At 50.2% G+C, this 60,948-nt stretch overlaps 2 protein-coding genes across 3 annotated transcripts; one reads left to right on the forward strand and one right to left on the reverse strand.

Moving 5' to 3' along the window:
* The first annotated feature begins 12,721 nt into the window (after window positions 1-12,721).
* Igfbp4 (insulin like growth factor binding protein 4) lies at window positions 12,722-24,104 on the forward strand. Its single transcript, XM_005075966.3, has 4 exons — window positions 12,722-13,335; window positions 19,502-19,647; window positions 20,673-20,807; window positions 22,929-24,104. Exons 1-4 carry the CDS (start codon window positions 12,987-12,989, stop codon window positions 23,061-23,063), a joined length of 765 nt encoding a protein of 254 aa, XP_005076023.1. The 5' UTR covers window positions 12,722-12,986; the 3' UTR covers window positions 23,064-24,104.
* Window positions 24,105-36,721: 12,617 nt separating this feature from the next.
* Tns4 (tensin 4) lies at window positions 36,722-58,920 on the reverse strand. Of its 2 annotated transcripts, none has more exons than XM_021230595.2 (13): window positions 58,810-58,920; window positions 54,464-54,974; window positions 48,615-48,987; window positions 46,704-47,128; window positions 44,836-44,922; window positions 44,405-44,530; window positions 43,058-43,150; window positions 42,584-42,661; window positions 41,186-41,257; window positions 40,096-40,264; window positions 39,439-39,507; window positions 39,188-39,214; window positions 36,722-37,661 (listed from the first exon to the last, which is right to left on the reverse strand). In XM_021230595.2, exons 2-13 carry the CDS (start codon window positions 54,888-54,890, stop codon window positions 37,520-37,522), a joined length of 2,088 nt encoding a protein of 695 aa, XP_021086254.1. In that variant the 5' UTR covers window positions 54,891-54,974; window positions 58,810-58,920; the 3' UTR covers window positions 36,722-37,519. The 2 variants fall into 2 exon arrangements, with proteins under 2 accessions (XP_021086254.1, XP_005076024.1); XM_005075967.4 differs by lacking the exon at window positions 58,810-58,920 and adding an exon at window positions 58,252-58,367.
* Window positions 58,921-60,948: the final 2,028 nt, after the last annotated feature.

A 60,948-nucleotide genomic window follows, 5' to 3' on the forward strand; every position in this document is an offset into this window, starting at 1 on the left:
GTTTTGGAGGCTGTCGGTCCAGACCGGCCTCGAACTCACAGAGATCTGCCTGCCTCTGCCTCCCGAGTGCTGGGATTAGAGGCGTGTGCCACTACTGCCCGGCAAGAATGTTGTTTTTATGTCAATCACTCAGGCGTCATTTGTGACTCAATGGCTATACTATGAAAAAGAATTAAAGTCAGAGAATGGGGGATCCAGAAACAGTCTGGACAGGATTAGGGTCTTTTTTCAATCAGTCCCCTTGGCTAACCATCCTACTCAGCGATAGCTGAACCACTTCTAATCCTTACTCTCTTACTGACCTTGGGACCCTGCCTGATTAGCAGCCTGAGAGCCTTTGTGCAGGAAAGAGTCAACACAGTCCAACTCGTGGTCCTCTGATCTCAATATCTTCCCCTAGAGCCCCCAGACACACAGGACCCATGATTGTGTCCTCTCTAGTTACTTGTAGAGGGAGAAATGAAGAGTCCTAAATAAGCATTAGTACAGCCATGACAGGCTACAGACTAACAAATTCTGGGACTAGGCGTCACCCTTACAATAACCAGGAAAAACTACAAACTCTACCCATGGGGGGACCAATCAGAATTGAGACAAACAAATACTAGATGCTCCAGAACATTAAGGATAGCTTACCTAACTTGTACATAGGTTGCCAATTTCCTTGTAGCAACGCCAGTACCAATCCCTGTTTGACAAGACTTCTGTTGCCCCACTCCTGCCCAATCAGGAGTTTAACCCCCATCTGAATCTGGACCCCCTCCCATCCTTTACTCATTAAAAATACTGCCATAGCTGATCTCAGTGCTGTCCCTGATGCAACCACTGTATCAGGACAGAGGGAGAGCCCAAGCTCGAGCTTGCAATAAAGGCTCTTTGCTTTTGCATATGAACCAGGACTCTTGGTGGTCTCTAGGGGATTTATGACGTGGGCATAGCAACACATCTCACACAGTGTAAGGTATATACCACAACAGCTTTCAGGGATTTGGGGGTATCAGTCTCTCAGTAACTTCTTCAAGGCTGACAAAAGGGCAACAAGGGAAGCAGCAATTAAGAGTGCCTCAGAAGACAGTACATCCAAGGGGCCAAGATAAAGCCTAACACTTAGCTAAAATCCAGAATGTAAGTCAGGAGGTAATAACTGTACGACTTTGTAGAGAACAACACAAGACAAAGTTACAAGAGGAAAACTTTTACATCAAGATTAACATCAGTTGAGCCGGGTGTTGGTGGCGCACGCCTTTAATCCCAGCACTCGGGAGGCAGAGGCAGGCGGATCTCTGTAAATTCGAGACCAGCCTGGACTACCAAGCGAGTTCCAGGACAGCCTCCAAAGCCACAGAGAAACCCTGTCTCGAAAAACCAAAAAAAAAAAAAAAAAAAAAAAAAAGATTAACATCAGTCAATATAACATAAGGTTAGATATAAACTTAAGATAAGGCTAAAAGCAATTGTACAACTGGTTGGACCATAAACAGTTCTGCAGAAGGATACTGTAACTGTAAATAGCTGTTGATGTCAGGCTCCTGCATAAGGAACACACTCCTGGAATCTTAGTAAAAGAAGTCAGTTGCTGGGCAGTGGTGGCCCACGCCTTAAAATCCCAGCACTTGGGACACAGAGGCAGGTGAATCTCTGTGAGTTTGAGGCCAACCTGGTCTACAGAGTGAGTTCCAGAACAGCCAGGTCTACACAGAGAAACCCTGTCTCGAAAAAAAAGTCATTTAAGCCGGGCGTTGGTGGCGCATGCCTTTAATTCCAGCACTCGGGAGGCAGAGGCAGGCGGATCTCTGTGAATTCGAGACTGGGCTGGACCGACAGCCTCCAAAACAATACAGAGAAACCCTGTCTCGTAAAAACCAAAAAAAAAAAAAAAAAAAAGTCATTTAAAGTCATTATCCGTGGACTGATCTGAGCGAAATATGTGTCTAAGTGATATTACTTGCTTCCAAGTGCAATGAATCTTGTATATTTGTTTCAAATATCAACAATAGCAGCAATTATTTATTGAAAAAAAGATGGAGTATTTTAAATAAAACACATTTTTTGTTAGAAACAATTTGATAAGGTGAAATTTTAAAAATTGAGACTATTACCTTAATGACCACATCTAGTATTTGAAAACATGGACAATACATTTTTTTTTACCATCAAATTGCTATGCCTATATTCCAAGCTTATATAGTAGCTATATTTTATATTGTCAAGCTGTGTGAAGAGACATTTTAATTTGAAATTGTTTCTCTAAAATTAAAACTACTCCCAAAGACTTGCTTTCTCCTCAATAGGCACTTCTATTGAATTCTCTCCGGAACATCCTGAGTTACTATCTAAGGCAGTGACTCAGGTCAAGAGTAATGATTCATTTTGCAGAGTGTATATTGAACAACTAGAATGTTTATCTAAAATTCACCCTATTAACAGAACCTTTTAAAAATCCCCACATTTTCAGTTGGGCGGTGGTGGCGCATACCTTTAGTTCCAGTACTTGGGAGGAAGAGGCAGGCAGATTTCTGTGAATTCAAGACCAGCCTGGTCTACAAGAGCTAGTTCCAGGGTAGGCTACAAAGCTACACAGAGAAACCCTGTCTCGTAAAAAAAATCTCTGCATTTTCATTCCATATACTCAACCAACAGATAAAAGATGAAAGCAATCAGCCATGTCAAATCTGTAATGAATATTTCTAGTTGTGAGCCTAGCCTTTAATGGCTGAGATATCTCTCCAAACTTCTAACAAATATTTACATGTAACATAGATTGAATTAATAAAGAAGGTTAAAGTAAACTCTACTCCAAAAGTCGATGGACAAATCTCTAGGTCACCACATACTGACCACAGTAGGCATAGTCCTTAATATTTGATTTAAAGATAGATTGGTTGTTTAGAGGCATAACTTGTAAAACAATATAACCAAATTAAATGAGCCTCTGCCTCCCCAATGCTGAGATTAAAGTCGTGCATTAGCAATGCAGCCGCTTTTATTATTGTTTAACAGGGTATCATGGGGGCTCAGGTCTGGCTTTGAACTCATTAAGTAGTTGAGGATGGCCTTGAATTTCTGGTTCTCCTAATTTTACCTCTGGAATACTGAGTTTACAAGGTAGCCACCACCACAGCCTTTTCCCTCTTGATCATGAAAGAAAGGACGCCATAGGAGCTGAAAGGTCCGGATGTTCCAGATACAGAGAAGGGTTAGCTGGAGTAGACAGTCCTCCCCTTTCATTAGAGGAGAAGACTACAGGTGCTTTTAAAGCAGTGTGTCCTGAAGCCCAGACATTACAGCCCCTTCTCGCTCATGTCACGCCTACTTCTAGGTTTGCCTGGCTAAGATCCAGATGTGGAGGGGTGAAGTGCGTGGAAGGAGAGTTCCCACTGGCCAGTGGGTATCAGGGAGGAGTAACTTGGCTTCTGTGAGAAAAACTGTGACCAAGGGCTTGGAGGGGAGAGAGTTTATTTCACTTTACAATTCTCAGGTCACACTCTATCAACTCAAGGAATGAACTCAAGGCAGGAACCTGGAGGCAGGGGCTGTAGAAGAGCACTGCTGGCTTGCTCCTCCTGGGGGTGTAGAAGAACACTGCTGGCTTGCCCCTCCTCACTGGTCATTTACTTTCTTAGATACCTAGGACCACTGGCCCAGCGATGGCACTGCCCACAGCGGGCTGGTCCCTTCCACATCAATCATCAATCAAGAACGTGCCCCCACAGCCTTGCCTTTAGACCAATCTTATGCAAGTATTTTCTCCATCGAAGTTTCTCTTCTCAGATGATCCTAGCTTGTGTCAAACTGACAAAACCAAAACCAAAACACCAACCATGTCAAATCTGTAATGAATATTTTTAGTTGTGAGCCCAGCCTTTAGTGGCTGAGACATCTCTCCAAACACAGCAAATCAGAATAGCAGGTGGTTGGTCTTGTAACTCTGACTTTGAACTCCAAATGCGAGGTCTTATTTGAGTAAGAATGTCTGGAGCCATAGAGTCCCATCCTGCGGTTCGTTGCCCTCAGACGGTTCTTGGTACGGCTGGGAGGAGCCCTAGGTATGGTTTTGAGAGCTGGCTTGGCTTTACAGTTACTACCTCATTCCATCCTCTGATGAATGAATGGATGAATGAATGAATGAATGAATGAAGGAGTCTTGATGATATCCTGTCTTCCATCTCTTCAAGTTTTTCCTTTTATGATATCTCTCAGTCTTTCTATGCCTTCCTATCTCTCTGTGATATTCTGTAATGTTTTTTGTGTGTGTTGTATTTGTGGTATATTCACGTGAGTTTTGCCAATGATACACATGTACTTGTGTGTGCATACATGGCATAAGGTATCTTCATCGTTGCTCTCTGACTTAATACAGGGAGTCTCTCACTGAATGAGAAGCTTATAATTTTGGTTATGGTGGCTTACCAGTGAGCTCTCTCTGCCCTTCAGTAGTGGAATTATAGGCATAAGCAGCTATGTCCAGCTTTTTACTGGGTGTTGAGGATTTGAACTCAGGTCCTCACTCTTCAGAGCAATAACACCTACCTACTGAACCATCTCTCCAGCCCCTGTTTAAACCTCTGCCCCTCAGCCTTTCCCTTGCTAATATTCTCTTCCCTTCTGTCCTTCTACTCTATACCATCATCAAATCTTTGAGTAAATCTCTTAGTTGGTGCGTACAAATTTGGGAACAGAGATCTTCTCCACTGTTGGCCTACTGGATTCCTTCTAGCCTAGGGCCAATTTATTTTATTTTATTTATTTATTATGTATACAGTGTTCTGTCTGCATGTACCACTGCAACTGCAGGTCAGAAGAGGGCACTAGATTTCATTATGGATGGTTGTGAGCCACTATGTGGTTGCTGGGAATTGAATTCAAGGCCTCTGGAAGAGCAACCAGTACTCTTAACCTCTGAGCCATCTCTCTAGCCCTGTTTTGTTTTGATGTTCTTACATTACCATGACTAGGTAGGATAAGAATCTGGCTGCAAAGATCTGGAGGTTTGCTGTCCCCAAATATCAAGTCTCTGGAAACATGGTGGTCTGAGGGCGTGAGGAAGATGGGGGCTATATGATTAGGGGGTTCGGGTACTATAGCCTTGTCTGGTACATAGTCCTGCCCCTCTGCCCTTGACTCTCCAGTCCCCACCAGGAAGTCATCTTTCAGAGTATTCCTCCTTCTGTTAGGTCAAGGACAAAACCATAACAGAAGAGATTCCTGGAGAGAGAAGTGGGGAAGGTCCTGGGACCTCCCCCGAGAGTCTGCCTTCCCACATCTGGGGTTCAATCTTAGTTCCAGGGCTGTAGCTCCAGCACCATAACTGAGAAAGCCAGAACTGGCTCTGCATCTGGCTCTTGGGAAAGACACGTCAGTATTGGACACAAGAACCTTGGCCACTGCAGTTAGAGGGACAGGGGCTTAGCACTAGCGGTATTGCCCAGTGATGGGAAGAGACGCCACTAGGTTTGAGGAAAACCCAAGGCTGTGGTACCTCTGTGTACGTGTGTGTGTGTGTGTGTGTGTGTGTGTGTGTGTGTGTGTGTGTGTGTTGGATGACAGAGGACAGCTTTCAGGAGTCTGTTCTCTTCCTTTTTTCCAGGTGGGGTTTAGGTATTGAACTCAGGTCCTCACATGGCAGCAAAGCCCCTTACCAGTTGAGCTGCCTCATTAGCCTCCCCCATCCTTTTTAAAAATTAAGTTTAGGGTTTGGGGAGATGGCTCAGTGAGTAAAGTATCTGAAACACAGGCTTGAGGATGCAAGTTAGGATACTCCAGCATCCGTGTAAAAGCTGGGTGTTGTCACCTGCATCTCTAACCTTAGGTGGGGTAGATGTTGGGGCAGGCATCAGTGAGCACCAGGTTCAGTGAAAGACCCTGTCTCAAAAGGTAGGGTGAAGAGTGATGATGGAAGACACCTGATGCCAGCCACTGCTTTCACATGCAGCACCCACCTTCCTAGCTGAGTGCTGAGCGCACAAGTGTGTGTGTGTGTGTGTGTCACGCAACACTCACAATTGTAATCACAAACAGACATATACTAAAAACAAAACAAAAAACCAAACACACATATATTACACCCTATACACACCAAAGCAATAAATATAGCCATGTTGATTTATGCAGATTTATGTCTGTGATACCTGGGATTTGAGGACCTTAAAGAGTGGGCAGACAACAGTCTAATTCTGCAGACTTTTACTTTAGTTTCAGTGTGTATTTGCACATGATTGTAACAAAGAAAGCAGTGATCCAAAGAAGTTTGAGTTCAGAAAACCATGATGAGAAAAACATGTAAATAAACGCCAGTAAACACATACTAAATGTGAACAGAGCAGTCCTTTCCCAGAACTTTCTCAGGACAGACCAGCTTAGACATAATTGCCTGGCATGTACTATAGATTGTATCTGGAAAAGCATAAGAGCAAGGCTGAAGACACGTCCAGATTTAGGGCACACTAAAGACAACACTCAACACATTCTTTCACCAGATTGGGTTCTATGGCTATGTTCTGACATCCAACAAGAGCACACATGTTTCATAAATTGAATGTAAATGTTTGTGCCAGGAGGCACGGAATCACATCCAAGAACAATCCAGGGAACAAAATGCACTTGAGGTAAAAGGCCCTCTGCCTTTTTTACTGGAGCCTCTCTCGTAGTCCCCCCAGGGCATTGTTCACCATGCGTCATTCTTTTGACCATAATTCAACATAGCACATATACAGAGAAGTGCAGAAATGAAAAAGATTTAGCTCAGCAAATACTCACATAATAGGTGTGTGTATCAGGTAAATAAGTAATAATTGTTGCTCATATTCCATAAGTTTGTCTTCATTTTTCTTCCTGAAGGTAATCTTATCAACATTAAAACTTTAAGATTTTTTTATGGCAGAGAGGCGGATCTCTGTGAGTTCCAGACTAGCCCTGGCCTACAAAGCTATGCAGAAACCCCGTCTCAAAAAATGAAGAGAAAACAAACAAGTTAATTTATGTATATGGGTGTTTTACCTGCACATATGTTTGTGGTGTCAGAGGACAAATTTTGGGAGTTCATTCTCTCCTTTTACTGTGGGTTCTAGGGTTCAAGTTCAGGTTGCCAGGATTGCATGGTACACACCCCTACCTGCTGAGGTGTCTCATAAACTCACCAGTGACTTTTTTTTTTTTTGATTTTTCGAGACAGGGTTTCTCTGTATTGTTTTGGAGGCTGTCCTGGCACTCGCTCTGTAGACCAGGCTGGTCTCGAACTCACAGAGATCCGCCTGCCTCTGCCTCCCGAGTGCTGGGATTAAAGGCGTGCACCACCAACGCCCGGCCTTCACCAGTGACTTTTAAAGCTTTAAGCATATGCTGTCTTGCCTACATGTATGACTGTGCACCACTCGTGTGCCTGGTTCCCTGGAAGCCAGAAGAGGATGTCAGATCCCCTAGAGCTGGAGTTACTAACCGTTCTCAGCTACCATATGGGGACTAGAGACTGAAACCAGGGCCTTGGCAAGAGCAACCAGTGTTCTTAACCCCTGAGCCACCCCTCCTGTACCAATAGTGACCATGTTAAACAGTGCCTCATGAACACACTTGAACACTTTTTAAGAACACACACATTTGCATTGGGAATGGACATCTATGGGTGGAATTTGTGTTGCTTCTAGGTAGTTGTATACATTTGTCTTTTTACTCGAAATATGAGAGTCTCTTTACTCTACAACCTGGTATTGCCAGAATTTCAAGTTTTTACCACTTTGGTGGATATGCAGCTCTTGACACAGACTGATGGCTCCATTGAGGAGGTCTGGACGTGAGCAGAAGACTATGCACAAACTCCTAGTGCTGGTGGGGAGAGAGAAGTCATGCAGCTGGGGGAAAAGATTATGGGTGAGGACAGGCAGGTGCTGGGCTCTCTGCATCTCAGCCTTACTCTCTGGGGTTTGCTGAGTTCAAAGACCCTCTAAGGAGTGTCTCTAAGCTTAGAGCCCCTTTGGGGTTCTCTCTTGGCTCAGAGGTCCCTAAGGTAGGATTTCTTTGGTGGATAGGTAGTGCTTTGTTCCCTAGAGTTGGGAGGTTAGGAGGCAGGGTCTGGAAGCCCTCTAGTATATGGAGGAGAAAGGGCAGAATTTCCAATTTGATTCTGGGCTTCTGATCTTTCTGGCAAGTGGATGTCTTTCTCTTGCCACAACAGGTATCAGGGAAGACAAGGCAAGTGCTTTCTCTACACTACCACCAGCTCTTCTGCCTAGAGTCTCTGTGTAGAACCTTCTAGGTTGCAGTTTCTTCTCTTCCTCCCACCTTACCTTGAGACTTGAACTTGCGGTGACAGGCCTGGCACAGAGGCAGGAGTGTGCATAGGAAGTTGATATATTATGCACAGACTTTGCTGGGTCATCTGCTAGATGTGTGCCCAAGGGTGATTCTTGTCAGTTCTCTGGGTGGTGACAGAGTTCTCACAGAGTCCAACACTGTTCTGTATAGGTTTCAGCCAATGAGAAAGAGGTTTCATTGGTGCCTATTGTCCTGGAGACAATGCAGACTCTGGGGGGTTGAGAGCCATGTCAGAAGGGTGCTTTGGACTTTGCAAAAGAATTACAGAATTCTGCAAGGCGGTGGTGATGATACATACCTTTAATCTCACACCAAGGGAGGCAGAGGCAGGTGGATCTCATAATTGAAGGTGAATTCTCATAATTATATATCTTGTCCACTCCATCAGACAAGATGCACCCTAGGGCAAGCTTATCAGATTGGGTGCTCCCAGAGAACAGAATTTTTTTTTGAGACAGGGCCTCACTATGTTGCCCTGGAATTGACTCAAACTCACCAAGAATCTCCTGGCGTGCTGGGATTAAAGGAGTGTGCCACCATAGCCAGTCAGAACTCTGTCTTTGTTAGAGTTGAGATCCACCCCCAACTCCATCTGTTCTTTAAGGAGTTTATTCTGGGTTGGCAGAAGTCTGGGGTTGTCCCAGGAAGGCAGCTAATGAGAACAGGTGGGAGGGGCTGAAAAGTGATGGAGGAATTTCTTCATCCGTGTGCCGGGGGAGTGTCTCCCAAGCTCTCAGGAAGCAGGGACTGACAAGGATGTGCAAGCTCTGGCCCAGAAGAGACAGCAGGAAGAGGACTGAGTTATAAGTAGGATTGAGTTTTGCTTCCCAGAGGCTGGGGGCCATCACAGGAGCATCCAGTCCACCAGGAGGCAGCAGTCAGGTGGGCGAACCAGCAACAAGGGCCTGTGCTCTTAACTCTGCCTGCATTTCAGGCTCCTCCTTTTCTTCTTGAGGGTGGTGATGGTCGGATGGTCTTTCTGTATAGCCCAGGCTGGCCTATCCTAGGTGCTGGAAGTAACCAGCATGGGCAATCGTGCCTGGTTAAAATGACTTTTGGGGGTGTAGGGATTTGAACCCTGGACCTTATGCATACTGCAGCTCTCTCTACCACTAGGCTACAGGTCCAGTTCTCAGAGCCCTTTTTATCTACCACCTCATGTTTTCTTCTAACCATTCTCTGTGGCTGAGCCCAAGTATTTTGCCCCCCTCCCTGTCTCTCTCCGTGTCTGTCTCTCTTCCTTTCTAACTTTCTTTCTTCAGTGATGAAAATTGCCCATTTAAATGTTAAGTGGGGACCTGGAAAGAATGACTCAGCTTCCAGGGAACTAAAGTTCAGGTCCCAGAACCAATTCTCAGGTGGCTTACACCCACAACTCCAGTTCTAAAGATATATGTCGCCTCCGGACTCTGCCTTTGTGGGTACCTGCACACACACACACACACACACACACACACACACACACACACACACACCTCACACACACACTCATACACATAATTAAAAATAAAAAATAGTTGGGCTTGAGGGCACATGCCTTCAATGTTAGCACTCAGGTGGATTTCTATGAGTTTGAAGCTAGCCTGGTCTATGTAGTAACTTCCAGGCCAGCAAAGGCTACATAATGAGACCCCATCTCAAAATAAATAGGTAAATACCAATAAATCTTTTTCTATTTTGGGTTTTTTAGAGACAGGGTTTCTTTGTGTAGCCCAGGCTGTTCTGGAACTTATTCTGTAGACCAGGCTGGCCTGGAACTCACAGAGATCCACCTGCCTCTGCCTCCTGAGGGCTGGGATTAAAGGCATATACCACCACCTTCCTTCCTTCCTTCCTTCCTCCCTTCCTTCCTTCCTGGCCAATAAATCTTTTCTAAAAAGATATTAAGTGGCAGATCCAAGATCACATGACATTAAAGGACTTGGCTACATCCTACACTCTGGTGCCCTGGCTCTGACTCGTCTGCTCCTCCTGTATTCCCTGACCAAATACCACTGCCTGAGGGGACATACTAAACCCTGAGAGTCTTCAATTCAGGGGGGGAGACACAAGTCCTGCCATCAGGAGAGATCCTGGAATGAGTTCCTAGCAGGAGAGGTCTAGGAAGGACAAAATTAAAAATCCGTGGTATCTATTTCATTCCAGGCACTTTGCACAGCGGTTTGTCTCTTACTGCAGAGTCCTCCTTGCTAGACAAGCCCTGAGAGCTCAGAGCTTCGGGTCCCCAGTGAGGACCAAGTGACAATGCTGAACTGATAGTCTAGTCTGACCACGCTGATACCAGTTTTATTCTTAAACACAGAAGACTTGGTCTCAGGCCACCTGCTCAGGGAACATTCCTCATGCCCCAGAGGTAGGACTGATTGTTTATGCCTCTGGGTCGCCATGTGTCCCATATAAATATCTCCCAGGGCATCTGTACATGTCTTAGAAAATGTATTTTCATTACCCACTTATCTCTTCTCTCCTTGAGGCAAAGTGGTTTTGGCCATCTCTTTATTCTCAAGAAGTCCTGGAACAATAGGTGCTTAGTAGACATATCGTGTGTGGACAGAGTGCTTGGTCTCTGAGTCTAGTCAGTGATGGGGAGGACACCAGAGGCTGGGCTGGGGGCAGAGGAAGTGCTCGGTTGAGGAGTGGGAACATCTGTCTCATCTAGAAACCTTCGCCAGCACTCATACTGCATCCCAGGCTGGCTTCATCCCGGGGTTTCTATCCATCTGGGGTTTGCTGTCTGGTGGACAAGTTGGGCACCGGGCTTCAAAACTGTCTTTAATTAGTTCATTTATAACCACAGGAGCTCCAAGAGGTGGAGTAGGAGGCTGATAATCAGCCTTCTTTTTAGCTAGAGATAAACTTCAAGTTCATCCATTAAGTAGGAAGTCGACAGAATTTAAGGAAGAGAATGGGGGCAGGGACTGGCGTTTGAATCAGAAAAACGCTGGCTTCCTCCCAGGAACTTGAAGAACCTGTTCTGTTTACCTTTCTCCAAGGCAGATGGGACGGGAGGGATCCAACTTTATCCTTGAGATGTGACAAAGAGTCCTCGTCTCTGGTCCTAACTCGTCAGCCCTCCTGCAGCCTTAAGGGTTGCCAGTAGGTGCCGTCAGTTTGCAACTTTTTGGTCTGTCCTCTAGGTCCGGCTCTTGGCGCCCTTCTTCCTCCAACCGCGTTTTTGCTGGAAGTGGGAGGTGGCCTAATCCCCCGGCTGAAATACCCCCTGCCCAGGGACAAAGAGCAGGAAGAGATCTAGGAGCTGCGCTTTAGTTTGATTTCTCCTTAGATGTTTAGGCCAGACCCTCCCGACTCCATCTACCCCCAAAATCCACCGGGCCTCCGACTATGCCCCGACAGACAGAAATCCTTGGTTGGGGACTTGAAGAGGCGTAGGGAGAAATGAAAAGGAAGGTAGGAGGTGGGACTCTAGATCTATTCCCACTTCCAACAGGATTGCTGCGAGGGGTAGGGGATAGAGACGCTTATCAATACGATGTCACCCAGGGAGAAGTGGCGTCGGGAAAATTGAGAAGAGGCTTCTCTTTCTGGAAATCTTTGACTGCCACCTACTGGAAAACGGTCACAATAACTATACAAATACACAATGGAGTACAAAGAGTGGTGCCCCCTGGAGTTGTTCAACGCACATCTTGTACATGGCCAATGTCAGTCTCCCAGGCCAGTCTCCTTCCAGAATCTAGGCAAGGCAGTAGAAGGGGAAACATCTAAGAAGGAGGAAGAGGCCTGGCACTTTGTCGTGGAATTCTGGACGCTGAGTGCCCCAAGGCTCAAATGGAACCTGGGGCGAGGGATCCAGGGGGCGAGTGCGAAGACTGCATACCAGCGCCTCAAGCCTCGGGCCCCTCCTGCACCCCTTGCAGAGTGCTTGACCACCTTGCCCCGCTCTATTTAGTGCGGTCTCCAGAGCTCGAGACTGGACGTACTGGGAGTGGGGTGGGGTGGATGCCCCCGGCCAAGAAAGGGGACTGAACGCGAGGACCTTGAGTCCTCTAAGAGGTCAGGTTCTCAGTGGCAGAACGAGGGTCGCCTAGGTGTCCGGGAGGGAATTCTTCGAGGTCGAGGGAGGGGTCCAAGCAGCATCCCCTACCCTCTCCTCGCCTTGCTCTCCACCCCCGGCCCCCGCCCGGAGGGCTCTGGTTCAGAAGCTCAGAGGCACTCTGCACCCGGCCACTGCTTCCAAACGGCGCCTTTTTATTTTCTTTTTTCTTTTTGTCCTTCTTTTTCCTGCGGAGCAAAGGACTTTGAGATATTGTATCGGTGGCTGCGACTCAGGCCAGCGCCCCCTCCCCCTAACGGCCTCCTCTCTCATTCCAATTCCCCCTCGCCCGCCCCTGCTCTCCCACCTCGGGGACGGCGCTGGGGGTGTGGCCAGGGGGCCGGTATAAAGTCCCGGGAGTCGGTCCCGGGCAGCCGCTCAGCCCCCTGCCCCCGCCGCCTGCTGGGCCGGGCCGAGGATGCAGCGCAGCGCCTCGGTGGCCAGGCTCGCTCCGCTCCAGCGTGCTTGCTAACTTCCCCAGCTCCGTCTCTGCCTGCCGGGACCGGCCCGTGTCCCTGCGCCCTCCGGGTCCGGTCATCTAAGCGCACTGGGCACTGTCTCCGGGTCCCTTGCAGTCCTCTCGCGAGCCCGCGCTCCCCTTCTGTGCCCCATCTTCGTCCTCACCATGCTGCCCTTCGGCCTCGTGGCCGTCCTGCTGCTGGCCGCAGGGCCTCGGCCGAGCCTGGGCGACGAAGCCATCCACTGTCCCCCCTGCTCCGAGGAGAAGCTGGCGCGCTGCCGCCCCCCTGTGGGTTGCGAGGAGCTGGTGCGGGAGCCTGGCTGCGGTTGTTGCGCCACTTGTGCCCTGGGCTTGGGGATGCCCTGCGGGGTGTACACCCCACGCTGTGGTTCAGGCATGCGCTGCTACCCTCCCCGGGGAGTGGAGAAGCCCCTGCGCACACTGATGCACGGGCAGGGCGTGTGCACGGAGCTGTCGGAGATCGAGGCCATCCAGGAAAGCCTGCAGTCCTCTGGTAAGACATACCTGCCTTTCCTTTGCCACCTTTCCCAACAGCCCTCCTCCTTGCAACTTGGCTCCCATTCGGGTTGTCCTGGAAGGGCCATGAAAGCCTCAGGGAGTTGAGGAGAGTGGAGGTACGTGGCAGAGCCTGAAACAGCCAAGAAAACTGGCACCGAATCCCAGTGCCCGTTGCCACTGGTCCATCCCTTCATCTCAAACCTCCCAGGTACTTCTTTGTGAAGAGGGGCTTCGGCTTCAGTGGTAAGCCTGGCTCCTGAGGCGACAGTGGTAAGTTAAATGACCTGATTCAGCTATAAAAGAAAGCTAGAAAACTGCGATAAGGATGGTGTGTGTGTGTGTGTGTGTGTGTGTGTGTGTGTGTGTGTGTGTGTGTGTGTGTGTTGGGACGGTTCCTTTCTAGGGCTCGATCCACACCCGGTTTCAGGTGAAGCCCAAAGGTGTGAGGAACCAGGGCCTGAACTTTTCAGTCATCACCCGATGGTGAAGTGGGACATACAAATCAGGGGGACTTCGATAGTAATGAATGAGATTTGTGCTTCCCCGAAAGCCGTGCAAACAGGGAGCGCTCTTTCTGCCAGGCTGGCACACCCAGGGTTCTTGCGCCTTCCTCCTGGCAGGTGCCATTTGAGGGGCCTGGAGGGAAGTGCCGGCTGTCAGCCCAGGGTTTCGGAAACCTTGGTGTGTGGGACTGAGAGGGGAGGAGGGTCAGATGGACAAGCAGACAGATTTTCAGAACGTCCCTTGCTCTGATCTTGTATTTTCCTTTTCAGTTTCTCAGTTTCTTCTTAGACTCTTTCTCTTGTCCTTTGGTTATTTCCTGCTGTGTCTCTCAACTTGTAGCTTGACCCAACAGTCCGAGTTCTCCTTTTTCTCGCCCTCCTGAGCTTTATCAGTTCCCTTCTCTCGCTCTGCCTTAATTTGTTTTTCTGCTGCCTTCTCACTTTTATCTCAGACTCTTCTTTTGCTCTTCTGGTGATTCTTTCTGCGTACGGGCTGCTTTTGGGGCGTTCTGCCTCTCTGTCTCCCCGGCTCTGGTTATTGTCCCTTGGATAGCTTTGCTCTTTCTGAGCCACACTCTGTGCTTCTCTCTGCTCCTGGTGCTTGACTCTTCCATTGTTGCAGTCCGGATGCTGGGACTTCAGGCCCTGAGCTTCCGGAATGCTCTGGGTCCCAGACCGATCCACTTCCTCAATCCTCAGCAGTTTATTAGTCTGAGGAAAGCAGGATGCAGGGAAAACAGGAAGGAGGTGGATCCCAGGGGTGCCTCTTTGCCCTTCCTGCCCCAGCCTGGGCAAGGAGAGATGGCTCAGCAGAAATAGTCTGGGAGAAATGCCAGACTGGCACCCAGCATTGTGGAGGGGGGAGGAGGGTCCTGGGAGAGCAATTCCTTGATCTTGGGGCAGTGAGACCAGGAGAGAGAAGGCTGCATTTTTAGGATACCCACTTTGAGGCGTTGCTCTCTGCCAGCTAGTGGATATCTAGCAGCAGGTGAGGATGGCTGGTAGTCTCTCTCTCCAACTTGAGCATGAGCCTGAAGAGATCTGTAAGAGCCTTCTCTTGTGGCTGGATAGAAGCATCCCTACACTGTGGAGGAAAAACCGATCCCCTGGTGGGTTAGGAGGACCTGGCACAGTTCCTGATTGTTCTGTGGGTGTGAGGCAAGTCAACTTCTAGAGGATTCCGGGAATGGGGCGCCTTTAGAATTCAGAGCTCAAGTCGCTAGTTCTCCTGCTTCCTGACCCTGTCTTCTACCCACACCATGGGTACAGCCATCTGAAGAGAAAATCAGAAACCAGAAGGACCCTGGAGATAGACTTTTTATTTTATTATTTTCAAGACAAGATTTCCCCCTGTAGCCCTGTCCTCAGACTCTGTCTCTCTCTGTCGACCAGGCTGGCCTCAAACTCCCAGAGATCCACCTGCCTCTGCCTCCTCAGTGCCGGGATTAAAGGCGTGCGCATCTGGCTGACCTTAGACTCTCGATTGGCCAGCTGTGGCCAGTGCTTTCTGGTCATCACAGTGCTTCCTTGTCGTGGCCTGGCACCTTTGCATCATGGGAGGAGCCCCCACAGAATTGTACAACAGTCTCGCAGGGTCTCTGGTGAAACACTGATCAAGGCTCAGCGCCTGTCTCACACCTTACATTGTCAATAGGCCATTGTCCCTTTTTGGTCTCCAGGTTTGGGACCCACATCCTGGAAGTACTTTGGTAAAGGTCGTTAGTCTGTTCTTTCTGCTCTTGGCTCATGGGGCTAAGCTTCAGTTGATCATGTAAGTAAGTGGTCCTTTGGCACAAACACTCCTTATTTTTTTCTAGGGGCAGGTTGTCCCTTCCATTTCTAGCCTGTCCTGCTCTCCTTTCTGACAGTACGGGGAATAGGCACTACCAAGGCCACCAGAGGTGGGGACAGCTGCATGCATCATAAGTCTACAATTTCACATCGTGGTACTGACCCTCGACTCTTGGAATCTGAGAGAATGTTCAATAGGAGAGGTCAAACTTGAGACAGGGAGTTCCTAAACCAGGCTCTAGGTCCCTCCGGGACAGGGCTAGGGACAGGCAGACTGGGTTAATTTTTAATCAACATAGCAAATATTGTCCCTACTTCGGTACTGGGAATCTAGTCATGTCATGGAAACTGGGCCTTGCCGGTTTCTGTGCTTTAGGGGAGAGGAGAGGAAGAACATGGCTGCCCAGTGTTTTCTTGAATAACGACGAAGCCTAAATTATTGATGCTTAAAGTGGCCAAATCATCGTTCCTCATGCTGCCTCAGTTTCCTCCTTGATCAAATGCCTCATTGTTTTGAAGTGTTTGGTACAGAGTGTAAGGTCACTAGGTTGGAGAGATATGTGGGTGGGGATGAAGAAGCTGAGGAAATTGGCAGAGCATAGGGTGAGGGAGAGTCACATGGGCAGAGAGGGGTTGGTTGGTTAAGGGGCTCCTCTTGACCAAAATCTCAAAGAAACAACCTGGTGTCTGTCATGGGTGGTCTTGGATTCTTCAGCCAAGGTCTAGGGGATGAAGGAAGAGAAAGGCGTTTTTGGTGGTCAGGTGGATGACTCTCCAGAACATGGCTGAAATGTCTGAGTCTGGGTGGATGTCTTGCAGGAGCCAGGGGGTGGTTCTGAGGAGAAATCATGGGGATGAAACCAGGCAGCGGGAACTTTTGCCTCTACTGGGGCCAGAGTTGTACACAGCTACTCCCTGGGGGCTTGCTCCTTGCCCTGCTCTGCTGTGGTGAGAAGAGCAAGATTTCTGCCCAATGGCAGTCTGCCCAGATCCACAGGCGCTTAGACCTGCTCCACTTTCTAGACAAACTTCTTGGAGTCCTAACGAGAGGAGGGGTCTGCCTCTGGCTCCTGCTCAGGAGCAACAGGACCTCAGTAGAGGGCATTAGAAGCTGATAGCACTAGGAAGTTAATGTTTTTGAGAGGCTCAACGCTGCACCCTGCCCCCCAGCTCAGTGAGGTGGACTCTCCAAGTAAACCTGGATGGACAAGGAGAAGTTACAGATTAAATGGAGAGTCAACAAACCACGACCAGAGATACTGGGATGTTTGTATGTTTTTGACCAGGGTAAGGTCAGAGTACTTGAGTGGGTGTAGATGTGTACACCTGGAGGAGCATGTATCTGGACATGTAAACATCTGTGGTTCTGTGTCAGTGAGTGGACTTAATCTGTGTTATGCCTTAAGACTGATGAGAAGCTACTCTCCTAAAATGGTGGGTTTTACTCTAAGTGTAGATTCGAACCAGGGGTCACTGGACTAGGTCACATAGACACTCATGCTCAGTGGCCTGCAGGCTGCCGCCTCAGCTATGCCTAGTTAAGGCCTTCTGTGACATGGGGTCATATGACATCAGCATAGGCAATGCTTCTAGGCTCACTCTATGTCCCATGTGACTCTAGGTTTCACCAAGCTATTCAATTGTTCTCACTAATGGTGAGCATCTCAAATACCCATGGATAAGCCCCCAAGGACGCCTCATTGCTGGTTTCTACTCACAGAAATGCCACATTGGGAAGCGGAATTGTGGTCAGGTCTCTTGGCCATCTTTTTCTGAACTCTTTAGGGCTCATCATATCAAAGCTCTGGGACTGTAAAGTGGGCATGCTCTTCATCTCCTGAAGCAACTCCTTTCTTTAAAAGCTCCTAAAACAAAAGTGAAAAGTAATATGAGGGCTAGGAGCCAGTTATAGTGGCGCCTGCCTATAATCCAATACTTGGGCCGTGAAGCTAGGAGGAGGGGGAATTCAAGGCCAACCTCAATTACACAGCAAGTTTGAGGCCTGTCTGGGCTACATGAGACCCTGCCTCCAAACAAAAGAAAAAGAAGAGAAAAAAGATGGTAGGCTGGGAATGGCAATAAAACATTCACAGCATACAGAAAGGAATCTCATAGCATTGCAGTGTAGGGGTAAACTACGTGCCTATCCCTCTCTCTCTCTACACACACACACATGCTCACACACTCACACTCACACACACACACACACACACACACACACACACACACACACACACACACACACATGCTCACACACACCCCAGCCTCAAATTCTTCTTTACTCTCTGAACTCTGAACCTGAAAACATTTTGTGTTTACCAAAAAGAAGCAAAGCTACTCTGACTATGAGGAGAGAATAAACAGACTGAAATTGTATCATATGAATCCCGGGGACATCCTCCATCCTCCTCAACGGACTCCCAAGCTTCATGTAGGTCTGGGGTCCCTATCCTTTCGTCACATATGCAGAAGGATGTTTGTATCTATCTGCTTCCTCTATTTCTGTATTTAACTTTACACAAGCACTTCACTCAAACAAAATCTCCTATCCCTGGTATGTCAGTTTTATCTTGGTGTGGAATCTTAACTGTTAGGTTTTATTTTTTGGATGGTATAGATTCCCTCCTTGCCTGGTGTCCCTTCATCTACATGGTTGCCTTCCCTTGCCCCCCAAACCAAAAGAATAAAAAAAAAAAAAACCAAAACCCAACTCCCCAGCTTTGGCTAGGCAGAAAAATACCATTTGACCCAGAGACAGCTCTGGGCCTGTTGCCATGTATGGAGGAACCTGCTAACTCCTCAGAAAAAAAAGTCCTGACGCAAACCAGATGTAACCTCCTGTCGGCCTGCCAACATCTGGAATGCTGGCAGGGGCTCTGCACTTGGGCCTGCATGGAGCGGCCAAGTCTGAGCATTTCAGAGGTGGCTCTGATGTGCTGAGAAGTCTTTCCAGCCTCCTTCCCTGCTCAGCCTTGCATTCCGGCTCTGGCTGCCAGGAGGAAGCAGCGTGGTCACAATGCAGGGCCTTCTGGACTGGGCAGCTCACATAGAGCCTTCAGGAGAGGCCATGGAGACAGGGTCCAGCTTCATGATTCTCATCTCCAGGCAGCCCTTTGCCTGTTTCTGGGTGACTCACATGGACATTGAATGGGGCCTCAAGTTTAAAGATGTGAGACCTAGTGGTAGAGGCTGGAGAAAGGTGTGTGGCTGTTTTCTTTGTCCTGGGGATCACACAGCACACAGTTTCTCTCTCTCTCTCTCTCTCTCTCTCTCTCTCTCTCTCTCTCTCTCTCTCTCTCTCTCTCTCTCTCTCTCTCTCTCTCACACACACACACACACACACAGACAGACAGACCCAGACAGTGAGAGAACCTTTGGGGCCAGACTCCTCGCTCATGGAAAATATGATTTTGGCCCTGGAGATCCCTGGCAGGCTCAGCCAGATGCTGAAAGAGCAGGAAAGAGACAGGAAGAGTGAGCAGATGGAGAGGGGGATGGTGGGAGGAGCTGAACAGAGTGGGTAGAAGATCCAGTAGTCCCCCCTCCTGCTGCCTGCCTCAGACCTCCCTGCAGGGCCCAAGGGATGTCCTCTGCCATCTGGGCGGCTGCAGCTGGTGACTTATCTGAATCCTGAACTGGGTGGGGTGGGGAACAAATCAAGGACTTCAAGAGGAATATTCTTCCAAAGACATCCAGAGGAGTGGGGTGGAGATGGGGGCTGCTCATATTTCCTTCCAACGGAGACTCTGGCAGACTCTCTGGCGCTATGGAGCCTCCTGGGGGGGGAGGAAGCAGGTGGGAGGTTGGAGGAGTGTAAACCTCTGTTCTTTCTGATGCTGACCTCTGCCTTTCTCCCATGGCTTACAGACAAGGATGAGAGCGACCATCCCAACAACAGCTTCAACCCCTGCAGTGCCCATGATCATAGGTGCCTGCAGAAGCATATGGCCAAGATGCGAGATCGGAGCAAGATGAAGGTCGTGGGGACACCACGGGAGGAACCCCGTCCTGTGGTGAGCACCTCTGATCCATGGATGTGTATGCTTGTAGAAATTCCATTACTAGATCTGGGCTATGTCCACCCAGCAAACACTGAAGTCTCCTGTGTGTGCAAGATGTCTCTGATGAGAGTCCAAGGAGAATCATTTCTTTCTTTGTGATTCTTTTTCCGCTGGGCATGTAAATATGGCATAGCTGAGGTGATTGGTAAAAGCAGGTCTGGTCCAGACTCCCTAGTATTTCTTGGTCTTTTTTTCCTTCCTTCCTTCCTTCCTTCCTTCCTTCCTTCCTTCCTTCCTTCCTTCCTTCTCCTTCTCCTTCTTTCTTCTTTCTTCTTTTTTTCCTGGTGTTTGAGACAAAGTTTCTCTGTGTAGCCCTGGCTGTCCTGGCACTCACCATGTAGACCAGGCTGGCCTTGAACCTGGAGATCCGCCTGCCTCTGCCTCCAAGTGCTGAGATTAAAGGCATGCACCAGCACCGCCTAGCTCTTGGTCCTTTTTCTTAGATTCTTTGTCCAAGTCTTAGAAACAAAAGGATTTAAAATAAGCTGGCTGTAGCAAGAGGATTTGGGATCCTGCTCTAGGGTCTGGCTAATTGTTCCAGTGGGTGTCACTTTGTTTATTCCTTTTGCTTAGGCCTGGAAGCTCCCAAGGCCCCTTTCCTTACCACTCCCTCCCTTAAAAATCTCTTTTTTCTTTTCCTGATTATTTCTTGTGATACAGGATCTCACTTGTAGCTCAGGCTGGCCTAGAACTTCTATGTATACTAGGCTAACCTTGAACTTGCAATAATCCTCCTGCCTCTGCTTCCAGAGTACTGGGATTGCATATATGCGCCACCACCGCCTGCTCTGTTAGGCATGCCTTAGTGTCCACCGTTGGTAGCTGAGTCTGAGTTTCTGCTTTCGCTTCTTGTGCCCCGCCTGGTACTCAGGCCTTGACTCTTTGTTGAGGGCCTTTAGCCCCCTTTAAGCTCAGAGCCCCAGTTTGGTCTTCCTGCCTTTCTTCTCTGCTAAGCAGTTTTGTTCTTCGCTCCCCAGCCCCAGGGTTCCTGCCAGAGTGAGCTGCACCGGGCCCTGGAGCGGCTGGCTGCCTCTCAGAGCCGTACCCACGAGGACCTCTTCATCATCCCCATTCCTAACTGTGACCGCAACGGCAACTTCCACCCCAAACAGGTGGGTCTCCCCTCCTGCTGGGAGGTCCTCGCCTCATCCTGAGGAGCTCCTGGCTCTCTCTGCAGGAGGCTCACAAAGGGATATCTTAGGAAGGGAAGCTCCCCAAACCCAAACCAATCCTTTGGGTCTCCCTAAGCCCTACTGTAGCCTAAGACGCTCAGCACGTTCTGTCCACCTTGTTCATTTGAAGATGAAAGACAGACTCAAAAAGGACTAGACAGATCCTGGCCATCCCACACCGTGGAGTGAGTTCGTAACAGAACTTGCTTGCCTTCCTTCCAGGGATGTTTGCAGCTCCTCAGGATTCTCCATCTCTCAACGCCCCCGCCCCCTCCTTTCCTCAAAGTAGTGCTCCTTGTCTCTGATGTCTGAAGCTTCATCCGGTCGTAGGAATAGGTCCCAAGTTTATGAGAAGTCGTGGAGGAAAGAGCTCATGCTTCCGCAGCTGGGCTCAGAATCCCGGGGTGCAGTAAAGATAGAGGTAGAGTTGGGTCTGCTGGCCCGAGACAGTCACATGGGAGGGAAGCAGAAGAAAGAGGTCGGGAGGGAAAGCATCAGGTAGTGGCGTCACATTCACTCCCTCCTTCAGAATGCCCGGCATGCTGGCATGTACAGCAGGAGCAGCCCGCGCCATCTCATCTCTGGCCACGAGGAGGGTGGCGTGTCTGAGGAGAGAACTGGAGAGCCTCGTGCTGAGTGTGGTCTAAGGAGCCTTGGCCTGGTTCTCCTCTAGGTTGTGCAAATACGGGTACATATGTGGCCCTCCCACTATGGAAACACCCCACTATGGGCTGCTACTCAGCCAGCAGAGGCCTCACGAGGAGGGTGACACTCCTGTAGTGGGTCTGTACCCACTGTGGAAAGAGGAGGGTGTGGCGGCGCTGCGTGTAACGAGTGACGAGCCAGAGAAGGGTCCAGAGCCAGTGCCTGGCCTCTCTTCAGCCTTCATCTCGACGCAAATTCCTGCCTCGGTTCTTAACAACACCCCCCAATTAAACAAACAAAAACATTAGACTTTCTAAAAACAGTCTTGGGGTTTGTGGAAAAGCAAGGAGAACGTGCAGAATTATCTTTTCCTTCTTTTCTTTTTGAGACAGGTTTTCTCTGTGTAACAACCCTGGCCATCCTGCAACTCGACTCGTAGACCAGGCTGGTCTTGAACTCATAGAGATCCGCCTGCCTCTGCCTCCCGAGTGTTGGGATTACAGGTGTGCGCCACCAACGCCCGGCTGCAGAATTAGTTTATACTGTGCCTTCATCACACTGTTATTCATACCGAACAGTAGTGGGGTGTTTAATGGAACTGATAAAGTATTAACTGAAATCCAACATACTGGGATTACACTGGGATTTGTTTTTCATGTTATATAATGCCACGTGTACTTTCACATCTAATTTTTATTGCAACAAGAAGCTGTGACACCTGACCCTTTATCCCCACACCAATTCTGAGTCTTGAGCCAATCTTCATTCCAACTTTGAGTCTGGCTTTGAAATATGCTTCTATGCCCCCACCCCCACTCTGGTCTAATTCTGACCTGAATTTTAGCCCCACCTAAGTTCTTCTGGCCTTGGCTTATTCTAATTTAAGTTTCTTGCAACAATCCCCCTGCCTCTGCTTCTTAAGTATTGGGGTCACAGGCATTGTGCTACCACATCTAGACCAATTGCTTCGGACCTGGGCTTCCCACTTTACCTGGCTTGTGTTTTAGCGTTTTAACCATAGTCCCTGACACAACTTCAGCTGTGGTCCTGATGCTACTACCTTCACCCCGACTTGGATCCAGATTCTGCTCCCAGCTATCATCCCATGCTTCAAATCCCAGCCTAGTCACGACACACCTGAAATATCTTCAATGAACCCTGCCTTACAATCCATCAATACCTTTAAGTCTAGGGGCCTTCTTAGGTCCCTGGCAAGAAGCTGTCTAGAACTCTCCTTGTACAGGTCTCCCTACTGCAGTGAGCTCTGGGGACTGGTGCTCAAAAGGGGCCCTTGCCTTCAGATATCATTTTGGAAGGGCAATTGTCTGATCTGGGGGCCAGGCTGGACGTGGTGTGGACGACCCGGGCTCTTTTGGCCTTCCTGGGAGCTGACCTCTCATGCCCTTGTCTTGGCAGTGTCACCCCGCCCTGGATGGACAACGTGGCAAGTGCTGGTGTGTGGATCGGAAGACAGGGGTGAAGCTTCCAGGGGGCTTGGAACCCAAGGGAGAGCTGGACTGCCACCAACTGGCTGACAGCTTCCAAGAGTGAGGCCTGCCAGCAGGTGGGGTCCTCAGCGCTCCCTACTAGGCCCCTGTCCTCCAGGGGGCTGTAGAGTTGACCTGACATGGAGCTGGATCTGAGTCCTGGCTCTCTGCCTCTGGCCCTGCCCAAAGTTTCCCTTGATGTGTGTGTGTGTGTGTGTGTGTGTGTGTGTGTGTGTGTGTGTGTGTGTGTGTGTTTATGGGCACAAGTGTGGCCCGCCCATGGGGTAAGCCTGAACCTAGAGTACCCACTATGGGCTTAGATAGCCCAAGAGGTTTGAGTGTAGCAACAGGAAGCCCCAGTATGTTTTCAAATCAATCTTGAATTCATTCATTCATTCATTCAGCCATCTGAAAATGTGTATGGACAACATACTACATGCCAGCTTTAGTTTTCAGCCCTGGGAGGCCTCATTCTAATTTCCTCTGATTGTGGCATGCGAGGTATTCCTATAAGGTCACCAGAGGCCTGTAGAAGAGAAACCTCATTCTTGGAGTCAGAGAGAAAGAAAGTTGTGACCATTGACTGCTCTCTGTCTCCTCATCTTAGTCAGTGTGGGATGGTGTGGAGTTGGGGACCCCTGTTCTCATTCCTCAGACCTTCCAGGGGCAGAGATTGGGGAACAGGGCCCAGCTTTGGGTCTGGGTCACCTTGCAGAGGGAGCTTTGTGTGGAAGAGGAATGGGGTCAGAGGAAGGCCTGAAGGACAGGGGGCAGGGAGTCAGGTGAGAAGAAAGGATGCAGGATTGAGTTGTGTGTGTCTGATGGAGAGGAGGACTCGAGTTCTGTCCTGGGTTCTAATTGTGGTTGCTGGTCATGACCGCTCCAGGATGACCCTATTTTTCCATCTGCCCACTGCCTGTGGCCCTGCCTCCCTCCCCCTATTCCCCCTCCCTCACTATCTCCTGTCCTACCCACTACCCTCCTGGGCATTTTCTGGCTTGCCTGGATAGATTTAGAGACCTGCTTGTTGGCTGTGATGTCTTTTCATTCATTTTTTTTCTTTTTTAAAAAAAACAAAACAGAACAAAACCAAAAAGTGTCCAGATAACTGTGTTTGGCTGATTTTTTTTAAACGGTTAGAGACAAGGATGAATCGAGGATGGAGGGAGGTGGGCCCTGTGTGATCCCCAGACCTTTGGTGCTTGGTAGGGGACTGCTGCAAACCAAAAACCCTCTCCTCAACGGTCTCCCAAGGCATCCACACTGGAGGTGGGACCCTGTGACTTTGGAGGAATGGCTAAGGTTGGCCGTAGTTGGCTTCTAAATCAGGTACTCAGTGGAGCTGGGACATTTCCTCTGGTTTGCACTGGGTGAGTTTATTAGTTTAGATGGGGATGGAGAGGACGAGCCACACTCGAGGGACAGCATGGTGATAAATCACAGAACATTCCATAGCTCTGGTGTCCTTGTTCAGGACTGGGGAATGGATATGCTACAACATGCAATTCTGAAAGACTGAAAGAGTGGAAACCCTTGACTCTCGACACCATCCTATGCTTCAGAGTGTGATCCCACTCAGATTCATAGCCATCTTCGTGTGTGTGTGTGTGTGTGTGTGTGTGTGTGTGTGTGTGTGTGTAAGGGCTGGCTTCTGATACGTGTTTCTTCCCTGGAGGTCAGAAGAACCCTGGAGACTGTTGAGTCTCTTGCTTCCTGGAGGATGGGGTTCTGTCTGTGTCCTTGTCCTCCAGTCCCGTCCTGATCTCAGAGACTCCTGGGCTTGCTTCTAACTTCATTGGCTCCCAACTTTTTTGGTTTTGTTTTGTTTTTTGAGACAGAGTTTCTCTGTGTAGCACTAACTGTCCTGGAACTGGCTTTGTAAGTCAGACTGGCCTCAAACTCATAGAGGTCTGCCTGCCTCTGGATTTTCTTTATTACCTCCAGCTCCTCCTCAGCAGATTAGCCTGCAGCTGTCTGATTGCTTTGAGGCACCAACATTATCCTGTTGAGAATTGTTCCCTTAGTCCCTGGCCTCCATCTTTTGTGACCCAGGCCAAGGCATGTTGAGGTAGTCAGGTGGTGCAGCCTGAAGATTAAGTTTTGGGTCCAGTCAGCCAAATACAGGGAAGTGTTTCCCCAAGGCATATCTTCTCATCCCTCTTCCTTAGCTCTTCTTGCTGGGCTCTAGCCTTGCACCCTTGAAGATGGGTGACTTTCTTCTCAGGAACCTCCAAAAAAGGCAGAGCCTCGCTTAATGACACATACAGTGGTGTGTGTGTGTACGTGTGCATGCGTGTGCAAGTGTGGGTGTACACGGGTGCGAGCATGTGCGTGTGTGAATGTGGCTTGGTGATTCCTTAACTGGAGGAGTATGGGATTTTACAGGTACACATGTACACAAGATACATACCTATCAGGCTCTATGAGTCTGTCAAATTGGAGGCTCTCTTGAGTGACAGGAAAGATGATGTAACATCCACAGATTATGTTTCCTTTGTAGGGCTTGAGGGGGTGTTTGCAACAGATAGCAGAGGTTGTATGCTTTGGAGGGGTCCCACATTTCACACAAATACCCCTCCTTTCCTGGATAGGTTGTTCCATGGTCTTAGGCCAGGTCCCAAGTATCAAAGCAAATAAAAGCAACACTGGTTTACACACCATTTCCAGATTCTGAGATACCCTCCTGACTTGTCCCTGAATGGTGCCGCTAGTAGCAAGAGAGGAGGCAGGGACCAGACTTTTATGGTCTTGTGGGGGCACTGTACCTTGAACTGAGGTCCTGTCCGCTCTGCTCTACCTCCACAAGAAACTTCTATCTGGACTAGCAAGGTAGCTCAGTGGGTAATGATACTTGCCACCAAAGCCTGAAGACTTGAGTTCAGTTCCCGGGGACTCACATGGTGGAAGGAGAGGATCTACTCCTGCAGGTTTTCTTCTGACCTCCACAGGTGTGCAACAACATGTGCATACCTATACATTCACACACTGCATCCTCATTCTGTCTCTGTCACACACGCGCGCACACACACACACACGTATTTCCTTCTGGTTTGACATGGGGATCCCTTGGCTCACCCATGCCCTGGCATTTGGTTTCCGTTTCCCATCTCTTAGATCAAACCCTGATCTGCTGAGGGTGGCCAGCCCTCTGTCCTATCACCTAGAAGGGACCTGAGTTTCAGGCTCTGCCATTTCCTAGCTCCTTCCAGGAAAAGCCTATCATCCCAGCCCTTTAACCCTCGGCCACCAAGCTGCTCCAGGGATGTCATGAGGTATGCAAGGACTTGCGCACCTCCAGAGCCCTCCTTCCTGGAAGGCACATGGCTGTTTGGCAAATAACCCCAAAACATTCCTAGTTAAGGAAATCCCTACTGGCTTGGGGGTGGTGGTGCACGCCTTTAATCCCAGGCAGAGGCAGGCGGATCTCTGTGAGCTCGAGACCAGCCTGGTCTACAAGAGTTAGTTCCAGGACAGCCTCCAAAGCCACAGAGAAAGCCTGTCTCGAACCATCTCCCGCCCCCCCTCCCCCCACCCCCCTCCACCACACCCCACCCCCACCCCGAAAAAAAGAAATCCCCAGTGTGTTTCAGGCCTTTATGGTAGCAATAGCGCCACCTCTGCTCTAGGAGAGGGCACAGATGGAGTAGGCTGAAGGAGTTGGGAGGCTTAGTAGCAGCTGAGAGGCTGGGTCCTCACAGGGAGGTGGGAGGGAATGGACAGGGCAGTTGTAAGTCTGGGAGGACTACAGGAGGGGAGACAAAGGGACCAGCCTCTGGACACATGGTACTGTGGGACAGATAGCACCTTAGTCAACCAAGGGTCTGATTAGATCCTGCCCACTCTGTGTCTGAGGCCCCAGGGGTTGGGGAGGGTTGAGGTCAAAGGGTAGAAGTAGGGGTTATGCAGATAATTAGAAACATACTCCTCTGAGTGGCAGGCGCCATGAAGACCACCACTCCCCCTCAGGTCATCTCCCAATCCCAGCCAGGCTGACAGGAGCCTGTGAGCCGAAACTCCCCAGGACAAGGCTTCCCGGGCCCTTACACAGTCTCTAAAGTGCAAACAACATATTTTCACCATGCGATGGTATTTAATTACACATAAAAACAGAGCCATTAAACTGAAATTAAACCCTTGTTGGAATCACTTAATTCAGGGCATGACAAATTGCTTTCAGCGGAGGCGGCTGTGTAGTCCCCTGGGGTGGAGTTAGGGGGAAAGAATGGAGATTAGTGGCTTCTATGGCTGGCTCCATCCCCTCATTCTCTTGGACCCTTTGCCAACTCTAATTTCTGAAACTGGGGCCAGAACTGTCTTCCTAAAGACCACCCAGGCCAAGGGAGGAAGGCTTTAGATGCACTAGGGATGACAGGGACAGGAGGTTGGGAAATCACTGTACCAGAATTCAGCCCAGTTATAGATAGTCTGGGCTATATGGATGGGGAAGTTGAGGCCTGGATGGGACAGGAATCCAGAGCCAGGATTGGGACCTTGGCACCCAACCATGACCACGGATGATGTTTTCTTTCTTTTTTTTTTTTTCCTCTAAGCTGATATCATTGGATCCTGGGCCTGGAGAGAAGCTGGAGTATGTAGTGTGAGTTAGAGACCAGAACTGACCTTGGGTGACTTTCTGGGGGACAGCTTGGGAGTCAGACTCTGGAATCAGGCAGACTAGGTTGCTCTGTCGGCGAGAGGTGGGTGGGATGAGGCCTTTTGTTACATTATAGGCCTAGCAGAAATGAAGAGATCCTAAAGAGACACTTGTGGCCCTCAACTGGACTATTGATCGGTACAATGGACTCCGAAGAGATGGAAGATTCTCCAGGAATAGTATGCTGGGAGAGGGGAACGGTGCCATTCAGAGGGGAACGAGTCTTTTAGAAAGAGATTTCACACATCTCTAACTACTTATCAGGCCAAATCCCAGACAAGGATGGCTCCCTGGTGGGCAGCACTACCCCTTGGCCATGACTGCTTACAAGTGTCTCTCTTTGATCCTCTACTTAAACTGTAATCTCATTTAAGTCCCCTGGAACACAGACTTGGGGGCGTTCCGTATCTCTTTGTCCTCTCCCTAGCTCTTGTAACTGGCTTACTGAAGACAGGTAGCCAGAGCACAAGTTGGGTTGGAGACACATGTTTGGGGTACCTCTACCACTCATTTTGAAGTGGGCTAACCCTGGGTGGAGAAGAAGGAAGCCCCCATCTGGGATCATTTTGCTCCAGGACATTTTCTCCTCTTCCCAGATCAGCGGCACCAGCTGCTTTTTGACCTGTTTCCTCTGACAAAACAAGCATTTTACCGTTCCTTTTGCTAAGGCGTAGATAAGACACTCGTCCACAGTCTACTTACAGTAACTCACAGTGTTCCCTACATTTGGGAGGGATTCCCGAGTTTGACTGTTGGTGATTGTACTAGCCAGTTTTATGTCAACCTGACATAAGCTAGAGACATCAGAGTAGAGGGAACCTGCCTCAATTAAGAAAGTGCCCCCATAAGAGCCGGCTTCAGGAAAGTCTGTAGGACATTAGACCCTATGCCCCCACCCCAAAAAGAAGTAGCTTCCATATACTTTTTCTGTGTTATGAAGCTCATTGTTGCGGGTGCTGAATCTATGCATAGATGGCTCTTAAACTATGTGAGCTTTCTAAATTGAAAGATATTAGATATTTGTAAATCTGCATAGCTGCTTAATTTTCAAAATAGTTTTGTTCCCGCTTTTAAAAAAACTTACCTATTTTATGTGTATGGGTGTCTTGCCTGCATGTATGTTTGAGCACCACTTGGATATTTGGTACCTATAGAGACCTGGAACTGGGGTTGCAGGTTGTCGTGAGCCCTCTTATGGATGCTGGAAATTGAACCTAGGCCATCTTGTGGGTGCTGGGAATTGAACCTGGGTCCTCTGGAAGAATAGGCAGTGCTCTGTACCACTGAGGCATCTCCAGCCCCCTTGTTGGTTGTGTTTTTTAAAAGACTTGTAGCTAACTACTGTCATCAGTTGGAATTTGTGTTGTAAAATCGTATAATCAAACTGTCTGAAACATCCTACAGAAGTACAGCTTCTGGCAAGGAAATGTGAACATTTTTGAGATGTTAGAACAGTACCCGGAAGGCAAGTGAAATGTCTGACCTATGAGTCATTTCTAGACCTCAGTTGCTTAAACTGATCCTAAAGGGTTTATTAGCACTAACTCCTTGACATTTGTCACCTACCCATCCCCCAACCTGGGATCAAATCAGACCAGCCAGGATGAATCTTTTCCTGACAGCATACAACAAAGATAGAGCAAGCCAGCTGGTTAATCAGCAATGCCTTCAGAAAATGTTGTTCAGTGACAAGGGAGGAAGCTGTTAGAACTGAAATAAAGTCACACTGGGCATGGAAGCCCTGGCCTGCAATCCCGGGAAAGCTGAAGCAGGAGGATCAGAAATTTGAAGCCAGCGTAGTGCTAGTTTGATGATGTGCCTCATGAGTCTCAAACCAACGAGGGGCAGAATAATTAGTCCTTAAATGAGATTCTGTGCCTGCCCTTCCCAGAATGCCTGCCTGTGCCGTAACTCTAGGCTGCAGCTGTGTGCTCTCTCTAGTCTGTGGGAGGGAAGGGGGCAGGTGTTGGTTTTTTGAGACAGGGTTTCTCCATGTAGCTTTGGAGCCTGTCCTGGACCTCACTATGTAGACCAGGTTGGCCTCAAACTCACATAGATCCTCCTGCCTCTGCCCCCCAAGTGCTGGAGTTCAAGGCATGTGCCACCACCGCCCAGCATCTGTCTGCTCTTTGAGTAACTTCTCCTTCTCTTCATTCTATCTCCCTTCTAAGCTTGCTTTCCTTAACACTTTGGGTTTCTACTATAAGTTTGGACTTCTTTACTTTCTCTGAAGTCTCCTTTCCCACCACCTGACAGCTTGTCTGCCTTGGGACTGCCCTCCGTGCCAGCTTAAATGGCATGGCCTTCTTCCTTCTCTCCTCCATTCTTTGGACAGCTGTTGAGGTTACAGCTTGCCTGCCCAGGGCAATTTTCTTTGAAACTAATAAAATTGTCCTTGAACTTCTATTGAGTCCATTCTTAACTTTTTTTTTAATCAATGAGACTAAGACCCCCCAAGAAGGGAATCTCAGTTTCCTCATAAGCATCCCAGCCTCAACCTTCCTCCCCGTGATCCTCTGTGACCTGGGAGCCTGTTCTACATATTGTAATCAGATGTCACTTGTCGCTGTGATTGGAGACCTGTCTGAAAAGTCAGCACTCCCAATCCAGGAAAAGCAGGGGACACCTAAGGAAAGCAGGGCATGGAGATAAAAGGGGTTGCTAGTTCCCTTTCCCTGGTAACCTGGAACGGACAGGGTTGGCTGGGGGACAGTGGTAATGGGAGATGGGGTGCAGCTGTGGACACCTACTCTGGTGACTTGGGTGAGCAGCACTCCCTGTACCACCTCTGAGGCAGAGCTCAACTGCAGGATGCTCACTAAGCAGGGACTGACCACTCCTGTCCCCTAGTTCCCTGGTGTGGCTTCCAGGTCTCACCCTTGGCCTCCTTGGCTCTAGCAGAGAGGTTCTTTTTTTTTTTTTTTCGAGACAGGGTTTCTCTGTATTGTTTTGGAGCCTGTCCTGGAACTCGCTCTGTAGACCAGGCTGGCCTCGAACTCACAGAGATCCGCCTGCCTCTGCCTCCCGAGTGCTGGGATTAAAGGCGTGCGCCACCAACACCCGGCTTCTTGTAGTTTTTCTTGGGGATTGTTCTTGGGCCTCTAAGAAGGAAAAAGACCCCACAGGCTGAGGCACGGTCACTTCCAATCCCACTCTGTACAGATTGTGGGGGACACAGGCAACTTTGGGGAGAGCAGGGAAGTGTCACATCAGAGAAGAGACAGCTGATGTAGGCAGGTGGAGCAGGACCAGCTCTGTCGAGCTTGGTCGCCAAGAAGACCAGGGCTGGAAGTAGCAGCAGCCTACATGAGCAGTCTTTTTTTTTTTTTTTTTTTTTTGTAGCTGAGCCAGTGTGAAGATGGGTGGGGGTGGGTGGGGTGGGGGTGGGGCATGGACAGGCCTAGACACCTGCTTGTGTGAGACACAGATAGGTTGGTGGCAGAAGCAGGTGAGGACAGACCGCAGTATTCTTAGCCCAACAATTCACCATGAGGCTGGAGCGGGGATCTTTGGGTACCTGGATGCATAGGGACACTCAGGCATCTGGAAGGCAGGGCTGTCAGGAGGAGTCACCAGGGGAGATGGAAGGAGAGAGGCCTGTGTGAAAGGCTTGGATATGTGAGCACCCAGGGGGTGCCTGGGGTCACAAACCCAGACGTTAATCGTGGCTCCCATACGCTGGGCTCAGGAACAGAGGAGGGCAGTGGGAAGGATTACCTCTGACCCTGTTTACATCCTCAGGAGCCTCCTGCTGATTGCCCAGGGTTTCTCTCACTGATCTCCAGCCTCTTCACTGTCCTCCACACCAGCCTCGGGACCTTTGCACGTCGCTCCCTCCGCCTGAATCACTTTTATTTCATTTTTTAAGTAACACAGGGCACATTTGCTGCCGAAGCGCCCCGGGGCAGAGAGCGGCGAATCACTTTTTCCCAATGTCAGCTCTTCAGCCTTCTGCTCAATTGCTGTCTCCTTGGGTAACCCCTCTGCCGCGCGTACGCGTAGCGCCTCTCCCCACTTTCCTTTTATGCCGTTTCTCTTTATTTTGTTCCCTCCTTCTTTCCCTTCCTTTCTTCCTTTGAAAAGGTCTCACTCTGTAGCTCAGGCTGGTCTGGAACTTTCTAGGTAGCCCAGGCTGGTCCTGAACTAGCGGTGATGGTCTTCCTTTGGACTCCTGATGTAGACAGCAGCCGCCATGCCCGCACAGACCTTCCACCTTCCTTTTTAAAGTTTGTGTGTTTCGTTCAGTGCGCTTTTCCAAAACATTTTACTTTTCTGTTTATCCAAAACACTCGTGTCCTTACTTGTTTCCCGTTTGCCCTCCTGAGTCTGGCACACAGTAGATACTCAGTGAATGTTTGCTGAATGAATAAATGAACAAAAAAGGAGACAGTTGGGCAAGCGCCTCCTAGTGGCTGCTAAGACAGCACAACCAGGCAATTGCCCACTCTCCTCCTGCCCTGGCCCTGCTGGGTCTCGGGTGGGACAGTGTGCTTCCCTGGGGAATCGCAGTGAAAGGAACGCTGATGTTTGGAGGGTCCCTGGAGTGGGAGGCCGAGGGGGAGATGTGCCACTTTCCAGGTAGAAGTAGAAGGGGTGGGTTTTTCAAGTGTCCTGAGCGGCTTGGGGCTGGAGACAGAGAGGGTGTGTCCCAGGCTCTGCGTATCTTCTTTACTCCTTATACTGCAGCTCAGCACACAGTATTTTTTATCCTTCGGTTGGTGTCAGGGGTCTCACTACGTAGCCCCGTAGACTAAGCTGTTGGTCCTCCTGCTTCTGCCTCCCGAGTGAGTGTTTTACCCACTGAGTCATCTTTCTGTCTCTGTGGGCACTGCCCAGCAGGACTGATGCTTTCTAAGAAGTGTGAATTCTCCCCGCTCCCTGAATCACTGGGGTAAACCTGCGGGAGCACATGGTGAGGCGGTGACCGTGAGGCGTGGAGGGCATCTGGCAGAGCTTGGCTGTGTGGGGCAGTGGTGGCGCGCGCCTTTGGTCCCACCATTTAGGAGGCAGAGGCAGGCGGATCTCTGTGAGTTTGAGGCCAGCCTGGTCTACAGAGAGAGTGTCAGGACAGCCTCCAAAGCTACACAGAGAAGCCTTTCCCAAGTGCTGGCACTAAAGGCGTGCACCACCACCACCCAGCCTGGTTATATGTTGTGGTAACCTGCTCAGAAGGTAACAGGATCTCCAGTCTGGCTTTTTCCACATGCTTCTCCTAAATTCATGGTAACCAGGGACCTAGGCCCAGACGAAGCAGGGTTAGAGCCCATCCCCTCTTCTAGGCGTTTCTTGTCCTGCTCTGAACTCCGGGTTCTCACAGATACTTTACCCTCTCACGCTCCTCCCAGCCTGGCCTCAGATCCCATCTCTTGCCCCACAATCGTGCTTCTAAAGCACAGAACACGGTAAATCTTTAAAAAAAATAAACGAGGTTAGCCTCAGGACCACTGTGTACTGTTGATCAGGTTGTGCAACACACAAGCATCACTGCAATGCTCTTGGACTTCACCCTAGAGGTAACAGGGAGACATCAAAAGCCTTTCCCACCAGGAGTAATTGCTGCATGTGTGCCTGGTGCCTATGGGGCCAGCAGAGGGTGTCTGATGCTCTGGTCGGGTTATTCATGGTTGTAAACTGCCAACTTGGGCCTTCTGTAAGAATCGCCAGTGCTCTTAACTGTTAAGCCATTCTTTAAAAGGGGGAAACCATTCCCTCAGGTTTTTTGACCAGGCACTGGAGGTCCTAGTGACCCTGGGCCTCTTTCATCTGCTCCTTGGGGAGCTGTATATGTAGCCACATTGAATGTAACACAGTTTTTCAGGCCCCCGGGGTTCATACCCACATTTGTTTACCTGCCTGAGAATGCTGGAGACGTAAGACTGGAAAGGACCAGAAATTCAGTTTCCCTGCCATTTGTTGGGCAAGTGATTTCCAAGTCTCAGTTTCCTAATCTGAAGAATGGGATTAAACATAAAACTCAGTCCTCAGCTAGGTGGTGATGGCACATGCCTTTAATCCCAGCACTTGGGAGGCAGAGGCAGGAGGATCTCTGTGAGTTCAAGGTCAGCATGGTCTACAGAGTGAGTTCCAGGCCAAAGCCACAGAGAAACCCTGTCTCAAAAACAAAACAAAACAAAACAAAAAAACCCAACCAAAAACAGCAACAACAAGAACAACAAAAAGCCCCAATGGGGCTGGAGAGATGGCTCAGTGGTTAAGAGCACTGACTGCTCTTTCAGAGGTCCTGAGTTCAATTCCCAGCACCCACATGGCAGCTCACACCTGCCTGTAACTCCAGTGCTAGAGGATCTGACACCCATGGCAAAGCACCAATGCATACAAAATAAAAATTAATAAATTAAAAAAATATAAAAAAAACCCAAAACACAAACTCAGTCCTCACTGCAATGAACACACAGCCCTTCCAGTAAAAGGTGGTGGCGGCACGCAGCACTCCAGTGGCAGAGGCAGGTGGATCTCTATGAGTTCAAGGTCAGACTGGTCAACAGAGTTCCAGGACAGGCGGAGCTCCACAGAGAAAACCTATCCTGAAAAAAAAAAAACCCAACCCAAAACCCAAAAACAAACCTATCTTGAACAAAACAAAACAAAACAAAACAACAAAAACCAACCAATCAACCTAAAAAAAAAAAAAAAGACCTAAACAAAAAACGTGGTTTCTCAGAGCTGGGTGTGGTGACTCATGCCTTTAAGCATCCCAGCATGAAGGTTGAGGCAGGAAGAGTTCCATGAGTTTCAGACCATCCTGGGCAATAGAGTGAGGCCTTACCTCCAAACGAAATGAAAATTAAACAACAGAGCTGGGGAGATGGCTTAGTGGGTAAAGCCCCCACTATGCAACACTGAAGACTAGAATTTGGATCCCCAGGACCCACATAAAGCCAGATGCAGTGGTACTCATCCGAATTCCCCTGCATGCCTGTGGGGGAGATGGCAGGCAAAGGCAGAAATCTCTGGAAGCTCTCGGACAGCTAGCCTGGTGTACATAACCGTGTCTCAGACAGGGTAGAAGGTGAGGACGGGCATCTGAGATTGTCCTCTGACCTCCACATATACACTGTGGCATGCATGTGTACCTATGCACGCCCCCCCCACACATTAAAAACAACAAAAACCCACAAAAAATCTGCTACCGTGGGGGCTGGAGAGACGACTCAGTAGTTAAGAGCACTGGTTGCTCTTCAAGAGGACCTGGGTTCAATTCCCAGCACTACACGGTGGCTCACAGCTGTCTAACTCCAGGGGAGTTCCAGCACCCCCTTCTGGCCTCAGTGGGCAATGCATGCAGTGTGTGTGTTCATGTGTGTCACTCTGCCTGTAGGGTTCCCTTCTCTGCTCAGGACTCAGGAAAGAGCTCTGAATGTCTAGGACCAGCTACTGTGCAAAGAGACTTTATTTTGCATGAAGCACCCAGGGAGGTGTGGAGGACTCTCCCCACTAAGCCTAGAATTGGGCTCTAACTAGAACCCCACGGGTGGAACAGAGCCTGATTTCCATCAGGCTAGGAGGGAGGTCATAGTCTGTACTGTTAGCCTAGCATCCCGCCATCCCCAGTCTGATTTGCTTTTCCTGAGTTGAAATCATAATTCCTCAGGTCTGACCTTGGCCAAGGACAATGGCGTTCTGTATATGCTGATGGTAGGAAGGGCACACACTTGCTCCACATTGAGTTACAGTGGGCTTCTTCTGTGATTTTCCCCTTGCATGCCATGGGGCAGGACTTCACCTGCCCAACAAATGGCAGGTGGGCTGGACAAAGAGCAACAGCTTTTGCAGGGCTGGCTGGGTGTGGGAGGGAAAGGGCCAACTTTTCCAACCAGCTCACAAAGCTGCCTCTTTGTATTCTTGACTCTCTGCTGCCCCCTTGTGGTTGTAAGACTGGTGAAGCCACATAGTTAAAGGTGTGGTGGGTGGTGGTGGTTTTTGTGTGTGTGTTGTGTGTGTGTGTGTGTGTGTGTGTGTAAGAATGGGGTAGAGAGATGCACTTGTATCTGTGCTATAGCAACAGGGTCTCTCTTCCTCATTCACCAGATGTGGGTTATGAGAGCAATGCCAGGCAGCTGTGATACCTGCTCTGTGGCACTTGCTTATCAAGAAATTGGAAGCAAAGAGGGGGTGTGATATTCATTTGCAATGTATCGGGAATGGGGGATTGGACATTAGGGATGTGAGCACTGCCGAGTCTTTTCTGATCATGGGAACAAACAAGGGTCCCACAACCACAGCCAAGCTAGCCTTTAGAATCCTGGGCTAACATCACACAGCATAGTCGAAAAAGCTAGACCAGAGTCCAGGCTTGATACTGCAAAGACCAGGGATCTTTCTAGTATGTGCTTGTGAAAAAGATCTTAAGACCTTGGCAAATTATAACTAAAATCAGAGGAATCCAGAAAGTGCTACCAGGCGGCCAGGAGTTGATCAGACTGCAACAACTTGATCTCAAGATGTGAGAACGTCTAGAACGCTGCGTTAGAGGAGGCCACGCCAACAGAATCTTGATTACAAAGTGGGAGAAGCAAGGGCTATGGAAGGAAGCTCACACCTGTTCTGTGCTCAGATTTGGCTCTGACAGCTTTCCAATAGGCTGCATCTGAAGGGTCCCCCAAAGCAAGCTCAAGTGGGTTGAGTTACGGGGTACATGCACCATGGTGGCCAGGCCTGCTCTGGCTGAGGCCCTTGACCTGTCTCCTCTCCATCGTAGATTTTGGACCTTCTAGTCCATTTGAAACCCTCTTTCCGCAGCAGCTCTTCTCGGAGCCATCCCCAGGCTTGAGTTGGAGTGTGGGTTCTGCAAGTGAAGGTTTTGATACTCACTGGGTGAGATCTGTGAAAACTTTTTATTTTGTTTATTTATTATGTATACAGTCTTCTGCCTGTGTTTCAGCACAAGGCACCAGATCTCATTCAAGGCGGTTGTGAGCTACCATGTGGTTGCTGGGAATTGAACTTGAACTCAGGACCTCTGGAAGAACAGTCAGTGCTCTTAACCGCTGAGCCATCTCTCCAGCCCGATCTGTGAAAACTTTAAAGGCCTCCTCTCTCTCTCTCTCTCTCTCTCTCTCTCTCTCTCTCTCTCTCTCTCTCTCTCTCTCTCTCTCTCTCTGTCTGCTTCTTTCTCTCAACAGGGTCTCATGCAGCTTAGACTCACCTAAATTCCTTGTGGAGCTAAGAATGACCCTGAACTTTTGATCTTCCTGCCTCTCAGTGCTGGGATTATAAGCATTCACCTGTGCCTGGTGGGTGATGCTGGTGATCAAGCCCAGCCTTCATTCATGTCAGGCAAACACTCTACCAACCGAGTTGCATTCTCAGCCCCCAAACCTTCCAATCCCTTGAAAAGAAAAGAACCCTAGGCCGGTGGCTCCTCAGCAAATATAGGGAAGGAACAGGTGTGAGGGAAACTGGACCTGTCCCCACACTGCATGCGTCATCACAGCTTCCAGCCAAGCAACTTAACGGGTTCTGACCTGGCATCTGCCGTTTGCCACAAGGTAGGGGTCCTAGGTCTCTGGCTCAACCTGCCATGTAGATTGAAGCTAATAAAGCCAGGTGATGTTTACTCAGGAAGTCTTGGGCGTGAGTGCTTCAGCAGCATGGAGAAACACACTAAAGAGTCCCAGCTGAGCCTCCAAGGAACGACCTTCTTGTGGATGGTCTCTTTCTGTAACTGAAGAGCCTGAGGTCCAAGATCTGGGTAAAGGTTACTGTTCAATGTTACAGCAGGTCCAAATGTTTCAACTTGATCAATCCTCAGGTCCGGCAGTCAGGTCTGTCAATGTGACCATAGCTCCATGTCTAGGGCAAGCCTCTTGAGATGTGAGGGAAGGTACGCAGGCAACTCCCATCTCCTATACCCGGTCTGTGTCCTGGAGCAGGGCAGTCACCAGGCTAATGACCTGAGAAGTCGGCTGGTCTGCATCGTATTCTGCGAAGAGGTGGCACACGTTCTCTGGTGGCTCTGTCTGGTTCTTGGCCACAAACCCAAAGACCCTGGTGAGAGAAGACAGTCTGTGGGCATGCGGGCTAGAGAGGCATCACACTGAGGGGAGGATACTCAGCCTGAGCCTAACTGCCTCTCCCCAAGCCAGCTGACTTCAGGGTCGTGTGTGCGTGTGCGTGTGCGTGTGTGTGTGTGCGTGTGCGTGTGTGTGTGCGTGTGTGTGTGTGTGCGTGTGCGTGTGTGTGTGTGTGTGCGTGTGCGTGTGTGTGCGTGTGCGTGTGTGTGTGTGTGCGTGTGCGTGTGTGTGTGTGTGTGTGTGTGTGTGTGTGTGAGATACACCTGTTTGTGTGGACATGGCACATGTCCACACGTGTTCCGAGGCTGATGTTGGCATCTTCCTCAATTGATCTCTACTAATTTTGAGACAGGGTTTCTCGCTGAACCTAGAGCTCACCAATTGGCTAGGCTGGCCAGCTAATGAGCACCAGGTATCCACTTGTTTCTGCCTCCCTAGCACTGGAGTATTAGACTCGCTGTCTGCCGTTTTACACGACCTCATGACCTCACGCTTGAGTGACAGGCACTTTCCCCACTGAGTCACCTCCCCAGCACTTCCAGCATCTCCTTAGAATGGGGCAGCTAAGGGAAGAAGGTGCCTCCCCTGTCAGAGAGGGCGATCATTTATTTTAGGCTCTGGGTCTCCATTTTGAATGGGGCTTCCTGAGGATAAGACTTGGAAACTCCATTAGAGCAAGGATGTATTTGACTGTCTTCTCTATAGCTTTGAGGTACAGCCTGTGCCTCTGGCATGACACCTGGGGCTCCAGACTGGGGATCTCTTCAGAGCCGTACCACACTGGCTCCTAAGACCAAGATGGAAACCCCCTTCCTTCCTTCCTTCCTTCCTTCCTTCCTTCCTTCCTCCCTTCCTTCCTCCCTCCCTCCCTCCCTTCCCTCTTCCCTTTATTTCTAATGAGATAGGGTGCTGTGGAATAATCCTTGTACTCTGTAAAGATGTGTTGTTCTCATTGGTTAATAAAAAGACAACTGGCCAATAGCTAGGCAGGAAGGTTAGGGAGGAGAGCCAGGCTGGGAGAATGCTGGGAAGAAGAAGGTTGGAGTCATTAGACAGAGCAGAGGGAGCAGGAAGAGTAGAAAATGAGGTAACATGCCATGAGCCACATGGCAGCATGAGAATTAATAAATATGGGCTAATTTAAGTTTTAAGAGTTAGTTAGTAACAAGCCTAAGCTATCAGCCAAGCATTTGTAATTAATATGTCTCTGTATGGTTATTTGGGAGCTGGCTAGCGGGACATAGACCTCTGCCTACAATAGGGTCTCACTATGTAGCCCTGTCTAACTATTCTGTAACTGGCTATGTAGACAAGGCTAGCCTGGACCTAACTACATAGACCGAACTGGTCTTGAACTCACAGTAATCCTCCTGCCTCTGCCTCCTAAATTCTGGGATTACAGGTGTATGTTACCATGCCTGGCCCGCCCTCCTTCTGTTAGGTCTGGGGCCCAGGCACAAGGCCACCATTTAGAGCCACTGAATAGTAGGAGGGGCTTACCTGGAAGCCTTGCAGTACTTTTGCCACCTGAAAGAAAGGGACACAACAGGAGTGAGTGATGGGGCTCCGCCCTGCTCCTCAGGACTGTGATGAACCGTGGGAGCCTGCACCTCCACCTCTGACATGCCCCACCTGACCCCGACCTCTTAGGGTTCATAGGCTGTCTCTGCTATTTCCCTGAGTCAGCAGATGCCATGGAAGGTAGCCAGGCCTGGAATGGCCTTCTTAGCTTGGCTCAGCCTTGAACTTACTTCCGTTGCTCAGGGTCCATTCCACAGAAGCGGAGGGTGGTGAGTGGATAGTGGCGTCGGAAAAACACCCTGGGTGGTTGCGGGAAGAAAAGACAGCTGGTGAGGGCCTGCTCCTGTGCTATGCCCCCATTTCAGCATTTCTGGTCCCACCAGGCTCACACATCCCATCCTAGTAGGATTCTGATAACCTGCCATGCTTTCTTTCTCGCTACTGGGACTGGGCACAGAGGCTGCATCTTTCTCTGCCCATGGAATACATCTGCCTTATGCTCTTATATTGGAGTCTTCTGCCACCGACCCCCATGCCATTCACTTTCTGAGGCCAGGAGTTACAGCTTGGACTACTCTTGCTCTCCTGGTTAAATTAGGGAAGATTTTGGCTAGATTGAGTCCTTAAGTCCTGGGGTGAGCTCATTTCACTCTGTCTGAGGAGTCATTCGTGTCTGGCCTACGCACACAGGCTTAATCAGAACCCAACTGCCTAACTTCATTTCTGTTGGTTTCAATGAGGGAGGCCTAGGGGAGGCAGGGACCTTGTCTGGTACCACGCAGGATTTGCCAGCCCTTTCAGAACCAGGGCCCTGACCTCTGTCCCCAACCTTCCCTCCAGCTCTGCTCTGTTAGCCTTGAAGCCCAGGAGCTAGGAGAGGCCCTTACTTTCTCTGGACATCTGTCAGAGTGATGCCCTGTTCAGTGACTTTGAAATGGACCATAGTAGGTGTGGGGAGGACATCCCTCTCCAACGTGATTGAGATGGCCTTCTGCACAGCCAGGGCTCCGCTCAGGGTCTCCATGCTCACAGAGCTCAGGTACAGCGAGTGGCAACCTGTGGGAGGCAGATAGTGAGCTGGGTCTGTAGCCAGGGGCTCACCATGTGTGTGTATCAGTGGGCTTGAGTCCTCCCCATGCCCAGGGACAGGAACGGGGCAGAGGGAATGCCTTTCTTCTTCAGGAATCCAGTGGGATCCTCTTAGAGCCACCAAAACTGCTCTTCTCTACCTATGCCCCCCCCCTCGCCTGTGAGAATAGACGAGAAAGAAAGAACAGCAGGAGGGGAGAGGCTGTGCTTTGGGGGAGGGGGCACAAAATAGGAGCTGTCACTGAGTGCTAATGGATGCTTGGTCCCTAGAAGTGGGGAGCATTGAGTTGAAACCCTTAGGATTCAGATCTCATCCCCCACAGAGGATCCAGACCTGGAGACCACCCCCAGGGCAGGAATCCCAAACACAGAGAGACCCTGTTACAGATATGTGTACAATATGTGCAATGGTGTCGGCTTACCAGAACCTCCCGCCTCCCTCCCCATGCCCAGTCCTCTCCCTCCCCACTGGCCCACAGTGGCAGCCTCTCATCTCCTGGTTTATGAGGCGGAGGAGGGGGTGTGCAGTGGGCTGTTAAGGCTGCAGAAACAAAGGGGTAATGGGAAGCATGTGTGGGCTTGTGTGAGTCTGTGTGTGTGTGCGCGCGCGCGCGTGAGAGAGAGAGAGAGAGACAGAGAGTGTGTGTGTGTATGAGAGAGAGACAGTGTGTGTGAGAGAGACAGAGAGAGAGAGAAAGACAGCGAGAGACAGAGAGACAGAGAGTGTGTGTGTGTGTGTGAGAGAGAGCGAGAGAGAGCGAGAGAGAGAGAGAGAGAGAGAGAGAGAGAGAGAGAGAGAGAGAGAGAGAGAGAGAGAGAGAGAGAGAGAGAGAGAGAGTGTGTTCACAGGGCTGGGAGGTGGTCTGGTACCTCCCCTATACCACTCACCAGCTGACATCTTCAGGCAAGAGGCCTGGCCATGTGTGGGAGAGTCTGAGGCTGGTTCTGCACCTCCTAGTTCTGAACAGAGGCAAAGGAAAAACGCCACAGGGGAGAGGGTGGAGTGAGTGGACCCCTCTCAGGGGAGTGGCCCTCAAGAATCCCTTTGAACACCTCCCACAGCCCCCCCCTTCCCCCCCCTCCAGGAAGTGACAGCTGGGAAGCCAGGTGTGATTGCCTCAATTAGGGAAATGAGGACCACTTTGCCTAGCTTGCAAGCCTTCTGATCCCTTCCTACCTCTACCCTCCCCCTCCCAGGTCTGGGCAGGCTGTCGGGACCTTGTTCTCACAAGCCCCAGACCTCTTCTTTCGGATCCCGCCTCCCAGCCCAAGTTCCCCTCTGCAGAGCAGGGATGCTGTGCCTGCATCCATCGCTTGTTTAGGGCTCTTCCTGCCTCCTCCCTCTTCACTCCTGCACGACTGAGATGCTCCCTTTGGTCTGGGAGCTCTGGGGCTGCAGGCTGCGGATGAGGCTGCTGACCTGAGCTTGGGGTTGACTCTGTGGGCCTGTGGACCAACTACTTAAGCCTGAAACCTCATTTATTTTCCCTCCTTCCTTCTTTCCCTTTCTGCCTTCTCTTTATCAGTCTAATTCCATAGTGCTGACTGGACTGGAGCTCACTATGCAGCCTCAAGCTCCTGGCCACCTTGCCTCAGCCTCTTAAGTGTTGGAGTTATAGGCAAAGGCCTCGACTTCATTACTTACCTATGAAATGGGGCTGTAGGCCAGAGCTTTGAGGGTGGTGTGGTATGTGTAGGGGGAATAACATCAGACCTGTTCATCCAAACTGTTGGATTTTGGCTCTTCAATCTTTTCAAAGGCTGCTGACTCTCTAAACCAGTGGTTCTCAACCTTCCTAACGCTGTGACCCTTTAATGCAGCTCCTCATGGTGTGGTGACCCCCAGCCACAAAATTATTGTCATTGCTACCTCATAACTGTAGTTTTGCTACTGTTATGAAGTGTAGTGAAAATATCTGATGTGCGACCCCTGTGAAAGGTTCATTTGACACCACCGAGGGGTTGTGACCCACAGGTTGAGATCTGCTGCTCTAAGGTCTATTCTGGGCTGGGCACTGTGCTGCAAGCCCTGTCTAAACAATCTGGTTGAATCTGGGCACTGACACTTTGGGTATGTCTAAAGATGGCTGTTCTTATTGGTGTGTATGGGGCGGGGGCACTGGGGCTCAGGGGAGTAGACATCCTTAAATTCTTACAGGTGGGAAATGGAGAGATGTGGACCCAGTCTAGAGCAGACACTTGTCAGACTGGCCCTAAAATAACTCATAAACAAGGTTGAAGTGGCCACTTTTGGTGAAAGCCAATGGGTCTGACCCAGCCACCTACCTTTCTGTGGGATGGTGAGTTTGCAGGGCAGGGCCAGGGCCATGATGGAGTGCTGGCACACGAAGGCGGAGAGGCTCCCTGCAAAGGAGCAGGAAGCCCTGAGTACGGAGGGCCTTCCCGGGCCCCTTTGAGGTACAGGAGACCATGCCCCAGAGGCCTGGAGGCTGGGAGGCCTGGAGGCTGGGGGGGCTGGGGGAGCCTGGAGGCTGGGGAGGCCTGGAGGATTGGGGGCTGGAGAGGCTGGGGAGGCCTGGAGGCTGGGGGGGGGCCTGGAGGCTGGGGAGGCCTGGAGGCTGGGGAGGCCTGGAGGATTGGGGGCTGGAGAGGCTGGGGAGGCCTGGAGGCTGGGGGGGGGCCTGGAGGCTGGGGAGGCCTGGAGGCTGGGGAGGCCTGGAGGATTGGGGGGCTGGGGAGGCCTGGAGGCTGGGAGGCCTGGAGGATTGGGGGTTGGGGAGGCTGGGGAGGGAGGCTTACCAAAGTAGGGCTCTTCGTCGGCTCCTTTCAGATGCACCCCTTTGGCTGAAGACTCAACCAAGAAGTGACGTATAAGGTCGGTGCTGTCCTCACCTAGACAAAGAAGGAAGAAGGAGTTCCATTTAAGAGCCCCGTGTTAGCCAAAGCCTGGCCAGCATGATCCTACCCACGTCTTCCAGGTCCATTCCGAGGCTTGCATGCTAGCCTCTGCCTCCCTGCATTCATGGGCTCCTATGGCAGTGCATTCCCTCAGATGAGTGTCTGTTTCGAAGTTCCCCACCCCATCCTAGGTGCCATTATTTCCCATCAGCTCATCCCTGCAGGAGCAAGGCTGGATCTGACAGTCAGCAGAGTGCCCTCTGACCCCTCTGACCACAGCTTGCTCCTCCATTCCGGCTCATGGCCTCTTGAAAGGAAGGCTTCCTTGAAAACCAACACCAGCCCCAGAGGTCATTGATTCACCCCCCCTCCACACTCCCCACCCCATGCTGAGGCTGTAATCCACATTAGGCAATCCCTCTACCACTAAGCCAAGCTCCCCAAACCCTTGCTAAGAACACAAGGTTGGGTGGTCCATTCTCATTCCATGTCTTAATTTCTCGGGGGCCATTCACTTGCTGAGACTCATTTACACTTGGGCTTAAGTGAGGGGATGATTACCCTGGGACCTTGTAGTTCTGTTATTATATGTTCTCATCTGTCTCCCCAGTGAGGTGGTTTCTGCATGTGAGTGAGTCCTCTACATGCCTGGCTCCTTACACAGGGCCTGGTACATGGTAGACCCCTCAGAGGTATGTGTGTGTTGAGTTACCAGATAAGCGTGGGAGATCATAAGAGAACAAATATGCTATCATACACACGTGATTAGCAATTACACATGTGATAAGCTCTCTGACACAGGATGAGTTGTTTTTTTTTTTCTTCTTTTCAAGATAGGATTTCTGTGTAGCCCTGGCTGTCCTAGAACTCGCTCTGTAGACCAGGCTGACCTTGAATTCACAGAGATCTGCCTGCCTCTCTTCCGAGTGCTGGGACTAAAGGCCACCACCCAGCAGGATGAGCTATGGAATACATGACAAGTTATTTCAGGAATAATAAAATATTGGGAGTGTGATAAGCCCACACATGCAGCAGCCTAGGGGACCTCCTCCCTCCTCTACCCTTCTTTAAGGGTCGAACAGGGAATCTGGGGGGGCAGGCAGGGCATTTCAGGCTTTCAGGGTGTTCCTGGGGGGGGGGGGGCTAGGTGCTAGAGGGTGGCTGGGAGAGCCAGAAGAAGAGTCAGCCTGAAAGTCACTGTCAAGCTGGGGCAGAGTCCACCACAGTGAGGGCTCTGGGGTGACACACCTGGTCGGTTTGGGGCAGATGCTGATGTCTCCTGTACTTTCAGGGCAAGGCCGAAGGAGCCTCTGTAGGAGGAGCTGTCCCTGATGACGAAAGCGCCTGGCTTCTCCTTCCTCAGCAAATCGATTGCTGGAAGAGTCTTTGGTTAGAGGCCAATCCACTCTACATGACACTCTATTCCCATCTCCACAGGGTCCTCACAGAGAGGTCACACAACCTTCTGTCCCCGGGAAGTCCTTTCCTCCTGTCTACTTCCTGCAGGGTTTGCTACTTCCTGTTTCCTAATGAGGCCAGCGGGTCACCCACCCTTCCACAGGCTGCCATTTGCCATCATCATTATCACTGTGACCCAGGGCCCCATTTGCCTGCTGCATAATACAGGCCAGACATGATTACTCGGTCACTTGTCCCCTAAGATACAGGGCTGGTTTTACCTTGCTCTCGACTGATGCTTGGTTTAAACCAGTATTTCGATGTGTCCATCACGAACTTCATGGTGGGCTGTATGTCCTTGGCAGGACCTGGAGACAGGCAGAGAAGGGACACTCTGTAAGCTGGATAGAGGGTGACTGAGAGACAACCAGAGAGAATGCCAGAGACCTGTCCTATACTCCTCTTCCCAGGGATCCTATTCCACTCATCATTTCTGAGCCCATGTCCAGGGTCTTTCCAAATAGACCAGAAACAGCTCCAAGTACCAGAGCTGTAGCTCAGTGGGTACAGTGCTTGCCTAGCACGCATGAGACCCTGGGTTTGATCCTTAACACAACATAAAACCAGGAGTGGTGGTTTGTGGCTGTGATCCCAGCAGTTAGGGATTGCACTGGGGCAGGAGGATTGCATTGAGGACAAAGCCAGTTTGGCTCCAGACTCAGACCCTATCACAAAAGCTGGAAACAGTGTTGGCTCAGGGGTGATAGCTCTTGGCATGCAGGCCTGAGTGTGATCCCCTGAACCCATGTAAAGGTGAAAAGAGACGACCCACTTAAAAGAGTTGTTTTTTGGCCTTCACATGTGATCTGTGGCATGTGGGCCACACCCAGTAATAATGTTTGTTGTTGTTGTTTTAAAGGCATAGCTGAGGCGCCATTTTTCCCTGTTTGGGTTGCTTCCAGTGGAGTGAGTCTTGGACTATAGTGAATAACTTATAGATACAGGAGTCATCCTGTGAACCCCTGAGGAGGAGCCAGGCTCTGCCAGCAGATGGCTAAGGGAGGAGAGTCTGGGGCTGCTTCCCCAGGTCTCTCTCTGCTCACGGGCGGTGTGAGCCCCGAGGGCGCTCCCAACCAGCTCAGCTTGTATTTACTGCCTCGAGTTCTTTGGATGTCTATAGTCACGGGCTCCAGGAAGGAGGGTGTTTGCTATTCTGTGGTTTTCAGCCATCTGCGTTGGAATGCATTGTCTCCATTCCCTGCTTGCCCCCACTACGTTCTTGTCATCCATGAACTTCAGAGCAAAGACTGATTCGCCCTCTGCCTCTCTCGGGTTAGCCAGTCAGTCCCCGAGCCTCGGGTTAGCCAGTTAGTCACCGAGCCTCTTGTTCGGATGTCTGAGGGCTGCCTGGTTCCGTTTCCTCTCTCTCCCCAACTACCCAGTCCTGGTGCTAGCCCCAGAATCCTTCTGCTAGGCAGCTTCCAGGGTAAAACCATTATGTCTATACTACTGACCCAATATCTTCTCTGCTTTAGTTTCTTATTGTCTAAAGAGTAAAATGTACATTTTAGTCTGACATTCAAGGCCTTACACAGTCTGCCACTATTCTCAATGATCTGTACCTAACGTCCCTGAATTTTCCTTACTGTGCTCTGTGGGCATGTTGTCCAAACTATGAGGTCCCAGTTCTCTCTGCAGGGAATGCCTTCGCTCCACTCCATCTGTCACCTATGAAATGTCTATACTGCTGTGAGGACCCTACTCCATAGTAAGTCTTGGTTTGGGCCACTCTTTCAAGATTGTGTCCATCCTTGTATCCCTGTGTGTCCTCACACCCTGCACTCTGGCACAATGCTTGGGATACCAACATTGTGGTAGTCAGCTGGGTAGTGGTGGTGAATGTCTTTAATACCAGCGCTTGGGAGGCAGAGGCAGGTGGATATCTGTGAGTTTGAGGCCAGCCTGGTCTACAGAGTGAGTTCCAGGACAGACTCTAAAGCAACACAGAGAAACCCTATCTTGGGAATCAAAACAGACAAACAAACAAACAAAAAAAAAGTGTTAACTGGCTATTTTCAAGTCTCCTTGGTCTTTGATTAGTTCCCTTAACTAAACCTTCTGATGCTGAAGGTGAGGGAATACAACTTACCCTCTGGAGATGCAGTGAGAGGACCATCTGGTAGAGTCTGGCTGTGGCTCTTGATGGTCTGACAGGGGTGGCTGGGAGATGCAGCCCCAGGTTGGACAGAGCCCTGGTGTCCTGGTGTCCGCTGGGCTGGGGGAGACTGTGGTTCAGGGCACCCATTGATTAGCACAATGGGTATGTCTACCATAGAGTTGGTGACAGACGGGGGGCAGCTACTGGCCTGCTCCTTGGCTACTGGAGGACAGTGGGCTGCTTGGGGATGGCCCATGTTCGGCATGGGGTTGCTGGGAGACTGGCCATCAGTAGGTCTCACGTACTGGGACCCTCGGTCCAGGCTGTGGAGGCTGGAAGAGGAGCTGGCTGGACTTCCCAAGGATCTGGAAGATGACTGACAGCTGGAGAGGCTTGAGTGGCGGAGAGACTGACTGCTGCGGAAAAAAGCAGACAGGGCGGGCGTCAGGGTGTTGGGCAGTGATGCCCAACTTGGGGCCTGAGCTATGTTCTGCAATCTAGCCATCTGGGGGGGCTATCTTGGGTCAAAGAAAGTGTTACATATACCCTTAGCTCAAACCCAGAGCAAAGAGTATCCCCATCTGAATTCCTAGGGTGCAGTGGGGTACAGAACCTCCCTAGGACTATAAGATCTTTTGTCATTTTAACTAGCCAGTGGGATCCACCACCAGCAGTTAGGGCAGCCTGGATTTTCTCTGCTTTCCTAGCTAGGCTAGTCCGACTGAACAGAGGAACAGGCAGCAGGATCTCCACTACCTGTCACTCTCAAAAGCCCTGCAGAGAGGATGCTGCACCTGGGCTGGATGTGTCTGGGGCTGGTGCAGGGGAATGTTCTAGTAGGAGGAGGTTAACACCACTAGGCAGGTAAGCATGGTGGTGGGATCCTTGGCTCCTTCGCCAGGGACTGCTGTGGCCAGTGCCTTTGGAGTTCGCCTGTGGGACTGAGGTCTTGTGGTTTAATCACCCTGAAGCAGGATGGGCTGTTGTTGTACAATTCTACCGTGAGAATTAAGGTCAGTAACCTGGAGCCACTGGGAATAAAGCTTGGCCCGTCCTGCTAGGTTTTGTCAATGGCACGGGGAGGAGGGGGCTTTCATTTCAGGTCCCAAGTCTGTGTATACCCCTGAGATTAACTTATTAATTTTTAAAAATTATTTATGTGTGCTGTGTGTGTATGGCGCCTGTGGGTGTGAGAGGAGGGCACTGGATCTCACAGGACCAGGGTAAAAGATGGTTGTGAGTTGCCGTGTAGGTGCTGGGAACTGAACCTGGGTCCTGTGCCAGAGCAGGCAGTGCTCTAACCACTGAGCTATCTCTCCAGCTCCCACACCTGAATTTTAATAACCCTTCCTCCAGATGGGTCATGTGAGGGCTGGAAAATAAATGAGTCCCACTAACACAGTACTCTATTCTCAATGGAAATTAAGGTAGGGCCCCGGAGAGCACTTGGTTTACTAAAAACACCTCATTCTCCCCCTGTTCAATGGAAGCCATGAGTTTAGGACACTGAATGATGTTCCAAATGCTTTGAGGGAACTTGAGACAGAATTGGCTGTGAGGGTAGAAAAGACATATTCTTTTTTTTTTTTTCCTTTTCCTACACAGGGTTTCTCTGTATAACCCTGTCTGTCCTGGAATTAGTCTGTAGACAAGGCTGGCCTTGAACTCACAGAGATCCTCTTGCCTCTGCTTTCCCCAAGTTCTGGGATTAAAGGCGTACGCCACCATAGCCATGACACCTTGAATTCTTTTACTCTAGATGTCCATGCATTTTGCTCACATAACAGGTCACTCTTCTGTTGCGTGTGTGTGTGTGTGTGTGTGTGTGTGTCTGTCTGTCTGTCTGTCTGTCTGTCCACGTGTGTGCTGCCATGTATGCAAGGTCATGAACACAGAACTTACCTTCCAAACACATAGCTGACATCTGATGCAGGGCTGGCTGACAGCACAGAGACCCTGCTGCCCCGCTGTGGGGCCTTCAGCCCTTTCTCCCAACTGGGAGGAGTCGCCAGTGGGGAGCCTGAGGCTCTGCTTTCCCGGCAAGAGCTGGAGTTGCTAAGGGAAGATGTCGTGTGGGGAGAGGGGCTCCGGCCCTGGTTCCCAGAGAAGATGAGGCTCTCGCTGCTGCTTCGAGTCTCTCGGGGCATGTCTCTGGAGAACAGGAGGCTGCCATTACGTGGGGAGCCAAACAGTGGAGTGACACTTGGGCTGGAACAGCGTTGGGGACCATCGAGGCACCTTGATCTGGTGGAGGTCACTTCAATGTACTTTATATCTTTGGGGGAAGGAGGGAGAAAGCATTGGTTAGAAGTCGGGAGCCACAGCGGACTGATGGCTGGCAAAGGAGGTAGAAATTCAGGGCGCACAGCTGTCCGCCTTCTAGACAGTCATGAATCTTTTCCAAGGTTTCCCAGTATGGAAATTAGGGTAGGGCCCCGGAGAGCACTTGGTTTACTAAAAACACCTCATTCTCCCCCTGTTCAAAACTGTGGAGCCCAGTCCGCCCTGGGTACTCATGGTTCCTTTCCCTGAGCCTGTGGTGCCTCAGCTCGGGGTCCTGGGTGGAAGGGGGCACTGTATCAGACACACAGGCTGGCGGGCTGACTCAGGCTGGCCGCTTCAGGGGATGTAGAACAGTCTGACTTTGCAGTCACAGGAACGGGTGTGAATCTTGACGTCATCACTTTCTAGCCAGGAGGCACTGAGAACATTCCAGACCTCTCCTGGCCTCAGTTTCCTTATCTCCAAAGCCAGTAATCTAGATCCAGCCTTCTATGGCGGTGCTGAGGAGCAAACACAGGAAGAGTCGAGCCTGGTTCGTGGCAGGCCACCTCAAGGAGGGGACATTCTCTGCCTGCTGCTGCTGGTGATCCAAGGGAGCCCCTCACCAGCTGAAATGAGTACCTTGGCTTAAGAGAAAGGAGTAACAGGTGATTTGGGGAACTACACTGTAGGCTTTGAGATAGATCTGAGAGTGAGATAGATTTTTTCCAGGAGGCTGGCAAGTTTCCTTCCTTCACTTTAAAAAAGTAAAACAAACAAACAAAAACAAAAACATTGTCAGGTGGTGATGGTGCATGCTTTTAATCCCAGCACTTGAGAGGCAGAGGCAAGCAGATCTCCTTCGAGGCCAGCCTGGTCTACAAAGTGAGTTCCAGGATAGCCAAGGCTGTTATATAGAGAAACTCTGTCTTGAAAAACAAAACAAAATCTTTTGAGATACAATCTAGCCCCAAACTCCTTATGTAGCCCAGGATAGCCTTGAACTTCTGATTCGGATAATCCTGTCTGCTTCTTCAGTGCTGGGGTCACAGGAAGGAGCCGCCACATCTAGTTTTATGTGGCACCTGGAGTACTGGGGATGGAACCCAGGGCTTTATGAATGCTGGGCAAGCCCTTTGACTGAGCGGCATTCCCAGCCCCAACTTCTGTTGTTGTTTGTTTGTTTTTAGAGACAGGATTTCTCTGTGTAACAGCCCTAGCTGTCCTGGACCGCACTTTGTAGACCAGGCTGTCTTCAAACTCACAGAGATCCACCTACCTCTGCCTACCCGAGCGCTGAGTCTAAAGGCACGCTCCACCATAGCCTGGCTCCCAACTTCTATTTTTATAAAGACTTTATACTGTTTATGCTCATAACCACCTGACTCTCACACTGGCCCTTGGGCAGGTCAGACATTGTTTTAACACAGGGGATTACTGGTGATCGGAGATTAAGCGGGAGTAAAGTTGAGACTTCTTGCATAACTTTTACCAAAGACAGGCAACATAGCTGTCCTGTTATAGCTGCTCTATTGAAACACTGTCGATCCCCATGGAACCAGTGAGAACTCTAACCTTAGCTAGGCTAAGAGAGTTGTTCAACACAACCAAAGGAGTGGAGGGCTTCAATTGCTGCCCTTGAGCTGTGTGAGCAGCCTCTTCTAGGGCAAAGAGGAACTCTGTGGGCTCCCATTCCAAGGCTTTCCTGGTATTTGTCTGCCCTGGTGTGGGTCTCTTGACTTGGTGAGGCGCCTAGCCCCCAACTTCATGGGTCATAAAAATATCTAAGACCTTGCCTGGGAGCTGAGCAGGGTGGGAGGGGCCTGTGCTGTGAGTCACTCCCCCACTCCTTGTCCTGAGGTGGTTATGGCTGGGGAGGTGGAGGCTCCCACCCGATCCCTGGGGTGCAGCCGCTGTTTACAGGCCTGTGGGGCAAGTCCCGGCAATGTAGGGTGGATGCAGGCGCCAGCCGCAGGCCTGGCCGGTGAAGGGAGGGCATGTGGGTGGGGGGAGGAGAGACAGTTATTAAACAGCCTGCCCTTGGGACTGGCAAACAGCCTTGCCTGGCAGAAACTGCTGGAAAATGAAATGTGGGGATCTGATCCAAGGATGGGGTGGGAGGTCGTAGAGAGGATAAGGGAGATGGTGTTTGGGTCTGGGAGCCGGGATCCCTCTGGGATGGCGACTCTGAAGGACACGGGTAAAGAAAGATGAACAGGAGGCAAGGCAGGGGGTGCTGCCAAAGAGCTGCGGGTGGGGGCCTGAGTTTCAGAGGAGAAGCTTCCTGTAGGCGTCCTTTAAACAAACTCCAGTTCAGGGAGAGAGACAGGAACAAGGGTTTAAGGGTTAGAAATAGCCTGGTCTGTCACTTGGTAGGGGGTGACTGAAGACCATGGCTTCCTTCTTCAACCTCAGTTAACATATCTGTAAAATGAGATCACTATGATTTCCTTCGTGGACAGATGCAAGGACTATGCGTCACAGGGGCTAACCTCCACCAAAAATCCATGCAGCTGTGTCTAGGGAGCCACCAGAGGATGGCCACGGGAAGAGGCACGGTGAGCCTCTGCTGCTTCCTGATGACAGGGTCCCTCAGGGGAGGGTGGGGGGATGGCACCAGGCTGTGTGGGGGGAGAAGGAGGTAGAGTCCACACTGAGGATGTGAAGATATAAGGGATCTTGCCCAGAACTATCCAGTGTCCTGGCCTATGGGTGTCTTCTCACCAACAACAGTGGCCCACAGGAGGGTTTGGGGGGGCTGGGATGGGCATAGCAGGCTTGAGGTGCAGCATCTGCCACTCTGTGTGGGAAAAGTCCTCTGAGAGGATGCTGACTTAGTCCCGCTGTCTTTCTGAGATTCGAGAAACATGTGAGCAGTGGTTGGAGGGGAGGATTGTTTGCATCCTACCAGAAGGACTCTAGAGACTGAGGTAGGAGGCTCCCTGGTTGCTGGTTAGCCTGGACTGCAGAGCAAGACTTCTTTCAAAAAAAAAAAAAAAAAAAGGAGGAGGCGGCAGCGGCATGGCAGAGGGCAGCCAGGACCTTCTGGCCACTGCCGGCCTTTCTGCACTCCTTGTTCCCCAGAGTTGGATGGACCCAGGCTTCTAGTGGTAGGTTGTACCCAGAAAATCTGAGGATGGGGACCGCTGCTCCATCAGCTATCTGCTCTTCACCAGCCCTTCAGCAGCAGAAGGGGCTGGCTGTGTTCTACCCCACACCCCACGCTGTGCATGTGGACTCCTAATACTGATCTTGCCCCAACTGGCCTTGGCTGGGTGGAATCCCTGCCTTGGGGCATGAACATTAAAACCCTGGGCTGATTCCTGCCAACAGTAATTAGGTCTAAAGCGCTTCCCCGCAGTGATGTGCCCATGACTGGCCTTGCACAGCTTCTGGAAGAGACAACTCCTTTAATAGGCTTGGCAGGAAGAGGGGAAGTGGTGTGAGGCCAGGATCCCCTGGTGGGTGCCAGAGGGCTTGGGTGCTATGTTGGCTTCTATATCAGAGTTGAAACTGACCTGGGGCTGCCTATACAAGCAATCCCCCCCTCTGCCATGACTCAGGGCACCAAGATTTGTGACAAACAGGCAACAAATCCTTTCTCTTAATCTCCACCGTACTCCTTGAGGTAAGAACTCTTATTTTGTCCAGTTGAGAAACCAACAATAGAGAGGTGATGTCAATAGCTTGTGTAAGGTAAGGCCTGTCTGAACCCAGGGGTTAGACTAAACAGGTTCTTATTCAAGTCCATGTTAACTTAATTTTTCATCTGTAAAGAGGAATCAAGTTCTCATCTCAGTGGTGTAGGACAGGATGATCCCATGCAAGGCTGCCTGGCGGTTGGCACCTGTTATCCTAGCACTGGGGAGGAGGAGGCAGGAGGATGAGGAATTCAAGGTTATCTTGGGCTAATTGGCAGGACTGAGGCCAGCCTGGGCTACATGAGATCCCGTGGAAGATGCTCAGCACAGGGCCTGGCATGCAGTCAATGCTCAGTGAGTGGGTGTTATCCTGGATTCTGTGTGCACTTCTCTATTCCTGCTATCTGACCCCTGGTGGCCCGATGGATGGGTCCGCTGCCCCCTCTTCCTCAGAACACACTTGAGATTTTTCAAGTGTGGGGAACCGAATCGGCACCCACTGCTTTCCAGATTCCCCTGGCTGTGTGTGCTGGTGTCGGCTTGTACCAGCTTGTTACGAGCCAAAGACTGCAGATTTCAGATGTTGTCTAGCTGGCTGACGAACTCGGCCATTACTAACAACCTCATTCTGCAAACTGATAGTGAAATAACTTACATTCAAAGCAAAAGCTGACCAGTTGCAGGGTTCAGGAGGGGGGTGGAGTGGTAGGGACTAGTCTGGGCTACTCAGAGACACTGTCTCCAAAAACTTAAGTAAACAAAAACAACAACAACAAAAAAACTCCAAACATATATGGAAGGTCAAACACCCAAACCCCACACCTTCCCATTATTTCACCATTATGCATGCTGTGAGACTTATGGCTACTGTATTGATACTGTAAGGTTTTTTTTCTTTTATGTTGAGAGCAGCTTATGTTATCACTGAGTTGCATTCCCAGCTCTCCTCCCAGGTTAAAAACTTTTTTCTTCCCATTTTGGAGACAGGGCCTTGCTATGTAGTGCAGGCTAGCCTAGAACTCAAGATCCTCCCCAGCGCTGAGTTTCCAGGTGTGTGCCTGGAATGTACACTGATATGTGGTGCTGGTCTACAAAAGCAGGGGACTGCTTCACTTCCAGTTGTACCTTGGTGGCGTCCTGTCAGCAGTCAGAACTGGGAGAATTTACACTATGGAAATGGGCAGATGCTGCATCAGAGCTTGTGCCTCCCAAACAGGGAGCCAGCACCCCACTTCTCCTGTTCTGCGTCTCTCTCATCCCACATTTCCAGCTTGGGCCTTTCTCAAGAGATGTTCCCCTAAACAGGGGTTGAGGCAACCTAGAAATCCTGCAATAATTTCAGGGGACCAAACTTAGGCTATAAAGAGAAACATCAAGAGCTTAAGGAAGGCTCAGGGACTCTGTGCCCTTACAATGTGCACATTACCATGGAAACCACTTACACAGACTAGCACATCTAAGTTCTCATCAAAACCACATGAAAGCCGGGCGTTGGTGGCGCACGCCTTTAATCCCAGCACTTGGGAGGCAGAGGCAGGCGAATCTCTGTGAGTTCGAGGCCAGCCTGGTCTACAAGAGCTAGTTCCAGGACAGCCTCCAAAGCCACAGAGAAACCCTGTCTCGAAAAAACCAAAAAAAAAAAAAAAAAACCACATGAAACCGAAGTCTACCAGTTTCCAAACTCAGGGACCAGACAGAGTTGGGTAGTGAGGAAAATCTGTATTTATACCTTTTGTGCAGCAGAGAAATCAGAAAGGTCAGAAGTTTGTTTAGGGGTGCATAGTACTCCCCACAGGACAAGGACCTCTGTCTCCCAGCTCCCCTCTTGGCTGTGCCCCAAATCCTTACCTAAGGCTTCAGGTTCCTCCTTCTTGCTCCTTGAGGCGACGTCACTGGCATGCTCAGCCTGGGGACCAGCAGTCGCAGAGGGAAGCAACTGGAAGGTGGGGTCTAGTTCCAGGATCATCTGGTTGAGGGTCTCTAGCGAGAAGTCAATGCAGGAGTCCATGTCTTGGGAGGTCCCTGAGGCCTGCTCCCCAGGGTGCTGCAGGAGGCACTGAGCTTTGGCTTCTGCTTGCTGGGCCTGCTGGAACCTGCTGGAGGTGCCTTTGCAGGGTGTGGGGGCCATCAGAGGCTGGGCTCCCCAGCTTTCTGTGGTGTAGTAAGGACACAGTGCTGGGAGGCCAGGGCCGGAGCTCGGGTGCAGGGCCATCCTGGATTCCTCATGGGTAGTCAAGCTGACCATGTGACCTCCAGCCAGCAGGGAGCTGGACATGACGGAGCAGTGAGTCCAGTGGTTTCCCTCTGGCTTCTCACTTCTGCCCCAGAGCTATAACCTGCTCACGAGAGCTCCAAGGACCTGAAAGAGGAGGGTGGGATCTGAGTGATCTCTGTAGGTGAAGCCCCTGCCTGTGTCCTTGGTGAAGGACATAACATCTTATTCAGCTAAAAGTCCCATTGGCTTCCTGGCCTTGGCACTCACTAACTGTATAAGTCTGGACAAAGGAATTAATTTTTCCCCTGTCTTAGTTTCCTCATTTGAAAAATGAGCTAACCTTAATCATATGCTTAGGATAATGCCTGGTATATCTAAGCCTATGCAAGTGATGGTTAAGGTGACTTAAAGGGATGATTGCTAATCACTTACTATGTCATGTGCATCTTACTAAATGAGTGTTAGCTGTTTATGAGGAACTACTAGGTGCAGAGGCTCTGAGAGTTATGCATGAAGCCCTTTGAGTTGTAACAACTTGATGAGGTAGGTACCACTATTAACCCATTTTTCAATGCAGAGAACAGAGAGATGCAGGGGCCTGGCTCAATCGTCACATAGGCAACCTATGTCAGAGCAGGACTGGACTTCAGGCTGCCTGCTATCTGACCTCCTGTACTTGGGTTAGCTGTGACATGGATAAGCAGGCAGGCCAGCAGCTGAGGGAGATCCTGTGGCACTGCTGGGAAAGCCAGGGAGGACTTGCGTGGAGAAGGAAGGGGACATGTAAAAGCAGAAGAGAAGGATCTAGATGGGCATGGTAAGTAAGAATGCGGAGGCGTAGTAGTGTTCGAAGCAGCGGATGGCAAGTGCAAAGACCCAGTGGCCAGATAAGGGAGGTCAAAGGTATCCAGGAAACGGAGGCGTTTGGGATGGAGGGCTAGCTGGGCTCTGCTAAGACTCACAGGCTCAGCTCAGAGCTGACAATTCAAACCCTGGAGGTAAGAGAGAGCCACAACAGTGTTTTGTTGTTGTTGTTTGGATTTTTTTTTTGAACTGGGTAGTGATCCGATCAGATGATGGTCACCCCCCACAGGGGGGAGAGGTGTCTCATCCAGAAACAGAAATGCCCTAAATTTCTATCTCCTTTACTGTGAAAGTTCTTCCCATTGTCTAACCTTGATGCTACATAGTTGTTTCTCATGGATTGGTGTGGAGGAGGAGGTAAAAGGTCCAGGGACAGACTAGTGAGAAAACAGGGTGGGACTGAGACACAGTGACCTTAGTCCTTCTGATGGCCTTGAGCCTTGCCACCTGCCTCCTGTGTCAGAGCGTGAAACCACAAGATGCTGCACGAGAAACCACTGGACGACCTGGCGCTGACTTAGAAATCGGGGCTTATGGATCATGGCACCCTTCTGAAGGGTTCCCAGCTACAGAGCACCATCAGGTACCAGGCACTGGTCAACACGCCGTGTACAGCTGCATCTGGTAATTTAGCTTCTTACAACCATAGCCTCTGTCCTCAATGCATTTTGCCTCTAAAGATACCTAGACTCACAAAAGTCAAGAAAACTCTAGGAGCTGGGCGGTGGTGGCGCATGCCTTTAATCCCAGCACTGGGGAGGCAGAGGCAGGTGGATCTCTGTGAGTTAGAGACCAGCCTGGTCTACAAAAGCTAGTTCTAGGACAGCCTCCAAAGCCACAGAGAAACCCTGTCTCAAACAAACAAGAAAAAAAGAAAGAAAGAAAACTCTAGGGACTGGGTGTGGTGCACACACCTGTAATCCCAGCACTAGAGAGTTTGAGGCAGGAGGATCAGGAGCTACACAGAGAGTTCGAAACCAGCTGGAGATCTATGAGACCCTGTCTCAATCCCCCACCTCCCAACCAACCAACCAATCAACAAACCAACCAACCAACAAAACCCCAAAAGGAACCAACAGGAGGTTCATATCTGGGATTCAGATCTAGGCCTTGGACCTTTGTAATCCTAACTCCTTCAGCCACATGGAGTTCAAAGGCAGAGGGGACCCAGAGAGGGGACATGAAATGCTGAAGGACAAAACACCAGGCCTGTCTGCACCCCCATCCCACCTTACCCTGGTGCCTATGGCTTTATTATCAGACTTCTTGGGTCCTGGGGTGGGGATACAAGCTGATGTTGGGAAGCCTATCTGTAAATGGCAGTGGAAGGGAGCTGGCCTGAGCTCCTTCCTTGGGGGCAGCTGAGGACACAGAGCCCAGACACAGCTTTTCCCACATAGTCTCCAAGAGTGCAGGGAGTCAGGCACAGCTTGCAGGGTTCTCTGCCAGGCCTGCAGAGGAAGCCGGGGATGCTGGGCAGAGTGACTGGAAGCTGAGTTATCCCCCATGACCAGGACTCAGGGTTGCCCACATGCTTATCCAGAGGCTGTCTTAGTGCTCCTGTAGACAGGCTCTTTCCTCTCTGGACAGACCTCAGTGGTTTTATCTATCTGAGGTGACCTGATAATTACAGACACTTGGCACTCATTCTATTTCCCAACAGTTCTGACAAGGCTGAGGGACTTGCCTGGGCTACATGATCACCCTATCACCCTGTGCTCTTCTGTCACAGGTGTAAGATCTCTCCTACCTCTGCCCCTTTCAGAACACTAGAATCAACTGTTACTGAGCATCATGGAGACACTGAGGACAGGAAGTCCTTCTGCAGGGTCTCAGCCTTCCCAAGTCACTCCTAGCCCCAGACACAGCTCTGTCTGCTCCTCTGGGATGTTACTATACACTCAAGGCCCTGCCAGTGCACATTTCTAGCTGGCTCCTTTCTGCTCTAAGTCTTGGGAAGAAGTGAGTGTCTGGGCTCAGTGTGTGTGTGTGTGTGTGTGTGTGTGTGTGTGTGTATCAGGAAGGGTTCCAGTTAGCTATGCCCTATTTACAGCTGCTTCCTACCTTCTCCTCTCTTCAGATTCTAACTCTTGTTTCTTTCTCTCCCCTTCCCAGAACTCTGGAGGCAGGGAACTCCTGGGACACTGGGAAAGCTTTATGGTCATTTTTTTGCTTAACTCTTTTTAACCTATCTTCTCCCTTGTACAAGCCCAGGTAGGGAAAGCAGAGGATGAAATCCCAGTCTCCCCAAAGCATAACCCCAGGGTCCCCATCATTTGATCCCACCTCTTCATTGTCCCTTGCCTCCCCAAGATCCAGGAGGCAACACCTGGGGCAGCAAGCAGGACTTAAGGGACAGTGGACAACCTCCTAGTCCTGCCGGTCTCAAAACTTCCTGCTTGTCAAGATTCCTGGGTCTGTCCAGGTTCTTTCTAATCAGGTGTCCAAGACCCGGACCAGCTTCTCCCCTACACCCCGTGTTCAGCTTTAGATCTCTTTAAGTGCTAGGCTGGGTTCCCCCATCCCCACCCCCACCCCAGTGAGTAGAGGCACCTACCTGTTCCTGGCTCCTGCTGCACTCATTTAAGGCTCCCCGGATCAAACTGTGCTGAGCCCAGGTAAGTTGCGAGAGCTGGCGCCAGCAAACCTTAGGTCCCGCCTTAAGAAAAGCCCGCCCTCGGCCAGCCCTCCTTCCCTGGGGCCCTACACGTGGCCTTGACAGCGGCCGGCCCCGCCCCAGAGGTGTCCCAACCGCTCAGGTGGGGCAGTCCCAGGCTGGGAGGTGTGTGTGTGTGTGTGTGTGTGTGTGTGTGTGTGTGTGTGTGTGTGTGTGTGTGTGTGTGTGTTGGGGGGGGCGTTGAGTGGCGGGCTGACCTGGCAGGTACCGATTAGGGTGTGTGTGTGTGTGTGTGTGTTTGTGTGTGTGTGTGTAGGGGGCCCCAATTTCCCAGCTTGGCCCGTCCCAACACCACGTGATCAGGACGATCCCAGACCAAGGTGTGCTGCTGGCTTCCCTTTCACCCTGTGGCGGCAGGAGGAAACAGTGGGTTGGCAAAGGCAGTGAGAGGGAGAGCTTGAGTCAAAGATACAAGTGGAGACCCTTCCCCAGACCTACCCTGTGGATTTGGATGCCTCTGTGAGGCTCATGCGTTGCAGTTGTCTATTCGAACCTTCTGTCCTGTTCCAAGGCCACTTCTAGCCTGGGAATGAAGCTTCTGACGCCAGGGAGGAAGCTGGAAAGCTCTACCAAGGGCTTATTCCTCTGCTTCCCAGTGATTCACCCTCCTAAGAAGCTCTGCTAGGTGGAGCGCAGGAAGCCACCAGCTTCCTCCCCATGACTCCAGTTCCCTCCCTGCTGAGGGTCCTCAGGATGTTGTGAATGAGGGTCCAGCCAGGATGAGTGGCAGAGCCCCATCTGGACAAGTTTTCATGCTGGAGACACAGGGTGACAACAACAGGCTGATCTGGAGAATGGGCTGCCCAACATTCCTATTAAGCTCTGCAGTCTACTTCCTGGGTTGCTTTTTGATGCTTTGAGAGAAGCATCGGAAGGGGTCCTCAAGCATCCGTATGATCCTGCAGATGTCAGACTTGGTGAATACAGGTTTATCTTTGAAGAAACTAGGTGCAAGCCAAGGCAGTCTTGGTCTGTAGGCTTTAGCTTAGTGGGCAGGTGGGAGGGACAACTGCTGAGCTTCTCGGGTGGAAGGGCTGGGCTACACTGAGGAGAAATGGCCTGGGCTACACTGAGGAGAAATGGCCTGGGCTACACTGAGGAGAAATGGCCTGGGCTACACTGAGGAGAAATGGCCTGGGCTACACTGAGGAGAAATGGCCTGGGCTACACTGAGGAGAAATGGCCTGGGACTGTGGCTCAGTTGGTACAACGCTGGCCTAGTGTATAGGAAGCCCTGGATTTGATCTCTCTCTCTCTCTCTCTCTCTCTCTCTCTCTCTCTCTCTCTCTCTCTCTCTCTCTCTCTCTCTCTCTGTGTGTGTGTGTGTGTGTATACTTAGCCCTTTTGGTTCACATGCAACCACTTCTCTCAACTTAACTGACCTAAAACACGGATTTCAGTTTCCGATGCCACGCACACCCTTGCCCAGCCCCTTCTGCCCGTCCCTGCGTTTGACACAACCAGCATTCTGAAGGGGATGACATGTCTTTGTCTATGTGTTGGCAGAACTGTCTCCCCCACTCTGCTGCCCTGGTGGTCACGTTCTTCCTTCTGCATACCTGGGGTAAATCTCTTGCTGTGCTGCTTAATACTTTTTAGATTTGATGATATTTTGGTGAAGGATTTGGCACCTGTATTCATGAGGGCTGTTGTTCTGCCACTGTTTTATGGTTGTAATACCTTTGGCTTTGGCATTAGGGTAAGGCCGGACTAGATGGAGTCAGGAAGGACCCCTCTTGCGGCTGTCTTCTGAAAGTGAGTGCGGAGAACTGATGTGATTTCATTCTTAACTATTTTGGACCCTTCCTAATTCAGCAAACTATCCTGGTGCTTCCTGCATTAGGAGATAATTATAGTTTCCTCATCCTGATCCCTGGATTCCATATCTGTAGAATCAACCAACTGAAGATTGGACAAAATTGTATCTGGAAAGGCTTTTTGCCATTATTTCCTATTTAAAATTTTACATTGTATTGGATATAAATAATCGACAAATGAGTTAAATATGTGAGAAGACATGTATAGGTCCTACACATATATATCATTTATATAAGGGACTTGAACAATTACCAGAGGGACTGACAGACAGGGTGGTATTTCTTTAATACACATACACAGCTCTTTTTCTTTTTTTTTTCTCTCCCCCTCCTCTTTCTTTCTTTAACAGAGTCTCACTACATTGGCCAGGTTGGACCGAAACCCACAACCTCCTGCCTCAGTTTCCAGAGAGCTGGGATTATAAGCACGAGTCAACATATTCTGCTTCATGGCATTTCTTTTTCAACCTCACACACATTATTTCTCTGGCTCATGTTCTGCATTTATCCTTCTAAGAGAAGGGATTCCCGTGAGTGGAATGTTTAAAGATACACTTAAAAAAATAAAAAAAAACTTTGCTCTTCTTGATGTTTCCTGCACTTTCCTCATAAAGAAGGGGGGGGGAACTGATCAAATACACAAGCGAAAGTTGTATTTCTGGTAGGTTTTTTTGTTGTTGTTTTGTTTTGTTTTGTTTTGTTTTTTTGTCTTGTAGGAACTCCATTTTGTGGGCAGGTATGTGTTTGTGTCCTAGTTAGC

The sequence above is a fragment of the Mesocricetus auratus genome, unplaced genomic scaffold (assembly GCF_017639785.1).
Source record: "Mesocricetus auratus isolate SY011 unplaced genomic scaffold, BCM_Maur_2.0 Super-Scaffold_100007, whole genome shotgun sequence".
Taxonomy (NCBI): domain Eukaryota; kingdom Metazoa; phylum Chordata; class Mammalia; order Rodentia; family Cricetidae; genus Mesocricetus; species Mesocricetus auratus.

Coding starts and splice junctions, on each gene's coding strand:
- Igfbp4 (XM_005075966.3), top strand. CDS start 12,987: ATGCTGCCCTTCGGCCTCGTGGCCGTCCTGCTGCTGGCCGCAGGGCCT. Junction 13,336..19,501: donor GGAAAGCCTGCAGTCCTCTG/GTAAGACATACC, acceptor CATGGCTTACAG/ACAAGGATGAGAGCGACCAT. Junction 20,808..22,928: donor GCAACTTCCACCCCAAACAG/GTGGGTCTCCCC, acceptor TTGTCTTGGCAG/TGTCACCCCGCCCTGGATGG.
- Tns4 (XM_021230595.2), bottom strand. CDS start 54,890: ATGTCCAGCTCCCTGCTGGCTGGAGGTCACATGGTCAGCTTGACTACC. Junction 44,923..46,703: donor TCTCACTGCATCTCCAGAGG/GTAAGTTGTATT, acceptor GCCTGTCTCCAG/GTCCTGCCAAGGACATACAG. Junction 42,662..43,057: donor CGACGAAGAGCCCTACTTTG/GTAAGCCTCCCT, acceptor GCTCCTTTGCAG/GGAGCCTCTCCGCCTTCGTG.